Source organism: Erigeron canadensis, chromosome 8 (assembly GCF_010389155.1).
Source record: "Erigeron canadensis isolate Cc75 chromosome 8, C_canadensis_v1, whole genome shotgun sequence".
Lineage (NCBI taxonomy): Eukaryota > Viridiplantae > Streptophyta > Magnoliopsida > Asterales > Asteraceae > Erigeron > Erigeron canadensis.
In genome coordinates, this window is record NC_057768.1 from 25,913,426 (window position 1) to 25,985,514 (window position 72,089).

Sequence of the window (72,089 nt, forward strand, 5' to 3'; positions counted from 1 at the left end):
GTTGAACAGAAATAGATTCAACCAAAAGCTTGACAAAATATGAACTTAAAGAGATAGAAGGACTTAAGCTATTAAGTTATACTTTAAATTATCATTAAGAATTTAGTAATATGTTTTTCTTCTAGTAATTCTAGTAAATTGCCTTTTGTTGCCACTAAATGATCTACATCTAGAACATGTATCATGTAGTCGTCTTGTTACAACAGAACTCAAAGACATACAATTTGATCCTTAATGTAGAGTGACAATTCCACTACATTTCTCTCCAAAAAAGTTAAAAGTCACATGAAAAATTACAATTGGCTGGATATATAATTCAAAGAGGATAATTTGACTATGCCTTATGTGTTGAATGTTCTTCTTAACATCCAAAAAGTAAAACAGTTATATTAATTTGAAGGTGTTGCTACGATTTTTAGAAATGGATTATCAACACCATGGTGGTTTTAATTTTTGTTTAATCTAATTGACTAATACAGAAGAGGTAGAATGTGCCGTTCTAAAAGAGAAAGAAAAAGAAAATTAGGATGTAGAATTTGCTTTAAGGGTGGGGTAGGTCTCGGACTCCGGGTGATTTACAATTACTTGAATTTATATGACTCATTTTTTTTTGGGTTTTGCTAAAGGAAACCCTAAGGGTTTTTGTTAAAATGTATTAATTAGTTGTACGTTACCATAAAACCCATCTTATTTGTACTTACTGGCTATTTGCAAAGAAGAAGGTATACACCAAGGTAGTTTTTATACGTAAGAGAGGATATTGTTTAGTAAAACAAAAAGTTTAAATTTGGAACATATATTTAAGGTGTAATTAATATAATGTTAAGATTTATGAGTTTCGATGTTATCTTTTAACTAATTAAATCTATTTTTTACACTTAATTTGTTTTATTTATTTGTTTTATTTTTGTATATTAATATAGTTTTGAAAACTTCCATATAGTCATCATAAGAAAAAAAGGAAAAGAACTTTATGTAATGTTGAATAAAAAAGATAATGAAATATCATTAGGTATAGACATGATTTTTTTGTTAAATAGAAGATATCATTTTATCTAATGAGAAAATCTTAGATTTCTACAATATATTTATTTATTTATTAATTAATTAATATATATATATATATAAGTTCATTTTTTTTTCTAAATATATAGTTTATTTTTGAAAAAAATATGGAGTTGACACATAGGATAAAAATCCTATGTGGCATTTTTTCAATATAGTTTTAGATTGCAAGAGTGCTTTAAAAAGCTTGGTTAACTACTTTTTTATAAGAGTTATATATATATATATATATATATATATATTATTTAAGAGTTTTCATAGTTTTTAAAAAAAAAATGGTTCTCACAATAAGGAAACTATATATATATATATATATATATTGAAAAATATAAATAGGTGTCTAGCAAAGCATTAGACACCAAAGAGTAATACAATTACAAGTGCATTATCTAGGAAACTCGACAAAATGAACAATTGATAGTATGATATCGCAATTTAATGGACAGAAATGAACAGAATTGGGTTTCTTGAAGTGTGATTATTTACCCTGGTAGTTGTTTCCCATTTGATAGTATGATATGGCAATTTAATGGATAACCGAAATATTATCAGTCCCCTAGGTCTTACAGTGAATATGAGATATGTAAATCGGGTAACACTAGCCTCCCTATTATGTTGCGTGTCTCCTACCGGTAGTAGCATCCTTTTTATGTAAATTGGGGTAACACTATAGTTAGGGTCGTTGTAAAGATTTTGAAATTTTCTTTTTTTGAAGAAATTTTTGGGGTATTAATTTTTTTTTCAATATATGGAATCTGGATGAATAGGTAGCTAGTTTGTCGATCCTGCCTATGTATTGTAATTTTTATCATAATATACGCAATTGCTGCCTTTAAACGCAAATTATAGATGTGAAAAACTGAAAATACATTCTCATTTATTCTGTTTTAAGTTTGCCCCATTTTTATTAGTGTCGTTTCTTGGGTCAAATAAAGTACAGATTTAATCATATGTCGTTATATAAGATCAAGAGTTCCTTCCTTTTTTTTTTCCCTGCAAGATAGAATTGAGTTAGTATAAGTATGAATTCAAACTCTAATCTGAGTTCTACTATAAGGACAGGACAGATGGGAACTTCGGGGATCTCAAATACCTAAATTCCGGGTTTTAGTCCGACTTCTATCTGCTGGGGTATGGTATTAATTACTTAATATAGATATATCCGGAATCCCTATCTCATACCGCAGGATATGATCATAGGAATATTGATTAATTTTCTTCTTTCTTTTTTTTTTGATACATATTTATATGTATACTTATGATGACGATAGTGAATTTATGTTCCCAAAGATAGAAATCCTATCTAAAAACGAACGGAGGCAGCCGGTTTTGAATATACGAGTAGAAGTTAGTTGACTATCTTAGTAGTCAACTTGGTATAGAACAACGTTCCCCATAATTCATTTATATCTATATCTATATTTTCTTTATAAAGAAAAACTCTTTTTTAGATAATTTTACTTTTGAATTACTATAATTGTCCTTTACCTTTTATGTTTAACCGTCCTTAATGAATTAATTTACACTCTAAACTTTTATTTTAATTATTATCACTTTAAGTCCTTATCTTCTAAAAATTTTCACTATCACAAATTCACAATTACATCAACCTACACCACTTAACACCGCCACCACCTCAGATAGTACCATCACCGACACCATTAAACCGTCTTTCCCACCACTATCTTCACATTGCCTGAGTACCATGCTCTTGTCCTTATCAAATTATTGTTGGCCAAAACATAAAACATAGAGGGATAAGTGAGTGGAACCGTTGGCCGGTCTTACGTACCTTATTGGTACCAAAACAATACATAGAATTTATGCTCACTAGCTTATTATCCTCACTCATTATCACAAATTTAATTTTTTCACTTATTTTTCTCAAAATTTAAATCTATCACATACAACTAAGGGTGGAGCTAATAGGAGGACTAGGAGGTGCTTAGCCCCCGTCAACCATTCATGTTTTCTATTACAAGGCTAGTTCATAGACAACTAATACAAAGGTCTTTTTAAAACAAGTCACACCCAATCTATAAATGTTTGAATTCTAGCTATGATTGTTCAAGTAAAACCTTTATATTTGGTCCATAAAAGTAAACCATCATAATAAAATTTTATATTCTTAACATTTTATTAAATTGTTATCTCTTTTGCATTATATTGTATACAACGATTATCGTGGAAAAAATATGGTTGAGCCTCCCTCAACATAAAATCCTGGCTCCGCCTCTATACAACATTTATTTGATTCATTTGTGGACATATAAGGTCACAGTTTATGACCACTAGGTCTCACCCCATACCTACAAGTAACATACATACTCTCAAAAGTTTAAACTGTTGCCTCACTTAAAAACTATTATATGAGTATTTGACTTCGTTTCTCACCATTAAGGACACGGGCATTTTAAAACACTTGTTTTAATTTCATTTCTTTCCATTTCTTTTAACACCTTTAGGTTAGCGGCAAATTTTGTAACACTTTCTAAGTTTGTTTGTGCATTAATAATATTTGGTTATTACGGTGTAACATTAGAGGGCTCCTAATGCACATTACGGTATTGGACTCGTATCAATTATGAATATGGTGCACACCGTAAAGCGTCATTGTATTGAGGTTGTATTTGGCTCCGAATTTAGGCGTCCCATTTTTAACATATATATACTTTAAACCGAACCATTTCATCCATTCCAAATCATTTCTCAACTTCAAAATCACCATGTCGTTCACATTTCCATCAAGCATCGATACACAGGTGGGTGATTTATTTACCGATTATGGATATTATGTAAGAATGTATCGACCTCTGCGATGATGTTGAATCCTCGGAATGAGCAGTTCTCAATCACCACCTGTAATAGGAGATTGCTATTGCATAACATGATCGTCTCTTCCTTCCCCACCATAACGGCCTATTATTGATAGGGATTTTACCGATGCTCTGTGATTATGAAGTCAGGTGAGAAGCGTTATGCAATAGAGAAGTCAGCTAGTACACTTAGTAGTGAGAGGACTTTTAGTACCTGAATACCCAAAAGGGGGCGCTGGTTAAAAAACAAGAATTTTTCTCTTTCTTGCTCTCCCTTAGCAGCGGGAAAGAAGTCTATCTATCTGCCTAGCTTTGGTAGATTTACCCTATCTATGTTTCTATGATGGCCCAAGAACACGCTTATTCTTTAGCCATAGAGAGACTTTTGAAGTGAAATACGCGTCAAATTGGCTTCTTTATAGGATTCTCGTATGAGTGCGCCTCTTCACGAGGGTGATTTAAGTGCAACGAAATGCCTTAAGACTATGGTTCGCGAAGCATCTGGCTTACTGGTAATCTCCCCTTCCCGCCGCCATAAGTTCCATTGAGGAAAATTATCTTAACAAACCACACAATTGCTTCAAATAACTTTCGAGGAGACGGCAGAAATTTACGAACGGATGATCAAGGAACTTTGCGATAGACACGTTCATCATGCTTTACGTCCTGTGACAATGACATTTCTTTTTGTTGATTTATCGTCATTAATATTTGGAATAAGTATCCTGAAATGTAGTAAATTTTGAATGAATATCTATAGTATTAAATAACTAAAGTTGTTTTCATTGTATGTAATCATCTTTAATATATGTGCATTGTATGTAAGAATGCATACGTGACAACCATATATAGCTATCACTTGTAAATTTTTTATTGGTGGGAGACATTTTCATACATAAAATACACATAATTTAAAGATGATTACATACAATGAACACAACTTTAGTTATTTCACACTATAGACATTCGTTCAAAGTTTGTTACAATTCAGGATACTAATCCTTTAATGTTTTATTTGTAATGTTTTTATTAAGCAAGTTGTTGGGTTTTTAATTTTTAGAAATTGTTCTAGCAAAATTTTTCTCGTCTGAATCGAAATTAACTTTACAAAAAAAAAAAAAAATCTTAATTATTAATGTTCCAATTTATTTTATACGTTTTATAAACATTTTTTTTTTGAACGTTCGTGTCACGGGACTGCTAGTCGTTACATTCATACGGGCAGGCAGTCACGAGTGACCGATCCACGAAGTCATGGACCATAGGGGAGGGAAAACCACCAATTTAACCGCTACAGAAGGTACGACGTTTTATAAACATATGTGTAGTTTATTTTAGAAAAAGGGTTAAATTAAATAGATGGTGAATCCTAAGTATGTTTTGGCATGTAATATTTTTACCTAACACTCTTAAGATATTTTCACATACATTACTCATTTATCATCAATGATTAAATTGTATTATCAATCATTTATGTTTTAAAATATATTAATTAACTTTTTACATCAATTATGTATATAACTTGATGCCGCCTCTACCACTAACAATTGCCCCCACCACCATACCATCACCGTTATAACTACCGCCGCATTACGCATATACCGTGCTACTTCAATTAGAGATTGAAAGAAATTTGTATTGAATTTGTTCTGAATTTTTCTTTTTGTTAATACAAGACTAACTAAAATACGTATTTTTTTAGTTTTTAAACAGTCAAAAAAAAATTTAATAATACTGCGATAAGATGCCGAAGTACTAGAATTACATCGAGCATCCAGGACTAAAATACGTGTTGATATATGTTGGAAGAAACATTAATATCCCTCTTACATTACATAACTACACCTCATAACTCTTTTGCGTTACCTTAGTCAATGTCTTATAGATCAACCGTTTCATCAATGAATTAGTGAGCATTCAAGTCATATTAATACGATGATCATAGTACCCACGCATTGCGGCGGAATTTTATAATTATTTTTGTGGATGAACATATTGGTTATATAATGTGTCAAAAATATAGATTTTGAGATTCTTCTGTCTTAATACTAGATACATAGATCGGTTTATTTTTGTGGATTTAATTTTTTGTAAGGGTAATTTCGGTACTTAGGAATTGAATGTCTAAAATATAAAGTACATGTGAAGGGTAATATGATAATCAAAAAGATGCTTAAAGTTAATTTCAATACTTTTTATAAGGGTTTATAGATATAAAAATTAATTAATTTTTATAGAATATGATGATTAATTTGCATTAAATAGTTGTTAATGGTCAAATGTGTAATTAACTAATTATAAGTGAATCTGTGTAATGCACGACAACTAAATGTATATCAAATTGTTTAAGCCAATGAAGATCAGTCCAACTGGTCAGAGGTACTCCCGGTTTTATTCAAGGTCTTGAGTTCGATCTTTAAGGATGATAAAACCTTGGGGTTTTTCCCTCTGGATACTTGTAACGGCTTATGGTCAACATCTCGTTGTCTAGAGTACGTGCAAGGTTTCACCATTATACGGTGAGATTTCCCCAATGTCATGTTCCGACTGAATGTTAAAAAAAAACATCGAATTGTTTAACGAGGACATAAAGCTAAGACATTGTAAAATTGTAGTGCCGACGTTCATGATAAATATGTTACAGTCACTACAAATAATATTGCATTTGTTCACATTTTTAGTTAGTGTGAACAAACTAAAAATTTTGTCACGCTTTTATAAGTGTAAAAATATGTAGAATTAAAAGTGTGTGTAGAACTTTTAGTTCTACACACTTTTTAGCATAGGCTTTAATTATTAAATTGTAACACCTAATTTGTCCAAGTGTGTAGAACTTTTAGTTTTACACACATTTTACGGTAGACTTTAATTATTAAACTATACTTATTAATTTGTAAGACCCCATTTGTTCACAATAACTAAAAAGTTAGTGTGGACAAATGGGGTGTTACAATATAATTATGAAAGTTTACACTAAAAAATATGAATTTAGTTCTACACACTTTTTATTGTGGATAAATTTCTACACATTTCTAGTTATACATATTTTTACACACATAAAAGCGTGACAAAACTTTTAATTTGTTCACGTTAACTAAAAGTCTAAAAGTGTGAACAAATGCAACATTATTTGTAATGAGAGAGAGAAAACTATAAAGGTCTTACTAGCATGGTAACCGCGCAATACGACGATGGTGTCATGGCGATGACGAATGCTGATGGTGGTGATGAAGTCAAATGGTGAAGTTAATTGATGTAATGATGTTTGATTTAAAGTGTTGTAATTTTATATTAAGATTGGTGATAATGTAATTTTTTAAACGTGTCAATTCGCATGTCTCTGTTTTTTTTTTTTGTTTTTTTTTTTACTTTCAAGATGGACTTATAATTTTTATATAGTGGTATAGATGATATATCATTCATTTATGTTTAATTTTTTTCAAATTAATGTTTTTTAAAATATATTTATTGTTAGTTAAAATTTCGATCCATAATAAGATATTTAAAATTTTGTTTTGGTCAATTTTAATTAAACTAATAATTGATTGTTATATAAAATTCGTTTATTGAATATTAGGATAGAATTCTAAAAATCGTAATAATCAAATTTCAATACATTATGTAAATGCATTATAATAATTGATATTAGCCTTTTGAGTTCTTAAGCGTACATAATAAGTCATATATCTTTTTTTCGGATGTTAAAATAATAATAATAATAATTATTATTATAATAATAATAATAACATACAATATTTTTTTTTTGTCATTTGTTCATATGTAAAATTTTATATTTATAATACACTAGATTAAACCTATACATTGTGCAGAATAAATGTAAACATAAATAAAAAATATAATAACTAATAATTACATTATTATTCATAATTAATGATAATATAAAAAACTGTCAGATTACAACTAATAGAGATAATAAAATTATTATAGCTTATAAATATATGATATACATCAAATATGTGGAATCATGATTAATAAAACATAAATATTTATAAATCATAAAAATAATTCTTATGATATATAATTATTAAATATAATATAATTAATACTTTTCAAAAGAATAAACATAACATAATAATAATCTTATTTGATAAAATATAATTATCATTAAATTAATAAAAAAAAGTACTATAATGTATATAGTTTTTGTACTTATATAGAAAATAGAAAAATAATTATTAATGATTAAGATTATGATTGTTGGTTAAGATTACAATTGATGATTACCAGCATGGTACCCGCGCAATGCGGCGGTGATGGTTACGGTGGTCTGGTGGTGTCGGCAACAGGTGGTAATGGCACGACTATTGGTGGTGGCGGTGTCGAGTGGTGTAGGTTGATGTAAGTGTAATTGATGTAGAGGTAATTGATCTAAAGGGGTAATGGGATATTTTAAAAGATAAGGGACCAATGGTGTAAGTTAATTTATTAAGGGTATAATGGTCATTTTGCATCTCTCTTTTTTTTAACTTTTCAACAAAGGTGTATAATCTTTATATAGTAGTATAGATATAGAAGTATAGAAGATCGTACATGATGACATAGATATAGCAATTTAAATTGAGAAAATGACATCTTATTAAAAATCCAATGTGATAAAAAAAACTAAAAATGTCACATAGAAGAAAACATATCATCTCTTAGTTATATAGAGAGATTTCCACATATATTGTAGCCGATCAACCTCATTATCATTATACTAAGAGATATATATGTTTTAAAATCATTGTTTTAAAACAATTTATTAATTAATTACATTACTAATAAAACAAAATATTTTTAGCCATTTATACATATACATATCCACCATCGCAACCAACTTGTTATCATATATTGTTTTATTGTTTAGTTTTATTTTTATTTTTTTTATAATTAATGATGATTAGGATAAATGATTAGAAAAATAATTTAAATGACATGTAATGCTTAAAATTAGGAAATTAATGAAAAAATGACGAAAAATCTTACATGACATTCTCTCTTTATTGCCAACTAAACAAAAAACTATTATCTCTTAGTTATATAGAGAGAAAAGATGTAAACAACCTAAGGATAGTTATTAGGAAAATTATATAATATATAATTTAATATATAATATAATATAACAATATTGATATCTTCACATTGAATGATTAAATGATATGTTAGATGTAAAATAGTAATATTTATATAATTAATTAAGTACAAATGTGTGTATATATTAAATCTGCGTATATAATTAAATATAAATGTTATTTTGAAATAGAAGTTTTAGTGTTTGTGGCGCAAATGAAGCTAGCTCAACTAGTTTTTCTCATAGGTCTTGGGTTCGATTTTTAGGAGTGACAAGTTTGTGGGTTTTTTCTCTGAATCACCTGTAACGGCTTATGATCTACATCTCGTAGTCTAGAGTATGTGCATAGCTTCACCATTATACGGTAAGGTGTTTCTTGATGTCGAATACCGACTACCTGTTATATATCTATACTACTATATAAAAATTATACCCCCATGTTGAAAAGTTAACATTTTTGAAACATGCGAAGTTACCATTTTACCCTTAATGAATTAATTTATACAATCATTATATTATCTTTTAAAGGATATCAACTACTCTTTTAAATCAATATCTTTATATCAAATACGCACACCACTTAACGTATCTGTCGCCACCAACAGTCACCGTCGCCGTCACCATCCATCAATGCCACCACATTATTGTCACTGTCATCGCCGCCGCATTGCGCGGGTACCATGCTCGTGTATATATATATATATATAGTTTACTTATTTTGAGAACCATTTTTTTTGTAAGAACCATGAGAATTCTTAAATTATATATTTGTTCACATGCTTTTTTTTTCCATTCATATGTGAAATGATATAAAAATATATGTTGTAGAAGAAACTTTTTCAGGATTCCTTCAAATTAGCCTTTTATGAACTTGTGAATGATTTTTTCACGTTTTTTGTTCACATGTGACAAACAACTATATATAAGGTTTCGAAAATTTTTTTCTTCTACAACATATGTTTTTACAACATTTCACATGTGAATTACAAAAAAAAACATGTGTTCCAATATAAAATTTAAGAGTTCTCACGGTTTTTACAAAAAAAATGGGTTCTCAAAATAAGGATATATATATATATATACTTAAACTTAATTGTTTTTAAATTTTAATACTTAGAACACATCTACACTTAGTACAGAGTGGGACATGATATATTTTTTTAAAAATTAACATAAATTAAAACTCATAGGATGGGGCATATGAATTTACTACGAGTATTTCTTTTTTCGAATTTTATCTTTTAATTATATCATTTGTTATTTATAATATAACTAAAAGAGAAGGTTAGGAATACACTTGGCATCCCTAATCTCTCTCCATAAACCTAATACCCTCTCCTTATTAATCTTCTATTTTTAAAAATATTTATTTAATAAATGACTTACCTTTGATAAAAAAAAAATTATTAAAAAAAGCTTTATTATTATTTTTATTATTATTATTATTATTATTATTATTATTATATATGTATATATATATACCATCTTGAAAAAACCATCACGTATTATCAACCTAAAAAAAGCCCTATGGCAAAAAAAAACCCCCTAAGATCGACTACCAAAAAAATGTTTTTTTTATTTATATACTTTGTTCATATTTAATCATTATTATTATCATTTAACATTGAATTCTTATGTTTTTGTTATTATTATATTTTTTAATTTAGTTTGTTGTCCATTATAATTTCATTATGTCTTATTATTCAACAAAAAAAAATAAGATCACATTAGTTCATCTTGAAGATCTTAAGCCAACACATGTTACGACTTCGTGTTGTGCATGTTTGGACTGTTTCGGAGTGGAACAATCTAAAGAATATTAAAACGTTCGAGATGGTCTTTGTTGATGAATTGGTATGTATTTTTAAAATTATATACTATACACCTTTTGTTTATTTTTTTATTTAACTAAAGTTGGAAAAAAAAAAGGATGAACTGGGATCAATATTTATATGGAGTAAATTTTCATATGTTTATTCTTTAGCTTTCGTATTGATTAAGTTGTGATGTTAGTCATATTGATGGTTGCTCGAATCATACCGTTACTATGTAAAATTTTAAATCGTCTATATTTGATGGAAACCAAAAGAAATTATTGTTTGCTCGCTAGCTTTTCATTGCGTAAGAAAAACACTCTTGAATTAGATTTGACTAAAAGAAAATCAAAAGTTGTCATCAGGAATCAATTTACTACGAATATATATAAAGATTTATGAAGCAGAAACTTACCCATCAAGAATTAGTACTTGATCTTGATACGCAATGCAACTTCTTTAGTTTCTATTATTAATATATGTTTATGTTTATTGATTGATATATAGTTTAGTATAAAAGCAACTCTGTTTCGGCGACAAGTACATGATTAATAATACATATAAACTTTATAAGAGAACCTACCAAATTTTTTCATTTTTCTTTTGCTATTTGCAGGGCACGACCATACATGGCTCGGTCAATGGTGAATTGGCGAAAAATTTTAGGAGTATTTTGACCGATGGAGTGACTATTCAGGTTACTCGAATCGTACATATAAGATCACCTTTCAGCCCGATACTCTGATCAAAGTTCTTGACAACTATTCAGGTCCTATGCACCACTTTGATTTCAGAATTTTTGAAGAAATCATTGAGCCTTCCCTGAAAGATTAGTTTATTACGCATTACTTCTTCAACTTTTTGCCTTATTTAAATCGTTTTATGTTTTATTTTTAGGTATTTTAATTTTATTCGGTATCTATTTAATATACTTAAATTCTAATTTTTTAGCTTTGATTAATATATTTTGAGACTACTCGTCCATTGGACGGAACTGATCACTAGTTATCTTATAATAAATAGAATTTTTAGACTATTTAAGAGTATTAGTTTTTTTTTTTTTTTTGTCCTTATCATAAGTATAGCTAGAAGATCTTTTTCTAGTGAGAATAAATGGGAAACGGAGAAAAAAAACTAATATGGAAAAAAAGCTAGAAGGCCCAATTAACATCAAATATTATATTTCCAAATTCAACTCCTTTGATGTGTCACTGCCACCCCACTCTATAAATACACTTTAAAACATTTTCTTATATAGAAAAGAAAAAAAACATAACCAACCAATTACATACATTCCATTCCTTTCTAAAACATGGGAAGTGTGGCAGTAGACTCACCGCCGGCTGCGTTCGAAAAACCTTACAAAACAGAAAATGAAGATGAAGAATCTCCAATAGAAGAAGTCCGGTTAACCGTCCCAACGACAGACGACCCGACCCAATCCGTATGGACCTTTAGAATGTGGGTATTGGGTCTACTTTCATGTATCCTGTTATCATTTTTAAACCAATTTTTTTCGTACCGAAAATCACCATTGATCATAACTCAAATTACGGTCCAAGTGGCAACACTGCCGCTAGGCCGAATAATGGCCGCGGTATTGCCTACTACTAAGTTTGGGCTAAAACTTCCGGGATGTACGTCCCGGAAGTTTTCATTAAACCCGGGCCCATTTAATATGAAAGAACATGTGTTGATAACTATTTTTGCGAATGCTGGCGCGGCTTTTGGTAACGGCTCGGCTTATGCTGTTGGAATTGTGAATATTATCAAGGCGTTTTATGGTCGGAATATTTCTTTTGTTGCGGCTTGGTTACTCATTATCACTACCCAGGTATATGATTTTTTTTATTTTTTATTTTTATAGCATTTAAACACGTATATATGCTATTTATTATGCTAGTATTATTACAATATAATGGTAAAAACTATTATGTAGTTATATATGGAGAATATACACAAAATATAAATATGTTAATCGGTAAACAATCAAACATCCGTTCATACAGCTATCCTCAAATCAATTTTTTATAATTTTTAAAGGATAAACAGAATTTTTTTAAATATAAACAGTGGCAGCAGTACCTTGATGGTTTTTTATATATGTTTGTTAGAATCTTTGTTACCATTTAAATACGTATAAGATACCTTTATCTATATTTATGTGGGTAGTATACTTTTGATACATAAATGAAAAAACAAAAGTGACAATATTTTTGAATAGAGAAAAGCTTTATGTATATATTCCAACCTCATACTCAAACATATGAAAAGAAAAGAAAGTGTGAAATTAGCATTTCTGTTCAGGGGAAGGGAATATGAGGCTGTTAGGCACTTAAGTTGGGTGAAAAACCCTTCACATACTTTTTTTAAACCATAAAAATCATGGGGCCCAAACATTTATTCAAAATATTAAAAAATTGGTATGTGAGGGGTTTTTCATCCAAGTTGGGTGCATAACAGCCCCATACTCACTTTTCCCTTTCTGTTTATTATAGGTATTCAAACATGTTATGCTTTTTCTATGTTTTGGGGAAAATGATAAATCTTTCTAACTAAATAGCCTAATAATCCTTCTAATACATTAAGAAGGTAACATGTGGTATCTATTAATTATTTTTCCTAATCTTACCCTTGATTTTTCCACATTTAGAAAGATTAATATGATATTTGGTTAAAAGGATCCTTTCCCATGATTTGGACTTCTTTAAAAACCTAGTAGTCTAGTACTAAAAGATAAGGATTTGGACTTTAAAAAGCTAGTCTTGTCGTAAATATTGCGCTCCAATGAAGCAAACAAAATGTGAAAAATGCCATTATTATTTATTAGTGTGGGGATATTGCTAACATGCGCTATTGGTGTACACAGGTTTTGGGCTACGGATGGGCCGGGCTTTTAAGGAAATACGTAGTGGAACCGTCACACATGTGGTGGCCCAACACCCTTGTTCAGATCTCTCTATTCCGGTACCTATATCCTACTGAAATGTTTTTATTTTATTTTTTTAAAAAAAATATCTTTTAACTAATTTTTTTTATATCACAATTTCTTAATTCTCTTTAATAATCTCTTTTCATGATTCTTTTTTATACACTCACTAGTACTATACAGTAATGCACGCATTTATTCATAATATTTATATTTATTATTTCATGTATGTACAAACAAATAAAAAGATCAATTACTTTCAGAGTAATATATCCTTTCACATAAAGTTGATAATAGCTAGGTGTCTTCAGCACTAACCATCATGTCATACCAGTGGTAACAAAGGTTATAACATATGACCGGGAAAGACAGAGCTCGAAAGCATGTAACAAAACTAAATTTTGATATTATGAAATGTTTAATGTATTCACATTGAAAATTTCACATAATTATATTATGTTACCAGATGTTATATATTTTTCTTCAAATAAATTTATCTTTAGTTTTTAGTTGAATAAGAAAACAAAACTATTTTGTTTGTAATAGTTTCACAAATTATTTGAATGATAAGATGATAATATTTAATAAAATAAAAAAAATCCAACTTGAATATATTTTTAGCATCTGAGAGTCAATATAAGGTATTCTAATAAATAATAGTAATAATAATAATAATTTTAAAAAGTTGGGAAACAAAAATTTTTACCTTGACGACTTTGCGTAAGATTTTGTACTTGAGTTCTTGAATGGAGACCCGTGTCCAAAATTAGACACGGGACTTATGATATTATTAATATTAAATCTTCATACATTTAAATCATAAAAGCTTATAATTTGGAAGATAAAGGGTTCCAAGTGTTTAATTTTGTAATTGTAGTACAATATTCACAGGTTTGTCACAGTCATTATTAGCTGAGATATATTGATAAAATTATTTGTTGTAGTCATTACATAATGCAGAAGCTATAGATGGAAAACAAAAAAAAAAAAGTAAATTAATGAGACTTTTTTTACAAATATTAATATAAATACTACAAATATAATAATATACGAGTATTTGGATAATGACTATTAGAATATTTAATTTATAATTAAATTAAATAATGACACAAGAGGAAGTTAATTTGATGAAATTAAACGATTTGATTGGTTAGTAAGTCATTAGTTTTTGAAATAACTTTTTGTAAACAATATTTCATATGTTGAATTTTTTTAAATAATTCAATAATTGAAAATTTTTAATAAAATTCTCTCAAGTTGATGGTTAAAATTAAGTATAAGTTAAATATTCAGTGCTAAAAAGTATAAATTATTGATAGAAAACAAAAAGTATAAATTAATGAGACATTTTTTATAAATATTAATATAATAATTTATATGGATAATGATTATTAGGGTTTTTAATTCATAGTTAAATTAATTGTAACATAAACGATCGTCAGTTTGATAAAATTGACCGATTTGATTGGTTAATAAGTCATTAGTTCAACTATCTTATTGTATATATTAAGATTAAGATTAAGAAGATCTAGAATTTGATTTGGAGAAAAATTCGTAGAACACAATGGTCATTACAAATACTAAGTTTAATATATATTTATATATTAAGTATATATATATGCTTAGTATCTTTTTTATTAATAAAATAATAGATTTATTAAGTTATAGATATCCTAGTTTAAGTACAAATAAATTAGTTTAAAATAAAGAATTTATTAAATAGGTTTTCTTAATGAATATGTCTAAAAAGACGTTTTTCATTTTTATACAGTGCTATAAATCGACAAAAGAAAACTACAATCTTGTTTTTGTTTTAGTTTATTAATAGATTGATGGGAGTATGCATTAGTCACTCTATTAATATACTAGTAGTATTTAAACGTGAATAAATATTGGGTTTATTCGTTTAGGTTTTAATCTAATACAAAATTGAACACCAATGTTGGAACAACCGAAGTTGTGCATTCTTGCTCGTTAGTTTACGTATAATCGAACAAACTAATATGAAAATAAAAAAAAGGACATGTGTTTGTTAAAAATATAATTTATTTATGTAATTACACAAACTTATCTGATTTTCGTTCAGAGACACAAGCAAATTAATTCTATATGTACCCAAAAATATCTAATTTTCGTAAGTTAATCGTATTTCATGAATTATTTTTCTTCGTATTAAAGAAAAAGCACGTTCCAAAGCGTTTTAAAGAGTGAAAAATTCTACTGACTACAAAATGCTAACGACTAAAAACAAATGAAATTAGCATTTGAGATAAGTATAACAAACTTTGAACGAATGTCTATAGTAGGAAATAACTAAAGTGGTGTGTATTGTATGTAAACAACTCAAAAATAATGTTTATTGTATGTAAGAAAATGTATTCAACCAATTAAAATCAGACTAGTGACACCTCTATATGGTTGCCACGTATGTTTTCTTACATACAATAAACATTTTTTAAAATTGTTTACATACAATAAACAAAACTTTAGTTATTTCCTACTATACACATTCATCCAAAGTTTGTTACATTCCAGAATATTTATCCTTTAGCATTTAGCTAAACCGTTTCATTTGATTTTTGGTTTTACCAATATGTAGCTTACATATGACTTGTTCAAGACTCAAGATGTGGATGTCAAGCTAACGTACAGAAACTAATTTATTTATAGATAAAATATTTGGAGAAAATTTTAAGGTAACAATAATGTTGTGTCCCAAAATATATTTATCCATAAAAATATGTAGATTGAAGCGATATTTTTATAAAAAGTATTCTTTATTTACTCTTATTTTATTTATCATCTATACGTATGTATTTGTTAGAAATAAATTAATGAAAAATGTTAAATGCAGCTCTTATAGTTAAAAAAATCTTAAAATGGGACAAATTTAGAAAATTCATAAAAAATAAATTTAAAAGGGAGCAAAATGTTAAAAACATATATGAAAATTTTAAAATTTAAATTTTGAGAGGGGCATTGGCCCCCTTTTAGTACCGTCATTGTTAACGTGTATAAAAAACTTATAACTTCCATATTAAAAAGCGCAATATTGAATTTTATGTTAAGTGTACAATTATTTAATGCACCTGAACTATAGACCTAACTTAATTAATTTAGACGAGATTATCTTTATCTTTAAATAAATATATTTCAAACATAATATATACTGATAAGTACTAAAAATATGAGAAATTAAGTACTAGGTTAACAAATAAAAGTTTATACAAAAATCTTTTTATCAATCACATCAAGTTTTTTCTTATCGATTAATCCACATCATATATCATATATTGTTTGTAAATTGTTCCTAGATGTAACGTTTTTTAAAAATTGCGTCATGCAATTGTATACGGTATACGGCTTTGTGTATGATTAAATTTTTTTGTGTTGGGACCCTTAGATTGAAAGGTACGCCTTTAAATATAGAATGGGCCATCGTTATCATTTTGCCAACAAGATTATTAAACAATGAATTGAATCGTTTGGAATCTTTTGACATCTTCAACACGGGAGACGACTTGGTGGAAGGTTCACATTTCTCAGTCACATACACTTTCGTACTAATAAAAAGAATTATATAGGTGAAATTATCTATCATGGACCCCTTGTTAATTATTCATTGATCGCTAGTGTTTAGTTTCGTACTAATATAGGTTTATTATCTAAAACACAATTCCAATAATAACACCAACAATGAATTGGTTTAGTGGTTAGGGAAACACTTTGTGACCTTAAAGTCTCAAGTTCGACCCCTGTTTGACACAAAAAACAATTCCTTTAAGGTATATTTACCAATGAAGACTAGATTCACATATGAAGTTATAAAAGTTCGGCTCCAATACGAAGTCTAATAAGTATTTTCGTCGCTGTTTTATAGTATAGATCATTTCGATGTTCATCTCAAGATGTTTATGGATTCAAACTCGGATCTCTTCTAAGTCCTTCACACCGTCTTTACCACTAGTCTACAGTTAGTCTGCTAAGCCACCTTAAAGATGATTTAGAGCATCTTCAATCATTCTATACTTAATTTTGAACAGACCCACCTCTAATCAACTATGTTATGTGTAGGTTTAACATATAAACGAGCTTCATAAAAAAGTGATATGATTTGAAAGTATGTTACCTGTATTCAAACAAAACTAGTACGTCATCTATATTGGTACGAGTATTTTTTTAAGTTCATTACCTACATTGGAACAGAACAAAAAGTGTATGGCCAATTTATAGTTTAAATCCTAATATGAAATGGTTGATGGACAGAGAGTATCCTGACATGTATTATGTATATTACATTTGTAGATGCCCTAGTAATCTCCTTTAAACAAGTAATATATATAATAATAACTCTAATTTTGTTTCTAGGGCGCTCCATGCTAAAGATGATGACGATCAAGACCCAAACAGTGACAGCAAAAAACGCATGTCACGATCAAAGTTCTTTGTCATTGTTCTTGCTTGTAGTTTTGGATATTACTTGCTACCTGGATACTTCTTTCAAACCTTACAAAGCATTTCATGGGTATGTTGGGCATTTCCTAAATCTGTCACGGCCCATCAGTTAGGGTCGGGTTTCACTGGGATGGGCCTTGGAGCCTTCTCACTCGATTGGGCCACAACGGCCTCTTTCTTGTTCAGCCCTCTCATTTCCCCTTTCTTTGCCATTGTCAATGTTTTCTTGGGCTATATGTTAATTATGTACTTAATCATTCCAATTTCATACTGGGGACTAAATGTCTACAATGCCAAGAACTTCCCTATATACTCATCTGACTTGTTTACTGGGGACGGTCAGTTGTATAATATCACAAAAATTGTGAATACAAAGTTTGAGATAGATTATGGCGAGTATGCAAAGCAAGGAAAAGTTAATCTGAGCACGTTTTTTGCTCTGACTTATGGTTTTGGATTCGCGACAATAGCATCTACACTCACTCATGTTGGCCTTTTCTACGGAAAGTAAGTTTCTCTGATCTTTTATGTGCATTAGTTATTTGAAGATTTGCACATAAGTTTAAATGATTATTTATACTTATAGGGAGATATATCATCGGTACAAAGCATCAGCTAAGGGTAAGGTTGATGTGCATACAAGACTAATGAGGAACTACAAAGACATACCATCATGGTGGTTTTATGTGCTTCTTACTGTGACACTTTTGATTAGCCTTGCACTCACTATCTTCATGAAAGATGATATACAAATGCCATTTTGGGGATTAATATTTGCAGCTGCCGTCGCTTTCTTTTTCACCCTCCCAATCAGCATTATCACTGCAACAACAAATCAGGTACATCAGTTAACTATACTCAAGTGACGTCTAAAATGAGACTTTGGCTAACCTTATCAGTGACTTTAATTCTATTTCTTAGTACAATTACTGTTTCTAAGGCTATACATAATTAGTTTGGTTAAATTCGAAAATTATGAAAGTCATTTCTGTTTGTCTTGATGTCTCAGACACCAGGTTTAAATATCATAACGGAGTATGCCATGGGGTTAATCTACCCTGGAAAACCAATAGCCAATGTGTGCTTCAAGACATATGGTTACATGAGCATGACACAAGCCATCTCATTCTTAAGTGATTTCAAGCTCGGTCATTACATGAAGATTCCACCAAGGTCAATGTTCTTGGTCCAGGTATAAGTGCTCTTTTTCCGATACTTGTTAAGGGTTTATCTCTTGTAAGTTATATCATATAGATGAATATGACCCAAAGCTTGTTGCCTTGTCTTGCATTCACATAACATAGCCAGGAATGGAACTTGAATCCACAAACAAAATCAAACCTTTTTCTATTCGATTTAAATATAAATGGTACAGTTCTAGAAGACCTTTCTATCAGTAGAGTTTCAAATTTTATATTTACAGAAAAGCATATAAGTTCACTTTGTGTTCGAATAATGTTCTTAATATTTACACAAGGAAATATTTCTTTGACCTATGTGTTTTATAGTAAAATAGTTTTTGGCAGTTACTACTAAACTATTACTGCATAATATGATGGTTATTTTGAATAACATTTACTTTGCAGTGTAGTATGATTATTTTCCTCGAGTTTATGTGAAAAGTTATGTTATATGATCAACTTGGTAACTAAATCATCTACTTTGCTATTGCAGTTTCTCGGAACAATAATTGCTGGAACTGTAAATTTAAGCGTTGCTTGGTACCTTTTAAGCAATATTGACCAAATATGCCACCCTGACCCTAAATCCAATAGCCCATGGACGTGCCCAAATGACCGTGTATTCTTTGATGCATCTGTTATCTGGGGATTGGTCGGGCCAAAGAGGATATTTGGTTCTCTAGGAAACTATGGAGCTCTGAATTGGTTCTTTCTAGGGGGGCTCATGGGTCCAGTTGCCGTATGGCTATGTCACAAGGCTTTCCCAAATGTATCGTGGATCCCTCTCATTAATCTCCCAGTGCTTCTTGGTGCTACCGCTTATATGCCACCTGCAGCCGCCGTGAATTACAACTCATGGATATTAGTTGGCACGATTTTCAACTTTTTCGTGTTTAGGTATAGGAAAATGTGGTGGAAGAGGTACAATTATATCCTCTCGGCTGCACTTGATGCAGGGGTTGCATTCATGGCTGTTTTGTTGTATTTTTCAACGGGGCTAGAAGATATTAACGTACATTGGTGGGGCACTGATAACCCACAACATTGTGATCTTGCAGAATGTCCAACGGCAAAAGGTATACAGATTGAAGGTTGTCCAGTATTCTGATTACTTTTCCTTGTATCATTGTTCACAGTGAAGAAAAACCAAGACAAGTGTTTTTTAAGTGATCAAAAAAGAATACTACTCCATTTGTGTTACATATTTATGTGAAGTACAATGCAGTGGAAAACTAAATTTATTACTTTACATTCGGTAAGAATTTCACGAAACAACTGTTTGATGCTGTTGAACAGTGAAAGCTCAAAGGAGGCAGACTCGGAAAACTTTAAAACGTTTGTAAAAACATCTAAGTTAAAAGTAGTGTATGTTATTTATAAAAGAGATGATACATTGGGTTATGTCGGTCTTCATTTGTGAGTCGTTTATCAATTTCTTGCAACTATTTTAGATAAAGGTCCTATTATTTAGCTTGTTTTTTTCTGCGATGAAGGATGAATGAAACCATCCCACCAGTCGACAACTATCATGTTTATATGAGCATGACCGAATAAGTGATTTTTAGCTCGCTAATACATATAGATTCAATGAAGATCAATATTCTTGATTCTGGTACACATGGTTTCTCATTTCTGTTTATACAAATCATAGTTTTTACGTATGTTTATCGCGACAACCCCATCAAGACGCATGACGTACGGTTAGAAAACTTTCAGGCTCTACCAAATACCCTGCAACCCATTGCCCGAGTATACCACCAAATCATAAACATTAAGCTTAAGTAGTCACCTCTAAAATGCCTACATTCTTCATTGATTTGAGATAAAAAGGATAGTGAACGCATGGATTCCAAAATGACTTCTTGGATCAACACGACTTCTTCGGAGATATCAATTGAATGTCAAATGATTAAATATTTGCAGCAAATACCCAATGTAACTTCCACATAAAAATATAATATAAAATCACATTGACCCAGATTGATTTATTTAAACTAGGTTACTATTGATTAAGAAATATTTGGATGTAAGTGTAAATTTTAATCTCTATTTTAAACTATATAAAAAAAGTTCTCATAAACCTCATCAAACCCATCGTCCCATTAAGCCACAACTGTTTAATTATATTTATAACCTTTCATACTCGATACATTTGAAGTTTTCCCTGATATTTGTTTACATATATATGAAATATAAAATATAAAATAATGTCTTTGTTTAGACTCAAATTAAGTAACCTTTGTTTTATCCCTCTAATAATATATCGTTAAAGAGACAATTAAACATAGAGAATTAAACAATAGCTTTAAGGAATATTGCTGTTTTCTTCCAGTTTTTAAACCAACTTTTGGCACATCGAATTCATAGTCAAAATACACAAATTAAACATTTCACTGAATTCACTCTACACTATAAGTCTATAAATACCAACTAGAATATCAAAATAAACCGTCCATCAAATATTTTCTGAAAATGGGAACTGTTGATGAACCGGAAACACTCGACAAGAACCTATCACAAAATGAAAACCAAGAGAATGAAGATGAAGTATCTCCCATCGAACAAGTCCGGTTAACCGTCCCAACGACAGACGACCCAACCCAATCCGTGTGGACCTTTAGAATGTGGGTATTGGGTCTATTTTCATGTATTTTGCTCTCATTTCTAAACCAATTTTTTACGTACCGTACATCTCCATTAGTGATAACTCAAATTACGGTTCAAGTGGCTACACTTCCACTAGGCCGATTAATGGCCGCGACTCTTCCAACCACTCAGTTTGGGTTAAAACTTCCGGGATGTACGTCTCGGAAGTTTTCATTAAACCCAGGCCCATTTAACATGAAAGAACACGTGTTGATAACAATTTTTGCTAATGCTGGCGCGGCATTTGGAAATGGGCCGGCTTATGCTGTTGGTATTGTGGATATCATAAAAGTCTTTTATTTTCGAAACATTTCTTTCATTGCGGCTTGGCTACTAATCATCACTACTCAGGTTAATTTCTTTAGTATTCTTTCTTACTTTTAATCACTACTTTTATTGGTAACACTTGATCACATTATTCATAAATTTTTTTGTTTTCATTGTTCTGAAAAATGAAAACATACAACTTGTTGGACAGGTTTTGGGCTACGGTTGGGCCGGGCTATTAAGAAAGTACGTAGTGGAACCTTCACACATGTGGTGGCCCAACACCCTCGTTCAGATCTCCCTCTTTCAGTATATTTTCTTATTACCCAACTCTTTTTCTATTTGAGCAGTTTATGCATAATTTTTTTCTCATGACTATTGAATAGAGTACTATTTACTAGGTAACTTAATCTTCTACCCCCGAGTTAATTATCAAAATTTACTAAGTTAAATTATACGAGTATTTACTTAAAGATAATAATCGAGTAGGGTGTCCTTGAGTATTAGCTCAATGGTTGAAATATCATCCCCTTATCCATGAGGTCTCGAGTTCAAGCCTTGGGGAGGACATAAGGAAGTCCCTTTATGAGGGCTTGGCTTGGGTCACCCATGTTCAAGTCTAAGGAAGTTGCTTTAAATTCTCTGGTGAACATAGACAACCACGAGTATTATTTCTAATGAAAAACTTTCCAGTTTCTCTCATATTGAGTAATGAGTATGACATGGTTATACTATATATCCCACATTGTTTGTCATGGCAAATTGATCTTATTATGGTTTTCCAATTATAAGACTTTTTTATAAACATCTTATGATTGTGATTTAGGACCATCAATATTCAACATTTCAACTTAATCTACAACCAATATGAAAAAATGAAGTATAATATGTTTGGACTACCATAAAACTGTCAAGTCACCAACTCTTGAATCTTTTTAAGGCGGGTTCGGATTGACCATTTGGATAAATGAGCCAATCTGCCAATCTAAAATGATTTTTTTGAAAAATGTCGCCAACTCTTGAATCTTTTAAAGGCGGGCTCGGATCGACCATTTGGATAAATGAGTCAATCTGCCAAATCCAAAATGGTTTTTTGAAAAATTGAATATGAAGTTGTAGAATTGTAGGATGGAAAATAATATTTAAAAAGGTTGACATAAAACCAACATGACACTTGTTTGACCCAATTGTAAAACATATCAAATTGGTCATGTCCCAGATTAAAAGGTTCTCATTTGTAGTGTTCCAACCCGAGACCAACCCATTTTACATTCTAGACTTCTGAGTACCCACATGCCACACTTGTAAAACACATGGGCCCTACTGTAGTGACTTTTGAGAAATAAAGAAGTCTTGAGCATGTCCTATTGTGCTATGAGACTTAACTGGAGCTAATTCTTTTCGGATAGATAACGGTTGATGCCAAGAAGGCACCGAGTCAAAGGCGTCTCCGCCAATCTACACCTTTTACGACATAGATAATTGTATATAGTATTTATGAATTGTTATTTGAGTTTCTTGATTGTTACATGTTCTAAAATTAGTGTAATTGTGTAAGTTTACACGTTTTAGGAATGTGAATTATTAGTTTGAGTTATTCTTGACCTTTAGCGAAGTACTAGTATACTCGTATTATGGAAAGCTTTGAACGCCAAAGGTAAAATGAAGGGAAAAGTAGTAAAATTTTGTTATTATTTTTGTAGGGCACTTCATGGTAAAGAGGATGAAGAAGAAGATCCTAACAACATTGTTGTTAAAAAACAAATGTCACGATCAAAGTTCTTCGTCATTGTTCTTGCTTGTAGTTTTGGTTATTACTTGCTACCTGGATATTTCTTTCTAACACTACAATCTATCTCATGGGTATGTTGGGCGTTTCCTAATTCCGTCACGGCCCATCAAATTGGGTCAGGCTTCTCTGGGTTAGGCATTGGAGCCTTTTCACTTGACTGGGCCACGACGTCTTCTTTCTTATTTAGCCCTCTTATTTCACCATTTTTTGCAATAGTAAATGTGTTTTTGGGCTATTTCATGATTGTGTACTTAGTGATTCCAATATCATATTGGGGACTTAATGTCTACAATGCCAAGAACTTCCCCATTTACTCATCTGACTTGTTTACTGGGGATGGCCAGTTATATGACATCACCAAAATTGTGAACAATAAGTTTGAGATAGATTATTTGGAGTATGCAAAGCAGGGAAGAGTTAACTTGAGCACATTTTTCGCTTTAACTTATGGTTTTGGATTCGCGACAATCGCATCTACACTCACTCATGTTGGCTTTTTCTATGGAAAGTAAGTTAATTTCACTCTTCTTTTATGTATTACTCTTCGTTTAAACAAAGAATAAAAGACATTTGTCATTAATTAAGCTCGGGTTCAAAATGCTTAAGGATGTAAATTTGATTTAGGGAGATATATCAACGTTACAAAGCATCATCCGACGGTAAGGTTGATGTGCATACAAGATTAATGAAGAGATACAAAGACATACCGGCATGGTGGTTCTACGTGCTTCTTACCATTACACTTATGATTAGCCTTGCACTCACTATTTTCATGAATGATCAAATTCAAATGCCGTTTTGGGGATTAATATTTGCTGCTTTCCTTGCTTTCTCTTTTACCCTGCCCGTAAGCATCATCGCCGCAACAACAAACCAGGTATGCATTGAGACTTTCATTTCATTTAAGCTTGGATATCTATAAATTGACCTTATTTTTTTGAACTTTTCTTATCTATACGTCTATACCATTTTATAATGATTACACTATCCCTTGTTGAAAATTAAAATTTTGGGATAAAGGTGTTTACCAATATACCATAAATGATCAAATTACATAATTAGTCTCTTGTCTTCTAAAATACCCTCACTAACCTTTACATCAGTTACTTTTACATCAATTATCTACACCACTCGATACCGCCATCACCAACAACATTCGGCACCACTAATACCAGACGCCGTCACCGCCACCACACTGCGCGGAAACGGTGCTAGTAAGCTTGTAAAATACCTTCTAGTTTTTCTTATATTGATGGTTTGTTTGTTGATATCTCAAGACACCAGGTTTAAATATCATAACCGAATACGCCATGGGGTTAATCTACCCGGGAAAACCAATAGCCAATGTGTGCTTTAAGACATATGGCTACATGAGCATGAGTCAAGCCATTGCATTTTTAAGTGATTTCAAGCTCGGTCATTACATGAAGATTCCACCAAGGTCAATGTTTTTGGTCCAGGTAATCAAGTTTTATTTGATTTACTTCACAAATAAATGTGGCCTGATGAAACTTCCTTATGTTCATGTGAAAAAAACTAAAATTGGCATTGTGATTATTTACTAACAAGCTAGGGTTTAATTTCCCTTTTGTAGTTTCTTGGAACAATAATAGCTGGAACTGTTAATCTAAGTGTGGCTTGGTACATGTTAAATAATATCGAGAATATATGCCACCCTGACCCCGAATCCAATAGTCCATGGACATGCCCGAATGATCATGTTTTCTTTGATGCATCTGTTATATGGGGCTTGGTTGGCCCAAAGAGGATCTTTGGTCCTCTAGGAAACTATGGAGCTCTAAATTGGTTCTTTCTTGGTGGGCTCTTGGGTCCGATTGTGGTATGGTTTTGTCACAAGACATTCCCAGATATATCGTGGATTCCACTCATTAATCTCCCTGTGCTTCTTGGTGCTACCGCTAATATGCCACCAGCAAGCGCCGTGAATTACAACTCATGGATATTAGTCGGGACAATTTTCAACTACTTCGTTTTTAGATATCGAAAAATGTGGTGGAAGAGGTACAATTACATCCTCTCTGCTGCACTAGATGCAGGGGTTGCATTCATGGCAGTTTTGTTATATTTTTCGACAGGGCTAGAAAATATTAATGTACATTGGTGGGGAACCGATAACTCTCAACATTGTGATCTTGCGAAGTGCCCAACTGCCAAGGGTATAATACCACCGCCCGATAGTACTTGTCCGATATTTTGATCAATTTTCGTTGTATCATTGTTCACACGCTAAAAGAAAACCAAGACAGATTTCTTTGTATCATTGTTTTAGAAATAATTTTTATTTGTGTGTAACATGTGTTCTTGTGAAATACGATTCCATAAAAGGAACCTATGGTTTAGAAAGCATTCAAAACTACCTCCACATAAACAAAACACCCACACGACTCACCCATGGTTAAGTTAAACTAAAACAAAGAAAATTTTCAAATTAAATATTGGCTACCGTTTAAGCTCATATTCAAGCCAGCAAAGCCCCCGATTACTTTATCAAAAGAATGTCCGAGTCCTAAAAAACTACACATCTTTAGAAATTTAATCATAAAGAACCCTCATATAACAAATTATATTCACAAGTTGTGTGTTATTTAACGTGGAGGCTAAGCATAATCAATCTTTAAGGACCTAATCCATTAATATATAAATTAAGTACACAAGGTTTAAGGTTCGTAAGAATCCCAACAATGGAAGTACATCCATTATGGGACCGCATCAGATTATGAGGATTAGAGAGACATTCAGGAAATTCCCCCCCACCCATTAGTTAATTGACACGTGGATATATGGAAGGAAATGCCCATTCCAAATGAAACGGGCAAGACAATTTTGTTGCCGATAACGTCCTCCCCCCACCCACCCCCCATTCCAAAAAATTGCCATAAAATATAAAATAAGTGCCACTAAAAGTCTACTTAAAATACAGTGATATAAAAAAATAAGTGTCACTATAAGTGATGTCATTAAAACCCTATTGTGACACTTTTTGCTTGTGTTAATGCAACTTTTTATGGATATTGTGGAACTTTATATTGTGTCATTGTTGATAAAAGAGACTTATGTAAAATAAGTGCCACTAAAAGTCTACTTAAGATGCAGTGATATACACACAAAAAAAAGTGTCACTACAAGTAATGTCATTAAAACCCTATTATGACACTTTTTGCTTGTGCTAATGCAACTTTTTATGGATATTGTGGCACTTTATATTGTGTCATTGTTGACAAAAGAGACTTATGTAGCGTATGTTTTGCGCCACCGAATTTTGTAACCAAATTTAAGAAATAATGTTACTTTTAATTTCTAAAGACACAAAAACCATATATCAACTTATACAAAATTCGTTAATAGAACTAAATCAGAGTTAACTAAATTATCGTAAGTTCTTTAATTGTGAGATCCATTAGTAAAGTTACAAGCTTATATCATATATATATATATTAAAAAAAGATAACATTACTTGATATGAATATACAATAGCATAACTTGAAATGAAAAGTTCAACTATGTCTTGTAGTCTTGTACACATAACCTAACTAGAAAAAAGACTTGTTTGGAAAAAGTTGAACTTCATTAAAGAAATGAGTAAATTACACGGATGATACCTAAAGTATATACCAGATTACTCTTTTGATACAAACTTTTGAATTTCCACTCCACTACTTGAAAACTGGACTTCACTGACGAAATTACCGACGAAAAAATTTCGTCGCCATTACTGACTAAATTACCGATGGATTGACCGTGGCAAGGTTTTTTAGAAACTACGAGTCAAATTACGACCGATATACCAACGGATTTACGACGGTTTAGCGACAGGTAATATCTGTAGGCAATCTGTCGGAAATATTTGAGCTATACTAACGGATTAGTGACTGAATATTTAGATAACTATTTACTTTTTTTATTTTAAACAAAATTATATATACCGACGGATTAAATAATTTAAGTAATTATCTTTTAACACTTTATTTCATAATTAATAAAAAAAATTATTTTTTAGTCGGTGAGCGGCGGATCTCCGACAGATACAATTAAAAAAATAAATAAAATAATTATTCCGTCGGTAATCGATCGCTATCACCGACGACTAAACTTTATTTTATCACTTTTTAGACTTTCGGTCACTTAAATACATTTATACAATTCATTTAGACATGAGAAAGACTCATAGTATGTTGTCTTTGGTATTACATGCGTATTAAACTACATTTGGATTTTATTTATGTAATACGATATTTCAGATAGTTCTAGTTTTATAACATTGAAACCCAATTATCGAGTTCATTAACTTCATGCATACTTATATTTGTTCTAGTTATTTCAACAAATAATGAAGAATTTGTTGAAAGAAAGTTGCTTATTTTCACCCATTCTAAATTCATATCTTTTTGTGTATATATATTTAATCATTTACATATTCTTCTTTCAGAAGTCATGACACAGAAATTAGCTAGAGGTTTCTCTTCAATTGGAGGTAGAAGCATCCCTCGAGTGTAGGAAGAGACAGAAAAGGCATCCACTCGAGTCTAGGCAGAGGCAACCCCTCGAGTGTTGGCAAAGGTAGCCACTCTGGTGGCGGTAGAGGTAGTCTTTTGAGTAGAAGTGAGGGCGGGGATGGAGGTAGTTCTTCAAGTGTAAGTGGAGGTGGAGGTCCAGGTAGTTCTCTTTCAGCTGGAGGAGGAGGTAGAGGTAGTCCTCCAAGTGTAAGTAGAGGTCGAGGTCAAGGTAACCCTTTGGTTGGAGGTGAAGGTATAGGTAGCACCTCGAGTGTAAGTGGAGGTAGACATAGACATGGAATTACTGGTTCTAATACATGCATGAATGTTGATTTGAATGAAGATATGGATGTTGATTTTCATGAAGATAGTGACTAGTGAGAGCCTCGAAGCATCACATGATGGTCATTCTGAGGACGTCGAGATTGGTTCACGTGAACCTCGGGGGTCAATTACCATGGATCAAGTGCCAGCCAATCCTTCAAATAGGATCTTTGTTGAACTCCTGGGCAATGAGTATGTAAATGTATGTATAGATATAGATATAGATATATGTGTATGTGCCAACAATATACCAACTTTTTGTTTCTCTTGTAGTTTTGTTGAACCTAGTGTTACCCATCAAATTGTTTCCATTTTTAAGAATATGTTTCATGGTCCTTGGATCCAATGGACAGAGGTACCCAAAAGTCATCAAGATAAGTTGTGGAGTCATTTTAAGATAGGTAGACATTTGTTCTAATATGGTTGTCATATGTTCTACTGTGTGTTCTCATTTATAAAGTGTTTTTATATTTGTTAATTTAATATCATATTTTCTAAATGTCCAGACCCTATACCAATGGAATGATGAGATCGAGAACGATGTTTATGTAGCATGGAAGAATGTGCACAAAGGCAAGTATGGTGATATGATGATATATGTTCGAGCTAAAGGCAAAAAGGAGGTGGAGAAGGCAAATGTTGTAGTTGGAACTAATCTTGCTCTTTTAAAGCCCTTCAAACTAGTATGGTTTCATCAAGAGTTTTGGGATAAGATGGTTGATAAATGGAATACTCCCCGGTGGAAAAACAAGTCCAAGACAAATAAAAAGAACAAAAACACCCTAAAAAATGGAGTGATAGCAAACCACTATGGTGGTTAAGTCAAAATGAGTGTAACACGAAAAAGAATGGTAAGAATTAGATATTTAAAAGCATTTATTAACATTATAAATTTGGAAATACTAATTTGTTTTTTTCCTGATACATTTGGAAATCACTATTTTAGGAAAATGACTTAAAGCGCCCCCCGACTTATGCTGAGTTGTATACCGAATGTCGGACCAAGAAAATCCCAAAGTCAAATAAGTAAAAAAGCGGGCCACGGGAGTTCATTACACCAACGCAAAAGAAGACCTAGTAAGTTAAGAATATGTTGCTCGATATTTAATATATTGATATTAAAGTAGTAAATTAGAATGTTTTTGCTCTAAGTTTGATAATTAATATGTTTGAAAGTGATAAGTGGTGTTTCAATTAAGTTTCAACTCGGTTTTAGGCTACTTTTGATATAACTATGAACTCAATCAGTTAGCTCTTGTAGTTATTAAGTCGTCTTTGCGGGATTTGATCTCTAAGTATTTATGAATGGATGACCAGTTAGCTCTCTTAGTTTGTGTATGTATGTATATGTTTTAGGCTACTTGTGATCTAACTAGCATTTGTTTTTGCACTTGGAATGTATTGTCTAGTTCGACTTTCATGGCTAAAGTAAGCATTTGTATTTGCGTTTTGTACAAAATCCTGAACTATATATTAATGCTTGTAAACCCGAACTACATTTGTGTGAAACCTGAACCCGTGACCTGATGAGGAAGTTAAGAAACCCGTACGACAAGCAGAAATTTGTAAACCACAAGAATTACTTTTTATTAAGCTACTTACATGAATTTTAATATACGATATAACATTATTTTGCTATTATAAATGATAGGAGAAGTATAAGGAGTACATGATTGAGAAGTTTGGGGCTGATGATACCACACACCCATTGGGAGATCTCGAGGCTTGGGAACGTGCTATCGGAGGGATGAAGAAAGGGAGAATAAAGGGTGTCCCGTCTAATCCAGGATTTATTGTGACTGGTGTACCGAGTACACAGAGAGCTAGTCATTTATCAGCAACTCCGAGTTCTGCATGTATTGCGGAGGTATAAATAATCTTGTATTTTATTCTTTCTTATTTACTAGCCATATGTACTTTTCTTTCAACTAGTATTTGCCCTTTAAGTTAGAAAGCTCAAAATTTAGGTTCAACCATCACTTCTGTTGATATATGAATAATTTAGGTTAGACTATCACTTCTCTTGATATATGAATTTGCTATATGAGCACATCGGGTTTTTAGGTGAATTTCAACTTATTTATAGATCCTGGTGTAGTCTTTGTAGATGCAGATTCGTTGTGACAACCGCAACATAGATTTGATTATCGTTTATGTTTTAGGAACTATGTTTGTAATCATTTATATAAGAACTTGTGTTGATATTTAATGATTACGTTTGAACTTCAATATTATATCTGTTTGTATTTTATATTGTGTTTGTGTGTTATATATTGTTTTGCAGGTACAAGAACATAGAATCAAGGTTTATAAGTGTCGTAGAACACTTAAACGATGATTGGATGTTATGTACAAGCCAAACGAAGTCAAACAAAGAGTCAAAGGCACGTCCCTCGTGCTGATGTCATCAGCATGAAGGATCAGCCTCATGCTGATGTCAGCACGAGGCAGATTGACTAATTGTCATTTCGGGCCTAATTACACGATTAAGGCCGAAGCCTACACAACCCAATATGAATTAGTATAAATACAAGACCTAATCTACGGAATTAGGTTAATCTTTGTTAATTCACGAGTCAAGGTTATTTGTTCCTTCCTGTGATCTCCTACACGAACCACAAGCCTTGTGCATCTCCTTGGGTTGGTTAATTACTTATTAATCAGCAAAAGGCAATAGCAATCTAGTTATCTCAAGAGGATTCCGCACTCTTGACATAATTAATCACATTTTATTACGATCCACGCAACAATAGGACACCTTGTATTATGTATCAAACACAATTATGACTTTTTCATTGCTATTGTTATCCCATAATAAAAATGTCGTTTGTTAGCCCATGTTATGCATCACAATAATGCAAAGGTATTAATTCATTTCAAAAGACTCAAGTTGTTATACAAACACTCTAATATAATGTCTTTAAAAGTATTTGAATTTATATATACACGCTAATGTAAAATAAGTTAATCCAACAATCCAAAACTCAAGATTTCATTTTTTTTCTTTTTGGTTTTTTACCGATTTAAAAATAGATATGAAAATAACAAGTTAAACTAAATATGTATTTTGAAATCAATGATCAAAAAAAAAAAAGAAATTAAATCCTGAATTAGTTCTCCAAAACTGATAAGCTTTTAATGAGCAACAACAGAAACAAATAAGTTACACAATTAATAACAATGCAAAATATTAGGGGATATATTAAACAGACTAAAATGAGAAATGATAGCAATGAGCAAGTTTATTGTAAACTAGGAAAAGTTCTTGCCCCGCGTTGCAAGGCGTCAATTGTCGTGTTGAAACGATTATGTTATTTTAGTGTATTTGCGTTTAACTTTCAATCGCCTAATTAACAATCATTCTGTCATTGATAGTTTGTTTAAAAGTTTTTCATATCAAATATATATTTATTTAAGGGCAAAACCACAATAGCTTTCGTTTGCGTGTTGTGCGGTATTAATTATTGTGATTATGTTTAGCTGCCGATGATGTGTCGATATATATATATATATATATATATATATATATATATACGAGCATGGTACCCGCGCAATGCGGCGGCGGTGGTGGGAAAGAAGATCTAATGGTGTTGGTGATGGTACTTGGCAGTGGTGGCGGTGTCAAGTGGTGTAGGTTGATGTAATTGCGATAGTAGAAATTTTTAGAAGATAAGGGCTTAAAGTATTAATTATTAAAATAAAAGTTTTGGATAGTTACGTAAGAAAAAAAAAACAAAAAAGTTCAAGGGTAAATAAGGTATTTTAAAGACAGAAATATTTAATAGGGAGGGGTGATTTGCTTTATTAGAGAGTAGAGATAGAGATAAAAGTTTTGGGTAATTACGTAAAGAAAAAAAAACAAAAAAGTCTAAGGGCAAATAAGGTATTTCAAAGACAGAAATATTTAATAGGGAGGGGGGATTTGCTTTATTAGAGAGTTGAGATATATTTGTTAAAAACTTTGACATATGAAATAGATATTTATTTAAAGGTATTATATATTTTAATATATTATTTGAAAACCTAAAATAAAATTAAGTTTGGAAGAACCTAAGAAGTAAAAGTAGTAAAAAAAAAAAATCAAACGGGATGTGACTTGTGAATAGTAGATCAACCATTGATAAAATCCTTGACATTTGAAATAAGTTTTATTTAAAGGCATTACTGCAAAGAAAAAAATAATAAAAGTTTTCAATATATTATTTGGAAACTCAAAAGAGAAAAAATATGTAAGACACTAAAAAGTAACCTGTAGTTTTAAATCCGAACATGACCGGAACAAAAGTTTTCAATATAATTATCTATAAACCCGAAAGAAGAACATATGCAAGAAACAAAGAAATAACACGTAATAAAAAACCCGAACAGAATGCGATTTGGCAAAATCCGAATATTAATACGGAATGTGACACATGGACGAATAGTAACTCGCTACGCAAGCGAGTTACTATTGACAATCCATTGTCTTATTATAGTATGTAATAATATCAGTACTAGATCTGAAATGATATAAACATCGAACAAAAAGTTTGGAAAAATTGCTTAGACAAACTTTGGGAGTAAGAATTTATGCATAGATACGATTTATGTATTTAATAGAGTTAGATTAATTAATATAATAGAAAATTGAAATAGAAAATGATGGAAAAAATATTAAAGGTTAACTCATCTAAATAATTTTTTTCTGAGGGAAATTTATACCGCCAAAAATTTAGTTTGGTTATTTGTGGCACGTATCAAAGTTTGTGTCACTATTAGTGATATATAATATTGGGACAATATAAAAACTACCACTAAATCTTTGACTTTTTTGGTGGCATTAAGTTTATGCCATTGTAAATAGATATATAGTGGCACATAGGCATGTGCCATTAGAAGTGTATGCGATTAAAAATGTGTCTTTTTATAGTGAACAAGTCACCGAAACAATGTTTTTAAACACTTTCTTTGCATTCTTTCCAAGTCACACATACTAGACAAGCGAGCAGCGGGCTGACCTTACATCATGCGCAAATGTGACGCCAAATGACCAATGCAACAACACAAAACATATAAGACACTCAACTGATTCTCTCTATCATCACACAACCCACAAACCTTCTCAAAAAATACACAACTTCATGCATGAATGCTATTGAGTTAGGAACATGATCTATTTATGCTCTTCACACGAAGTTATTACACTTCTTCGAAACCCATTTCGACTAATTAAAAAAAAACGAAAACAAGTTAACAAAATATTTTAATATTATTATTTATTTTAGTCTATAAATTTAAAAAAAAGATATCACATATTTCAATCAATATTCTTAAATAAATTATTCTTTTTAGACTTTTTTTTCCATAAGTCAAATATTATTGAATTCTTTTAGTTTTAGCTTTGAGTAGTGCAAAATACAAACCTCTATGAGATAAAATAAATTTAGGGCAAATATATATACACCTGTCGAATTCTTGGTTACTACAAGTTAAAAAACTTTTACAAGTGTTAACATTAGGTTCGGTAACAAGTTATATTTTATGTTAAAAACCAGAGGAGTCATTGTATTTTCTCATTTTATATTGAGTAAAGTACAAGTAGTATAACACATTAACAATATGATGACGGAACCTATTTGGAGTCCCAAATATTTTTCCAAACTCTTTTATTTGCTCCAACTGTCACACATCTTTTCCAACAGTTAGGTTTCCTGTCTCCTTCCACGAAACAAAATACACAAAACCTTTTCATTTTTTTCATAAATTCATTCTTTCATTCGTAATAATCAAGTGGAAAACACTTAAAAACAAAAAAAATTCAATTCTCGCTTTCTTACTAAATAATCCAAATTCTTACTTATTTTTTTTTTGAGAAAACGCTCTCTCTAATTTTCATAACTCACTGTTGTTACTTTTGATTCATTCATTCTCGTTAGCTAAAACTTTCTATTTTTTATTTATTTATTTTGTTATTCGGTCACGAAATCGACCCGAATTTTGCTTATATCGGATTCATTTAAGAGTATGTAAGTAGAATTGCGATCGTAATTTTTTTTTTTTTTTAAAGTTTTATATTATAATAATTGAACATAGGTTATATGTATATTTGTATATATATATGTATGTAATTGTTGTGAATTTTTCTTGTAGATCAAATTATGAAGGAATTCGTATCGATCAAAGGCGGATTGCGGTTGGTAGGGATGTAGGTAAGTTGAAACTGTGATTCTCGCTTTATATGTTTGTTAATCTAATTAAAATTTGATGAATATGTTTGAAGATATGAAGAACTGTTTGTTTTCATGCTTTTTTGAAGCCGTAGTTTTTTAAGATATATCTATTTAGGCTTTTTAGTGTTTACTTGAAGTATTGTTTATTGAAAGTATTTGGTACGATTGCTATGATACTTAGGTGTAGCACATGGAGCTAAAAGTAGGATTAACGGCGAGTTTGGAATACATGTAAGCTAAAAACTGAATGGGGATATATAGGGTTAAGTGCCTGGAGATGTATTAACGGCGGTGTTTGAGTACTTGGCTACCTTGTCGCAAGTACACTTGGCCTAGGTAGGGATTAATTGGATAGGAAGTTTTCTATATTCCTCTTGACACTTTCAACTTGATATTGTTTATAAAATGTTCTCGGTCTAGGAGGTCTTAAACATTCATTGGCACCCATGTCTTTACTGGCTACCTTTCAAGGTAGTCCTAGCTCAACTTGATCTACATCACCCTCAACAGTCCAATCTTGAGCTTATCTTGCATCGTTTGATTTTGCTAGGTGTACTTCATGACCTGCAACCTTTCTTTATTTGATTTTAGTTGTTAAGTTTGCATTAAATTGAACAAAAACAAGAATGTTCCATTTAGTTGTCTATAATCCCTTTATCTTATCTGCATGTGCCTACAAAGTTGGGTGGTGATTTGTACAACACCATTTTTTGACGATACACCACCAAATATGCTTTATTGTGTTGTACAGTACAACACTAACACTGTAAAGCACATTTAGTGGTGTATCACCAAAAATTGGTGGTGTACAGATCGCTTCCCAAAGTTATATGTAAGCAACAAAAAGTGTAAGTAAATATATGATTTTATGATATATTTAATAAATTATCCGACATTTAAAGTTGCTAAGCCCTTAAAAGGTGCTTTGGTATCCTAACAAAGTAGTGATTAAAGAAAGTATTCTCATGGCAATCTTTCTTAATTTAGGCGTTGACCATAAATCGCTTAACAGTTTTTTTGTAGTTTTAAAACAAACATTGTTATTATATTGGTAACTTGAAATTTCTAAAGTAAATTAATGGCGTTTTTAATGCGTTAGCCGGATCAAATTTCTGGTTGTTCACCTCTCATCGTTTGATTGCAATCACCCGATCAAAATTTTCTAGTTTACTCTTGTAACCAGCAACTCAACAGGCAGGATTTGGTTTTGCATGTCATACTCTCCTGGAAATAGTGTTCACAACATTGACAACCGCATCGTTGGCATTGATGTCATCTTGGACCTTGAAATTGTTATAAAGATAAAAGGCGTTTAGAAGGTAGGACGAGAAATGTAGGATTGCATCAAGCCTATTGTTTATCTTTGTTGAGCTGTTGTCCATAATTGGCTCACTTGCTTTTCTATTATATCTCAAAGTATCAATGATTTTTTGCTTTACCTTGTACTGTATTGTTCTTTAGATAAAAGCCGAAAACATTTTTAAACACTTACCTCACATATGTATGATTAGTTGGAAGCTGGATGGATGGACTAGATATTGGACAAATTCTTGTGGACGTGACAATCCTACTTTAGTTGTTAAAATTTATAGATGTATATGGTGGTATGTATAACCATTCTTGTTTGCTTATCTTATTTTATTTTATCCTAGTTTCCTAAGAAATGGATTAATTGATATGTGGTTAGAGGAAGTTTCCTGGATTGGTTTGAGGCTAGGAAATAATATGTGTGTGTGTGTGTGTTTGCTCTAAAGAAATCCACCAAGTATCATATGTGTGAGTGTATAGCTCTATTAAGGTCAATACTTTATAGTGAATAATGCTATCCGTTAGTAGGTTAAGTGGAGGTGAATGATGTGCTATGAATAGGAATCCCCATAAAAGTTCTAGCAGGTTTCCGTTTTTGTAGGTTGGAAGAAAGTAGGGCTGGATATTGGATAAATTCTCATGGACATGACATTCCTACAATTCTACTCTTTTTTGCTAAAATCTATGAGATGTATATGGTTGTATGTAATTATGTATAACCATTCTTGTTTGTTTATTTTATTGTATATATTTTTTTAAAGAAATGATTTGATTGATATGTGGTTAGATGAAGTTTCCTGGAATGGTTTGGTTTGCAGCTAGGAAATAATATATATGTTTGTTTTAAAGAAATCCACTAAGTATCATATGTGTGAGTGTATAGCTCTAATGAAGGTCAATACTTTATAGGGAGTAATGCTTTCCGTGAGTAGGCTAAGAGGAGCTTAATGGCATGCTATGGATAGAAATCTTCGTAAGAGTTCTAGCAGGTTTCCCCTGTTGTAGAATGGTAGAAAGTAGGGTATTAATTTTGCAATATATTGGGAGTTGAGGTATATTACTTATTAGCGATGAAGGTATTTAAGTATCTACTATTAAGTTTGAAGCATGAAGGGTTCACGTGAATTGTTTCCACTACTTTTGATAGATAAAAACAAAATAGTGCAATCTTTAAAGCTTACTATCGAGTATAGAGGGACCTTCTTCGCCGGAATTCAAGTTCATGATACATGCTAGCGGTTTCGTTTCTTTTCTTGTGTGGTTTTTATGTGTATGCTTGTTTATTTTGCTTATCAGGCATACACTGAATGGTAACAAGCAATGATGTATGGAAATTGTTATAATCATTGACTAGTATTGTGAGAAAAAACATGTCTCGATTATGAATAAAAAATCTAGAAAGAATTACGATAAATGCTATCAAGGGATTCTTATCTAAAAATATTTGTTGAAGAGATGAAAAAGACAATTTGTTGAAGAGAGAAAGAAGACAATTGGGGTTTGTAATCTGAACAATTTCAGTGGTCATGTTCTCTCATTGTTAATGGTTCATTTTTTGGAGCAAAATTTATTTAACAAACTTAAATTTGTCGAATGTTAAATAATTGTTGATTCTTTATTAATGGGATATGGATGGAAAAAGTTGTAATTTTAGAAATAGTGTAGGTAGTCGGTACTTAGTAGCAAGTTTAGGATTTGCTCTCTAACCATTGATATTTATGTGAGGACGAACTGCTTATTTTGTATAAAAGAGTCCCAAATAATTTTGTTAACTTTTTGGTAGTTAGTAATAGGAAATAGTTGTTTCAACCAACTTTGATAGAAATTAAATATTGGGAATATGCTTGGGTACTCCATGACTATTGTCACTATTTGAAATTTTTTTTATTCAACATACTTTATTATTTAATAAACAAAATAAGGTTAGCATATCTGGGTCCATATGTAACTGTGGAAATTTTACATTAGTGTTTGGTCTTTTATTTTAAAAGATCATATTTATTGCATTTGTTTTCTGTGCATTAAAGACAATGTCTAGGTCTCACAAAACTATACAAAAAGCCCATTTCAATATCATGAAGCCTCAATAAATAAAGTATATGTGCTACACCTGCATCTTCATTTTTCAGTACTTATATCTATATAAACTTACGACTGCACCTTAAAATAAGCTGTAATAATATATCAAACACCAACTTCCTGTTCTTATGTGGTTTAACATATTTTTAGGATGAATAAGAGCCAGGAGGCGAGCTATTGGCTTCATAGCTATACCTCTTTCTTATGTGGAGAAAAGTTAATTGCCGGGTCTTTTGCTTCTTTGCATCTAACAACACTGTAACATATTAAATAAAGTCTCTAGAACTATGTAATGACACTAATTTTGTTCTGAAAGAGTTTATAACAAATGATAATTAGAGGCCCCTTACAGAATTCTAGCTTCTAATGCATCTTCTCTATGTTTGCTTTAAGTAATAATATTTGTAAGGACATCAAATCGGCTTGTGATTAAATGAATTTCATTTGTTAAAAAGTTGCATAAGGAAAGCTGTGTCATTTTTTTTATCTTGTAGAAATAGTATTAGTGCTTAAAAGCAAAATCGATATATGGTAGTCTCCTGATTAGATAGTCACCTTTGGATATCATAATTTGATCTTTTGTCAACTTTGTTAGTTGAAGGTGATGGAAATCAAGCTCTTGATAAGGCAGTCTTACTCTTTGTGTTTTTGCCAACTGTTTTAGTCGAAACAAATCCTCTCTTGATTAGTTTTTATTTCCTTTTGAGCTAAGGGTCAGGATTAGGTTTGATGGGAACAAACTTCTTGCTATGTTAGGTCAACTGATACGTGTTTAACTTTTTCCTTTCTTCTTTTCTATGACTTGTGTGTATGTGCTTGCTTACTTGGTTTCTCAATTTAGAGAGTGGCATGAGGTGCGTTTTTCTTGTGTGATTAGTCTTTAAGATGCATGTGCAGGAAACATTGTGTCAATTGCAGGTTTCATTGATTTAGAGTTTTGATCTCTTTGTCTTCAAGAAGTCTGCCTTCTTTTATGCCCTTGTTATGATTTAGATGAAATATTTATTTTGTCACCATTTCAACAGCACTAATAACTTTGGATGTTCAGCTATATGAGAAACATTATGTTAGTAACCATGAAACAGCCACTTCCTTCTTTCTTAATAATTTCAGATGTCCATATGTTATTTTTTGTAGATGGGTCATAAGATTAACATAAGTTTTGAAGAATGGTATCTTCTAGTGCTCTTATAGTTAACGACCACTTTGATGCCTTTCTAAATAAATTCTATTGTTAACCTGAAGCAAAGAGAACCTTGCCCATGTTGGGTTTGAAGGCCTTTGGGCTGAGATTAGGCCCTTGGCCGGTTTTGTTTAGAAAGCCAAGCTGGTTTTTCTTGTGCAACACCCTATTAAAACCTAGACTGTTTGCTGTATATTCTGGTCTATGTGATTGTAATTCTTCTTACTGAGGATTATAAAATTCATAGTTGTAGCTTTGGATTAATTCACACACTATGTATGAGATACCATGATATATTCTCGTGTCATCTTGTTTATTGTTTCCGCTGTGCAACCTGTTTCTAACAGCCCGAACTCTAATTTTGGTTGGATATTAGTAGGAATTTTTAGGGTGCCACACATGTTCATGAAAAACGTTAAGTTCTCTTTGATTTGGTTAACACTTGGTTTTTCCATGTCAGTGATTCACATGTAATCCGCATATGACTCACTCTAGCTTTAATCTATTCAAATATGATTGCTTTAGAAGTATGGATATATTGGAAGACTCTTCCAGGTTTCTTTTTGCTACACTATATATGTATTAAGACTATTTGATGCAGTAATACTATTCCTCTCCAGTGAGGTCTGACCAGTTTTAGCATCACTATGTTGTGAAATAAGAATATTTTTCAATTGGCACACATACTTTTGCACTGAATAGTAGTGTCAGCCTATATTCTACTCTGGATACAAATCAAATGGTGCATATATATCTTATTTATGGATTTGTTTAGTTGTTTGTATATATATATATATATATAAATGGTTTTGCTCTGTGCATCTGTTTTCTTAATGGGAGTGACATGGCTCGTAAACCTGTGTTCATATTTCTCTGCTCACACTACTGTGAGCATATTTTTTCTTGTTAGTGATGTGGCATGATGCTCAAAAAGATAAATAAATATATACATTTCTTTCTATAGACTTTAGCAAACCAGTACAAATCATACTTTCGATGTTAGTTGTTTCATCTCAATGCTCAATCAGAAGTGACAATGTCTATGGAATAAAACGTAAAACTTGACTCATGCAGTTCTTTGACCTTCAATTTATTATCTTCATTAATCTTTTATGGGCAGCTGGTTTTTAATCACCTCCAAGTATCATATTTGATTCCGTCAATCATGCCAATAGAGACATTCTGAATTGTCTATAATCTTGAAACCGCTGGCTATTACTAAATACTTTTAAACTATATGTGCTTATCTTTGATAAGAAACCATTTAGCCAAGCCTTCTCTTTAATGTAGTTGTAATCTGCAGAATTTGTTATAAACAACTAGTTCATTCATGGTACCATTGATACAATTGCATAGTATTACACACTGAATTAGATTTTACCCCAAATTTGTAGAGTGTAGTGGTGGTTCTATTGCTTCGTGTTGGTCTGGCTGGGAAAGTTGCAGATGGATGGTGGTATGTGGATCTTCTCTTATGCTTAAAGTATTTGATAAAAATGCATTCCTGTTTGTTGCTTCTGTGTCTCTTATTCCATAAACCTACGATGTAAAAGACTTCAGGTGACGATTACTATCTCATATTTTGGTAGTAATCTGGTAAAATAGGAGGCATGTCAAAAGTACTTGAATGAACTTTGTTGTTATTTTGCAGAGACGGTAAACATATACCTTGTTATAAAGTTCTGTATTTTCTTCACGAATTTGGTTTACCTTCTTGCATAGTTCGACATTTTCATTGTGGATCAGATTTCCCTGAACAAGAGAAGAAAAGTTTAGATTCGTGAAGATATCTCCGTCAGGGCTTACTTCTGATCAATGGTGTTAGGTTTTGGGTTGACCTTTCGGTTAAGTTCTTCGATTTCATCAAAAAGAAGTTGTTCCTAGCGAGTAAACAATTGTCACAAGGCAAGTTTATATGTTTACAAAAGCATATAAGAATAGCATCGTTTTAGAAGAATAGAGGATAGTAGTTTCATACCTTTTTCATGCGGATACCCCTAAGACTCATTTCAAGTTGGGTCTCCATGCCTTGTAGATCTTTGACACTTAACCCAGAAAGCTCTTCACCCATCATCCGCCTACAATTGTTCAACACCACAACATGATCATGTTCATATGACACTTTCACTTTCACATTCCTTTTATTGTATTTTATTCAGAATATGTCTTCCAGAAGTTTTTCAAAGAATACTGGTGTCAGATCTCATCATAGATATAAGATTACAGTTACTTCTAGCATTTAATTTATGATTTCTGCTAGGATTAGGACTGGACCTGTTTCTGATAATGTGTTCTTCACTGGGCGTTAGCCTCTCAGCATGAAACAATATATGTTAATGCAAGCTTTCTTAAGATATATGTCTGTCTTACGTTAACGTAACCTTGATAAGTTTTATGGCTGTCATATTTTCTGGTAACTCCTTACAATTCATTTTTTATTTTTTACATCAGGAAAGTCTTCCCTCGACTAAGTTAGCGAGTTCGATGTAGAAAACATATATTATTGATGGTAAATGGTAACAGCAATAGGTATCATTTGACTACAGTTCTGAACCTGTTGGATGGCATCTCAAGCTGAACTGTTGAAGATCAGTATATACATGTGCACTTCAAATTATGTGCACACACACACACACATCAACATAATATATTCTATAATATAATATAATATAGTATATCACCGGTTAGGCTGGAAATTCATTGGAAACGTACACATATATGTTTCTTCTTAGATAGAAAATTTACCTATGACTCTCTTGCAAGCTCTGCAGCTGTTGCTTCAACATTGCTGCCTCCCTTTGCCAGAACTGTAAATTTTAATAGAGATTATCTGAGATGTCCATGTAAATACCGTAGTTAATTTAAAGCAACGGACAAAATAATAACTATGAATCCTTTTCTAAGGAACTTCTGAGTGGAATTAGATCAATCAATTAGGAGAACTTTAGTGTTAGGAAAAAGTAATGTAGCGTGAAGACTTTTATAAATGTCTCAACTCTTTAGACTTAAAATAGTTATTTAATAGGTGACTACTTGAATCTATTTGCTTGTGTTAAATGTTTCTTAATGTTTAATGGTTGCATATAGACTTCTGCTTCAAAGCTTTGTTGGATTTTCTTTCTTAATTTTAAATGCATTCGATGCCATGGCATGGTCACCTACTAGACAATTTATTCATTGGTTGGTGACCTTTATACCTAGATAGAGCTCAAATCACTAGACTTGGCATCAAGTATCACAATAATATAAGGATATGACACCAAAGTAGCTTCACTACTGTTTAACTTATAAAAAACTTATTGGTATATGGATAATGGTTATACTCTTTATATAATTTGCAAATAATCAGTCACTTACATAACTAATAAGATGACTTATATGGGATAATATAGTGAAGATAGACATTATATGTTACTCTTGACTATATTATGTCTGGAGGTCCCACATTGGGGCTGCACCTTCAACCAACTTATTTGCATGCTAGAAGCTATTTTTCTTTATATATATGTATATATATTGAATATATTATTTGAACAACTATATTTCCTATTCATTTAATGACATCTAATATTCTAATCTTAAAGCATGCCGTCTTCTATGGTAACTTGCAGTGTTATATCTAGATTTATGCTTATTAGAGCGCATATTTTCATTTACTTTCTTTTAGTGTTTACTTGTTTTTGCTCTTAAACTCGTTCCATCATTTATCTTATAACTAAAAGAGAAGATTGAGGGTACACTTGGCACCCCATAAAGCTCTTTTTAGGCCTAAAACTCTCTCCTAATTACTCTAGAGCTCTCTCCTTTTTCCTAGAATTTTTTTGTTATCTATTTGCTTATTAAATAGATAATTATATTTAAAACTCCATAAATTTTTTCCTATCAAAACAAATCTTAAATTTTAAAAATATATCATATTCTTAAAAACTCCCTCAATTAATCATTATATATACAAACTAAATTTTTTATTAATCATTCTCATTCATATTATTTTTCTCCTTTTTATCTTTAATAAACAAATCAAGTTCAGTAATTTTCTCAACAAAAAAACATACGGTTTTATATTACTTTAATTTTATTTTTTGTTTTTTGTTCATGTTTATTTATTATTTGATATTGAATTGTTATGTTATTGTTATATTATATCTCTTTTAATTTAGTTTGTTGTCAATTGTAGTTTGATTATGGCTTCTTCTTTAACTACAAAAAGGTTTATTCTTTTAAATTTGTTTTGTTTATTTTTCACCTGTTTTGTTATTTATTATTTTGATATTTACCTTTGATATATACATTTTGAGACTGTCCATCCATTGGACGGGCCTGAAGATTAGTATTTATATATGACTATGAGGCAAGTGGCAACAATATGGCTATCATTGAGATAAGCTAACAATATGGTTATTATTTGATTGGCATATGGATAATGGATATTCTCTTTTTATAATTCGCAAATAATTAGTAACATGCATAACTAATAAGATGATTTATATGTGATAATGAAGGGAAGATAGATATTATTTGTTACTCTTGACTGTATTTTGTCTAGAGGTCTCAAATTGGGGATGCACCCTCAACTAACTTGTTTGCATGCCCGAAGGCTATTCTTCCTTATATTTAATGATTTGTGAACTTGAAGCCCGAGCCTAGTGTTGTGTGGTGTAAACTTGAAGTGTTATATCTAGATTTATGCTTATTAGAGCACATATCTTAAAATACTTTCTTTTAATGTTAACTTGTTTTTGCTTTTACCCTCATTCCGTCATATCTATATATGCACCGAGTGGCAACAATATGGCTCTCATTTATATAAGCGTAGGTTAGATAACTTAGATGTTAGAGGGCTATTAATACTTAAAGGTTCAATCATATTTATGGTGGCTTAGTTGTAATGCGTTTAGAAGTTTTTAAACGAGATCCGAGTCTCATTGCAATAGAGCAGAAGGCTCAACGTCTCGACTTTCTCCTAGTTGTCTCAATAGGGATCCCTATCTCCCTTTTACCAATTTTATTGTACATCTCATTTTTATATTGTTGTTTTTTTACCTACGCTTTCAAAGTCACTTGAGTTAGCTCAAGTGGCCACTTTGCCTCTGTCTAATGGCCCATGTGTAGGTACCAATGTAGTACATGGGACCAAGGGTTCCCGTCAATCTACCTTTTTTACCTAGTGTTGGTACTATGGCAAGTCTAGGGAAGTTTTAGTATTGATGGACCATTAAGGTCGTAATTTCATCATGCTTGATTTGATTAGTTATTTTGATATATAACTAGTAGTGTTGGTTTACATCTCGGCCGTGGAGAGCCGATGGACCTCTTGTAAGTCGATTAATTTTATCTTCATTATATGTATTGGTTTTTGGTTTTTTATTTTTTTTGAAAGGCAAATTAACTACAATTCCTCATAAAATCTACACACATTACAAATTATTACCAAGAGGGTAGAATCCACAACTTTTTTATACGTTTTGGCTCTTGAATTTTTTTTGTGGTCAAGGGTTGTCAAAAGTGAATCTCTTGCTTAAAATGATTGTATTATATTCATGAAATTTTTTACGGCTGCAAACTCTTGTGACCGAAGACATTCTTTTAATTGCTTCATATAATATAGAAGTTTAGATTTTAGGTTGCGATCTATCATGCATTGCCCTCACGGGATCTGGTATCGTTTTTAAATTGATCATGCTCAAGTATAGCTTATATAATTGTAGTATTGTCTAATATCCACCAAGCTCAGAAGCTTTGAGATATGGCCTGTAATAATTATGGTTTTTAGGAGTTAAGCAGAGCTAGGCATTTAACTTGCTTTGCAGCTCTTGATATCTATCCAAGGATTAAGTGGATGCTTAATTGCATGCATTGTTCTTTCAATTATATGAAAATATTTATTATCAATACACACTTAATATTAGAGTTTATCTAATGCCATAAATCTTGGGCGAGTTAGTTTTTTGACATATCTAGTGACATTGTCCGCACGAAGCAATGTATAAATAACTCAGAAGATGACCTAGTTTAAAACTCGATTGGTGAATGCAAGTTGAAAAAGTTGATGTATCCTCTTGTTGTTTTTAAGGTTCTAATTGGACAATCAGTTCCTAATCTAAGTGGTGAGGAATAGGCGGCCGATTTGGTTGACCTAATCTAAATGGTACGGAGATAGATTACGCCTACGTGGATGCTTAAGCGGCACTAAGCTGGATTTTTTTTGGAATTTGTCATTTGTATTTCATAGATTAATGTTTTATAGTATGATTCATGATACCCTTCATGTTCGGCATTCATGGTCTCTGATACATAGTCTTATCACAATGTGGAGCTCATTCATTCATATTTTGACTTTTGAGACAAAGTGAAATCAAACCCTTAGAAGTCCATACTAAGTTTTCACTACATGGATGGAGTCCATGTTGCATGCCTTTCATGTTCAGGTTATAAAGCAAACCACAGTATTGATTTTATATGATTCTTTTGGAATCGTGTCTGTAATTTTGAGTAGAAAACCAAATTGTAACGTCTAGGATCTCCTATCACTTAGTCGAGATTTTGGCTTTGTAACGAGTGTTTCTGAAGTCAAAGCTTTACTTGATTCTAACTTCTTAAGTTAACTTTTTTTTTTTTTTGGCTTCCTAATTTCCATACTAATAAAGTCATCTTGATGGTTACTAGTGAAAATGTCCTACCTCTTCCTTCTTTTTAAGGTTGTATGCCGCCTAAACGTGATGTTGCAATAAGATGCCATTGTGGTTCAGTAGTTTGCTTAAGAGGCTTTGTTATGGGAACAAGGTATATAGACTTCCATCGATTAGCATTTCACGTGTGAGACTTAGTTTCGTCTCTTAATTAAGATTTCGTTACTCCATAATATTGCTATTATACTTTCACAATAATATTAATACCTCTAAGTTTTGTTTATATGATTATATCTGTTTCCATTATCAAAAACCTATTTTATTTTTAAAAATAGGATGGTTGAATGCATCTGAATGCTTGAATGCATCTGAATGCTTTAAGTTTCAATCGTTTACTGTATCAACACTATTCTATAGATCAAAGATTGGTGCATGGGAAATAACTAAACAAAACGTGTGATTGATTTCTTTCATTTGTATATGTCATGATCCAACATACAAGAGAATGATAAAGTTCGGTGCAACTTGAGGGATTGCTCATTTTTCATTGGGCTCTGTTGCTGGGATATTTCTTTTGGCGGATTTTCATATTTGTGTGAATTAGGTATATGCTTCTAGACCTTTTAGCTAACATTGGTGTAGCATCTTAAGTATGGCATGCCTCTTAATGCCTTTGACAGGTTTGTGCCTACACCTCTTCTCTTTCCGTCTTTGTTTCAACTTGCACTTCTTATCCTTAAGTTATCTCTCGATGCATCCCTCATGAGATATACTCACTTCTGATACATATAGTTTGGTTCTTTTTGAACCAACTTGCAAATTTCAATCAGGACTTGGGTCAAAGGTAATATCGGCTATTATTGGTTATGTGGAGTTACATGGTCTCGCCATCTTTCATTTTTGGAGAAGATCGTAAAAAATAAGAAAGGTGGCTTCATTTCTAATTGGTTGAACCGTAGAAATAATGGGTCGATGAAATAAACTAATGACTTTATGGTCCATGAAAATCATTGTGTGAAACCAATGCGATGGGTTTTAACTTGCATGGAACTTCTGGAAAGTTTTAGAGAAGTTGCATAAAGAGTAATCAAGTTCTATTGCAGAAATTTCATATCTTATTGGAAGTAGCTTCAAATGGGAGTACGATAGATAGATAGCGGAAGCTCCAGGTAGATGAGCTATGATCATGGTACTATGAGGAAATGCAACGTGAAAGTTGTCATAGATAGGGTGAATTTCAAATCTGGAGCAAGAATGTTGGATTGAAGAGATGTTGGAGACATGATCGTCACAATATATGTGAGTTCTAAGCGAAATGTTTGGGGAAGTTTGGATTTGACTTGGATCTGAAGGTGGAGTGATGGTAATTTCATTGGGCTCTCTTGCTGAGATATTTCTTTTGGCCGATTCTCATATATTGTGAATTAGGTGTATGCTTCTAGATCTTTCAGCTAACATTGGTGTAACATCCTAAGTATGGCATATTAACACACGTCGTATAGTTTGGTCCTTAAACCAACTTGCAAATTTCAATCAGGACTTGGGACAAAGGAAGTTCTGGAATATTTTAGAGAAGTTGCTCAAAGAGGAATTAAATTTTTTGCAGAAGTTTTGTATTGTATTGGAAGTAGCTTCAAATTGGAGTAAGATAGTTTAATAGTGGAAGTTTCAGGGAAATGAGCTATGATCATGATACTATGAGGAAATGCAGTGTGAAAGTTGTCGTAAGATCTGGACAATTTCAATTTGGAGCAAGATTGTTGAATGGAAGAAATGTTGTATGAATGCAAATGACCGTGACAATATATGTGAGTTCTAAGGGAAATGTTTGGGGAGGTTTGGATATGACATGGATTTGAAGGAGTGGTAGAATTTATGTGTCGAAGGAGTGGTAGGGCATGGTAAATTGGTGATATATGGATGATATACCTTAATCCAGTCACTTGCACTAATTTCACTTTCTGACTTGTTTTTTAGCTCTATCTTTTTTAGCTTACTTTATCATCTTATAAGGCCAATATTCTAAATTGTTGTGCATGGTGGTTCCATACTGTTATTTTAATCGGGTTAGTAAGACATTGCATCCTAGGTGTTCTTTTCCTTCATAGTTTCTCTCACCTTACCAATCCTTCTGACATCTGAATGATATTTACATTTGGTCTTAGGGAAGCAACTCATGGTTCCTTAAAATGTAGACTAGACTGTTATATGAAACGACTATTGATGTCACTTCCACTAGTTAAGCTGTATCTGTGTTTTAAAAGCATAATAATCCAAGAATTCTATGAACCTCAAAGGTGTCATGTTTGTAACATATGAGACATAGGATAATTTCGGATATGTACCTAAATCCTTATATGAAAGATGCAACTTATGCTATTGTAGGTTTGCTCTGGTGGTAGTTGAGTCAGATATATTGGTTTTGTTTCTCTGCCGTAGTAATCATCAATAGTTCGAACCAAGGGCTGAAATTTAGAGGGGTTTGTGGTGCCATACTTCCAGTTTGTGATTATTCTTTCTGTAATTCCAACCACATAGTCATGGACCTCACCCCCAGCGTCACATGCACAATTATTGGAAATAGTCTTTTGACGGTGACTTACGTCCCCCTTAGTTGCTATTAACTTACTATTGATCAAGCTGTCATTACTTGTATAGTTTGCTTAATAGGAATTTAAAGGAGATCGGATATTCAGATGATATGAACGTACAATGAAGTTTGATTTTTTCCAACATATCATGGCTTCGTTTGACTAGTTGTGCATTGCCTTGATGAGAGTGATGTCCGCTGACAATGTTAGAAGGCTTTTGGAAGGTAGGGCCAGATTGACAATTATTAGTCTGTGGTCAAATAACTTCAACTAGAATTCTTGTAGGATTATTCTTTTTTATCACCCTACTCTCTCTTTAATTCTAAAACATTCTGAAAGCGATCTTAAAATAATCTGAGATGTGATGGTGATATGACGGATAAGATGATAGGATGGTATTATCACAAGGTGGTTATTTTTGGACAGGGTTGTTACTTCGAGTTTGTTTCTTTCTCTCTTTTATAGAGGAAAAGGAACATACAAGTAATATGATCTTACCAGAAGTTGCAGATCTCCTGACTCTGTTTCTTTTTCCTTAGCAGTGTTGTTGATCTGTTGTGGTTCCTGGATGACCAAAGCAGTTTAATACACTTGAAAGAAGATCGAGGTACCAAAGTAGCCTCTTTCAGAAGCATCTGTATATGAAACTGGGGCTGCTTTCCCAAATTTCATATTGCTTTTGATGCCATGCTATCTGTTTAACTTGAGGAATGATCTGTTAAGAAAACGAACTATTTTTCAATTGAATAATTTTGGAGTTGTGCCATCTCTTGGATGCCTCTGTTTTTGACTTTTCTCCCTGCTCTTCGGAAATCAGTGTCTTCCTTTGACTTTCCTAATTCCAGAACAATTTTACAAGTCTTTTAATAACCATAAATATAATACAGAGAATAAAGAGAGAGACAAGTTATAGAGTACTTTTTGTGTAGCCTCTATATCAGTCATCCATGCTAGGACTCTGCTTCTGAAGCCATCTACGAACTTGTGCAAAGTATTTGGGTAATATTAGAAGCCTTATAAGGCATACTCATCTCATCTGATACTTATACAGTCAAGATTTACGAGGGATGTGTGAGAGTCATAGGAAAAGAAGGAGACACTTTGGCTCGAGGATAGCAGAAGGTAAGAATACTAGTTGAATCTGACGAGTCTTATGAAACCTAGAGTTCTAGACCATTTCTTTATCTTTAAAGTAAATTTATGTAGTAAGAAATTTTTTGTAGTTTTCAGGAATAGATGGTAGATAGACAGTTGGGGTCTCAATACATCGTATGATTTTCCACCAACCTCCAGAAGAGTCCTTTCGTGTGAGAAGGCTATGATGTATATCATTTTATAGAGGTATATGAGTATATCCCTTGTAATATTTATGGTATTGAATATAAAGGGATATCTTACTGCTATGTCAACATTCTACCATCAGTTCAATCGTCATTAGGTAGAAATACGATAATAGAAGCTTGCTATTTCGATCATTTCTGTTACTGGAATTGAGTAAGCATTGGTTGGCCGAAACCCGCAGTACAGTTATGCACCTTGCAGTTCATCATTCCTTTTTTGCACCATAAGTTAGATATAATAGACTTCCAAATTTGTTTGTTATTTGCATCACTAGTGCAATCTTATATGTTCCCAAAACCCGCATTGGTTAGTTGGAAATATATTTCAGGACTAGAAAAGCGTCAGAAGATCGCAAAAGCATTATATAACGATATGTTTGAAAAAACTGGTATCATCAGGAATTCAGGATAGAATAGGAATAAATTGAATTGTACTTAATGGAAATCAGAAAGCTATCGAAGTCAACCAAATTAGATGGATCAGCTGTAGCAACCCCAGATTTCATATACAAATAGTGAATTGCAAGCTTGTTGAAAGATATCAATTGTGGAATACAAATGATGTACCTAATGGGTTTTAGTTGTAGCAAGTAGCTATGGACGTAATTTAAGCTTTAATTTCTAGGGTGTCACAGATGGAGTTAGATCTGCAACGTGTTAAATAGTGTCGTAGACTCAACTCATACACCTGGTGATGATTGTTTTCAATCTATTTTGAGTTTTGGCGAGGATGCTTTAAGTTTAGTTCTGCGGTGATACAGATACATAAAATCTATGGTCATAAGAAAGTGTGGGGTCACAAATCTTTGTACTATTTTAAGAAGAGGAGGTCAGATGTACTCTTAGTCCTAAAAATCATTTGGACCTAAACTCGACCATCGTTCAATATGTGGTTTAGATACATTTAAATGTGTTTTCTTCAGACTTCTTTTTGTTCCTGATGTACACAGTATGATTTTGTTCATGTAAGGCCACTCTGATATGGTTTCATACTTTCATATATGCTAAATTCAGACAGTTTTAGTTTTTCTGGCCGACTTACATAGAAGGTATCGTGCTCCTTTTCTGTGCTTACATGTGATCTGCTTGAATTCAGTGTTAGCTGGAAATCAAGATTTTTCGAAAGATATTCAGCATTCAGAATAGTTTATATTTACCATTCTCTAGCACAAAAGGGTTGCTTGGACTTGTACAGAAATGTCTTGATGTTTTTTCTCATGCTATAGCCAACCAACATACTGAACGGTCCTTGAAATCTAATAGGTTCAGGCCTAAACCTGCACACTCGTGTGCTTTAAAGTAGTAATTTTCATAACCTACAGAGATACTACGCTTTGCATTACCTACAGATACTACGCTATACTACGCTTTGAATTATCTACAGATACTACGCGTTGAATTAATCTTCTTTGTCTAGTTTCATTTGCCTCTATAACTGATTCCTACTTTCCTAGTCCCCATAAGAACTGAACGCCACAACTTCCATATAATGACAATTGATGACATTATAATAGTTCCGACCTGCTAGGGATCTTTTAACACCTTCACTCTTTTTTACACTTATATTGTGTCAGTGTGTAAAGTGTGAACATTTCTGAATCTTGGTCGATTTTGTGGCTTTCTCTGACCAAATCCACCTATGAACATGTCACTTCACATTTATGAGAGCCAATGGGGGTTACTATCTAGTATGACAATTTCAATGTCTCTTACATATTCTTTCCTTTATTCAAGTTGTTGATCCATAACAGTAATATCTAGTCAAAGTTCTTCTCTTAATAGTTAAACAGTATCAACAAAACTGTGTCTAGGTTGGAAACTTCAAAAAGTTTTGTGAGGCCAATGTGAGCAGTGGGAAATTATCTTTTCCGAACCTCCCTTTCCTCTGTTAAAGATCTGTTAGAGCTGGCAAGTTAAAGTAGTTAACAGAGGATAACATTGTCTAGAAGGTGTTGTCGCAGTGTGTTCTTTTGAGTTAGGGGGGAGTGCATTTGTTTTTTATGTTGCAGTCTACCAAGAGATTTTCAGCAAGGGATGCATGTGAATAAGGTATTATGAGGGATCGGGAAGCATAGTAAGAACAAATGCATGTAGAAAAAGAAGGGAGCAATATTTTAGACGTTTTATAGAATTTTTAAGGAATGTATATGCTTATGTTATAGGTGATAGAATTTGTCTGTTGTATGCTAATCCTTTTCATAACTAATATAGGCTCGAAATACTTATGATAGGAGTTGATCTTACCCTGACCTCTGAAACTGGGCTTGTCAACTGTTGTTCCTCTTTTGCTTTGTGGTATCGATCAATCACCGACTTCATGCTGTTAAGAGTGGCACAAATTTTGTTTAGTTTTAGATACAGTTTAGTCAGAGCAGGGATAAATACTTGCGCGAACAACTATTGTCATGGAGAAAGACTTTGATTATATCCCGAAAACATTGAAAATTACTTTATTTGACTAATGTATGCCTTATGCCATGTTTTTCATTCTAATTGAGATTGCATGTACTTCTGGTAATCTATAAAGCGGTGGTTCTTTATCTACCGTGTTTTCCAAATATTTCAGTTCTAAAGAATTCTTTTTATTCATATGTTTGGTTAACCGTATGAGGTTTAAATTTTTTTAAGTTCTGCCAGTTAGAAAGATCTCCGTAGCAGGGTTGAGGATGCATCAGGCATCTACTGATCTGGCTACCTGATAAGTGTAAAAACAGTCTGGTTTTTACTTTTATTCCCATTTGATTTACTATAAACTTTATTTGATTGTAACGTAAATCTTTAGCTACCTGATCTCGCGACCCCTGTAATTAGCTCTGTATGTAGATTATTTTATCTAGGAGCCATAGGGTATAAATGTTAAAGGTTTATGCTGAGTTCGTCATTTTATCTGCTAGAGATAACACATGGGGAGAAGTTTATTGTTTGGTAACTTGATTTCCGAAAATACTCTAGACCCTGTTTGCTACTAATTTGGATAAATGTGGAATTAAGTTGCTCTTTGACTTACGGATCAAGGTCTAAGGACACTCTTTCTTGTATTTACGAGATCTCTCCAGACCTGGGAACAAAATCACAATGGATCGAAGAACAATGGGTATAGAATGCTTGGCTTAACGTTTAGGCAGAATAAAAATTACACCAACAAAACACTTGTCTAACCAAAAACTCATACAATATTTGACAACTAAATGATATAAGTTGATAACCAACTTTAATTGTATGGTTTGAGTTTATTAAATTGATCTTAATTATAAGGTATGTAAGGATCCAAAATTGCAAAAGGTAAAGAACCCAAAAAGAAAGGGACATAACAAAAAACGAAAGACTTTTTCTTAAACCCCACCCCCAAAACCTGGACTATTTGACCAAAATATTGTCCACTTTGACCCGTGAAAACTTCTTATGGTGGCACACATCTTGGTGCTGGGAGACCATGTGAGAACTTCATATACCCATCCTAGTGCTGCAATTATCAGATTATGTTTCACTACAAAGGTCTAATCACAGCCTATTATACTTGTGCTCAAAATCGTGTTTGTAGAGTAAAACTTTTCCTATGCACTCGATATCAATTTAGTGCATATTTTAATGTAGTTTATCATGGCGGATTACCCCCCCAACCCTCTTCGTCATGCGCTAATATCCTCCTCATCACTTGAAGGAGACCACACTAATATCTTTTGTTAGTTCGATTCATATATTGATTTTTCTATTTATTATTTTAAACATTTTTACTTGAAATACTTATAGTATCTTTAATTAAATTAATTTATAACATACATTTCTCGACCGTTAAAATAAATGCGCTACCATTTTTAAATCAACTACTTTTACATTATAGTCACGCTGCCATTACCACCTGTTGCTGCCATCACTACCACACCTCCGCATAATGAGAAAGTTAGAGAGGAAATAGGATGGGAATATGGAAGTTTTATATAGGTTACAATGTGATTATTTTAGATGGTTTTTATAGGCGTCTATTACATTTACATTCACATCCCTTGTATGTGTAAAACTATACAAATATACAACCTGGTTTTATACAAATCTACATCATTTTTATATATCTAACATTTGCCATTTTGGTGTAAAATGTTAGACGTTCACCATTTTAGAGGATGTATAGTTCACATAATATTCTTTAAAAAGAAAAAAAAGAAGTTTTGTAGGCACTGAAATTTAAAAAATTTAAAAGTTGTCATGTGTTTAGTTGATAGAATTTAATGGAAATAGTTAGATAAATTTGAATTTATACTATATAAAATGATTAGTATAAATTTTATAAAACTCATACAATAAATAAATAACAAGATAATTAAAGTACTAGTTAAATAATACTAACTAAAATTATAAAGATAATAATTATTAATTTCACTGTCATTCTTTTCAATACTTACAAAATGAATATTACTTAAAATTATTTTCATAATTAAAATATAAATATATAAATAATAATGTTAGTAATAATAACCATAACTATAAGAATCAAAAATAAGAATAAGAATAAACATAATTATAATAGTAATATATATGATAATAATATATATCATATAAATTATATATATAGTGTTATATATATATATATATATATATGGTAGATATTTAGAGAGAAGGTTATTCAAGAGAGAAGGGAGTAAACGTCCGTTTTTTATATTTTTTTTAGCTTATTATTTTGATTTTTTAATAACTTTTTCACTTTTTTCATTCTTTTTATTATTATATCAATCCATAAAATTTTTTTTTTTTAAAAATAAAATAAAATTTTTTTCTAACCCAAGTTAGTGAGTTATACATGTAATGGTACGACACGGGTTTCGCCCTTAAGGATATTAATAAGGGGTAGCTGGTGGGAGTGATAAGTCATAGCGGGATCGGAGATGGCTGATCTACTTAATGGGCTTCGCCCTTAGTTATCATGGCTCCGTCATAAACTGAAAGGTTTCGCCTATAGCTTACGGGCTACGTCCTTTGAAAAAAAAAATTTAAAATTTTTATGTGAAATTAGTTAATTAAAGAGAAAATGAAAATAGTGAAAAAAAAAAGAAAAGATAAAAAAAAAACAAGCTAAAAAAAATAAAAAAACAATTTCAAGTGTGATAAATAAAAAATTAAAAAAGATTTAAAACTCATTTTGACCAACCACCCCGTCATTTAAAACTCATTTTGCTACATGTACTTGGTAGGGCACAATTTAAAATGTGATAAATAAAATCATTTAGGTTATTCGAATTGTAACATCCATGAATTTTGACCTGTTGACTAGTACAATTTATCTAACAATTTTATTTAATAATATAATTGAGGTCATTTTGGAGTTCAAGTGCAAGTCGAGGTCAATTAACCGTTTTATTTGGTTATATGGTACATAAATGAATTAGAAATGTGAAACGGGTTATCCATGGATCCGACTCATGACCCACCTAACTTACCCAACCTTATCTTCCTTACTTCCCTTCCACCCTTTCCTTCTTCCTTATCTCTTTCTCTCTGTAATTTTGCAAGAATACACACATACAGATAGACATACACACATACACACTCATAACGCTCTCTCTATAAGATCCTTACACCATGAATGTTGTTTCAAGTTAAAATTGTGTTAGGATCATCATCATTATCATTATCTTTATCACATATTAAGAATTTGGGTCTTAACAAGTGCAAGAACTTCCATTGTTAGCTCGATTCGGGTTTGACACTTTGGTGGAAGATTGGTAAGTAATTTCTAACTTAAAATCATCATATTATGTTGTCAATCTTGTTTCTTGGTCAAACCTAAACATCCTTGGTCATTTTGGTGGTCAAAAATTGGTTCTTGGGCAAATTAGGGTTTTTGGGATGGATTTGGGTGTGATTTGGTCTTGGATAGTTGTAATGGAAGAGATTTGATGATAGGTTTTGTTCAAAATAGGTTGGTAACGTGTTTGGCACCTTCAAAATGGTAAAAAAAAAAACGAGTTTGGCGTTGATTGGGATGCATTGGGGGGGTGTTTTTTTATATGTTCTTGGAGGGTTCTTTGGTGTGCAACACCTGCCGGTGGTGTCTCATACGCCTCTCTAGTTTTGCTTTACGCCATATTGTTCTGTTTTACGTCAGACCTTACGCCAAACTTCAACTTTCTTGTAACTATCATCACTTTTGAACCGTAAGTCCTTTTTTGACGATTCAAGTGGCCACGATAGCGTAAATGAGTCTTCATTCCAATGGTATAGGCCTCTAAGTCCAAAACATAGTTTGAACAAATCAAGAGTTTTGATAAAGCAACAATGGTCAAGTTCCGATAAGTCATTGTGAAGCAAAACGTAATGATTCCACATTGTTTGGATAAAGCTTTATAAATAGTACATAATAAAGCTTTTATAGTAAGATTAGGTCATTATTAATGAGACCTTAGATACTTTAGGATTAATGTGATACGTGTATGATAGGTTTCAGCTATCGTGGATGTCGGTTCTACTTCCTTTCATCTTGAGGTGGTTATTGCTTGTCACAGGTGAGTTCTGTAGCTCCCTACTGAATAGAGATTCGGGTTGAAAAGTGTACAAGTGTGATGTGTTGACATTGTTTGGTTGTGCTATTATATGTTTGTCTTGTTAGATGACATTGTTTGATTGTGCATTTGTATGATTGTCTTGGTTGATGACATTGTTTAATTGGTGGATTTTGCATTTGTTATGAGATATGAATTAGGATTTAAACTTAGGTTAGGTATGCATACATGGAGGGCGGTAATGCTAACGAAGTGTTATAGACGTGGTGGGAAAGCTGCGGGTGACCCTTTATATAAACGTCTATGACACCCTTGATGGTAGTATTGTTTCTAAAGTGTATGTTCGTATTGATTTGTTGAGCTTCGGTGGACCTTGTACATTCGTTATGGTTATATATATATATTGTAATTAGGATAGTTGTCAATACATGGAAGACGGTAACGCCTTCGAAGGGTTATAGATGTGATGCGAAGGCTGCGGGTGACCTATATATAAGCATCTATGACTAGTTGGAAGTAGAATCGTTCCAAAGTGTATGTACATGTTGGATTGGTTGTTTGCTTAGACATATGGACTTGTGATTGAGACGGACATTTAAGGATTGCTATGTTTGACGGATTAGTACATGGACATCCAAGTATTTACATACTTAATGATTTTGAGATGCCATAATGGTCATTGTTATGACATCATGAGTATCGTTGCATAGACGAGACAAGTACATGAACATCCAAGTATATACTTGATGATTTTGAGATGCCACATTGGTCATGGTGATGACATTGTAAGTAAAGGGTAATGGGGGGAACCCTAGCCCCGGTACCACTTTTGGATACCCATCGACCCACCCCGTATGATCCATATGATGCCGGTAAAATACCTCCATCCTAATCCCCACATGATCTGGGCACTGCGAAGGATCGAACCCGCGTATTTAAACTTCACATATGAGTCTAGACTTCATTGGTAACGGGTACCTTAAAGGAATTATTTTTTCTTCCCAGCGGGGATTGAACCTGAGACCTTAAGGTCATCAAGTGTTTGCCTTACCACTAGGATAATTCCTTGTTGGTATGACATTGTAAGTATTGTTGCATTGATGACGTGATGGGACACATATGGCACATTTCTTGACATTGACATGCATTTGGTACATTTCTTGACATTGACATACATTTGGTACATTTCTTGACATTGACACGCATATGGTACACTTCTTGATGTTGATATCACTTGTGCATGTGCATTATGCATTTTCTATCTTGTATAGTTACTTCTTGATGTTGATATCACTTGTGATGAGGTTACGCTAAGAGCAAACATAGATAACGTTCATGTGTTGTATAAGGGCTTGTTGTAAGTTTTACTTGCCTTTATCTTGTTCATATTATGGATGATTGGCGATTTGTGATCCACTACTAGAATATCACCAACATAGTGTTGACCTTGTTTAGTACACTTTTCAGGTTATCAGGTGAATCTGAGACGTGATGGTTGATTGATGCTTGTGCTTGGGCTTGGACCTACATGGATCCATGATTTATTTGCCCTTTATTTTGCATTATGCATTTTGTACTTGATTGTTGATGTTAGATTCACCGAATTCCTTTTTGTTCATATAGTTTAGTTCTACGATATTTTCATGCTAATGCTATATCTTTTCCGTTATATTCCTTGCCTAGCTTGGGGTGTTATCCGAATGAATCATCTAATTACATTAAATAGATTTTATTTGTGTAAGGAGCATAAACACTACAAGAAAAATCACTTTTGGTGACAACAACACGTCATTGCTAAAGAGTTGGTAAAAGAAAAATAATGACTTTGAAAGACAAATTTACATTTTGTGTTAACATTGTTGTCACCAAATGTATTTTCATATTCTTTTGAATTAAATTTAAGGAAAAAATGGAAATAAAAAACTTGATCGACTTTCTGTTTCATTAGCTAAGTTGTCACCAACATTTTTTCGCTAAAATGTTGTTTCCATATTTTCCTTTCTAAGGTGGGATATCTAACAAAAGGCTCTATCGACGATACATAGCGTCATCAAAAGCCAATTTTGTTGTAGTGAGATGAAGTAACCACGGAATCTATCTGGGTACTAGTCATTAGTTTTACATATAATAGTTAAGGTGTTGGGATCTGGATTTGTTGGATTGACTTGTTGTTGACATCAATTGTCAGCACTCTTAAAGTGAATACACCAGTGAGCCATTAAGCATGAGCCAAGATAATTTTAATAACCATCATCCATATGTAAGTGATATATGAGCGGGAAAGAAAAAAATTACTTGGACACCAAGGGTCACGCGACAGGTCATGCGACCTAGATTAACACTATGTTAAAAGCTTGCTGAGAGGAAAGATTGTTTACTTGTGTGAAGATGGTGGATTGTGATTTCTTGATAGTTGTGTCTTACTAAAGCCTGCGGTTTGTAAAAGATTGGTGGAGCTAGAGACGCTTTATTTGGCGGGAAATAACATGTTGATTCGTATCATTGCAGACAATGACAACTTTTTATTAATTACTTGATATGGTGCAGGAATTCTCTTAAAGGTGGTCAAGCATTGTTTTGACTTCTTTTTGCTGAAGAGCCCTATGACCACTTTGTTCATAGGTTTTCCAGAAATTACTCTGTTAGTCTAGCCCACTAGACTAACTCTAGTGAAAAATGGGGTTTAGAAGACTTGTCTAGATATAATTGAAGACCAATGATCAATGAACAACAAATGTTACTGGAGCTTTACTCTAGTTCAGATCTGACAATGAACTAAAGATATTACACTTGAAGTCGAACGCATATATTGAAAAAAAGAAAATATTCCTAGCTGTAAAGCTCATTGGGTGTTTTCGCTCAAATTAAGGCTGGAGTATTCATCTATGTAAGTAACTTACAAACCTTTACATTGATTACGTGGAAGACTCTTTACGTTTAAACATCCTTGTTTGGACAATACTGTTTGCCTGTACAAAAGTACATTTATGTATAAAGGTGGTTGGTTTAAAGTAAGACATTCCACATCTTATGTAACTTTATTCCCTACTTTAAACAAGCATGTTAAGGTATTAAATGCAATTGCTTAAATGCTTTCAACCATATTTGTATGGCAAGTGTATCACCCTGATACTTTATATTGCTTATAAATAGAAGTCTTTGCACAACAAATAACAAAACTTTTGCTCTTTTGGTGAACTTGTGCAACATTCTCTCGATCGTGAAAGGAACTTTCACAAATTTAAATGTTTCGATTGTAAAAGAGAATTTCCAAGTATAGGTCACTTGTAATTCATAGGTTGTTAGGATATTTGCACTTGTTTGTATTATCCTGTTCTGCAACAATCTTGTTTTTTATTTAACATTCAAAAATAAATACATGTAAAATTTACATTATGTACCACTAGTTTACATACTAACCCCATAATCCAACTAAAGGTTTACTTGAGTTTGTATGTTTTGGGTATAGGTAAATGAGTTTATTTGAGCATAGATTCGGTTGAGTTCCAGGGTAGTCACAAAATCCAACCCGGGAACATTCACAACATCGAAAACACATGCATTTTTCTCTCGCTGTTGTATTTTTACCTTCTGACGTTCACGAACTTTCCATAAGTCTTTCGGATTGGTAAGAGGTGCCTCAATTATCCATTCTTCTTCGTCTTTAGAATGACTAGGAGATGCTTGTGAAGAAGTAGATGGGGATGGATCAAAGAAGAGAAAGGGTTGCTGAGCTGGAGAGGGTGGATTTGGTTTATGACTTGGCGGCAATTTTGGGGAATGAGGCATTTTTAGTAACATTTGAGCAATGAACACAGCTTCAACCAAATCTTGTAGGCATCGATAGGGTACAATGCCAAAGTTGGCACTACCTCTTCAGCGACTTTTTCATTATCATCCAGAAAAACATGACGGTTTCATCATCAAATTCAGACTCATCGTGAGTTCCTTCGATTTGACTTACAAGTTCAGCACCATAACTATTTTGTGTTTCACCTTCCTCCGAAAGTGGTTCACTAATAGAAATTGGGTTAGGTGAAAAAGGTGCATCCGTCTCAGCTTGTTGTTTAGTTGATTAGTTGATTTTACGTTCTAATACATCGTTGTTTAGCACATATATCTAATTATATTACATTGTGTTTAGCTTATGTTATTTGACATATGAGATCTATTCATATAGAATTCAAATATAAACATATGTCAAAATTAAATATAACTTGATATGTTTATATAAGAATGAATTTGTTCAAATATATCATTCACATATGAACATTTAATGTTTTCATTGTGTATAATTTAAAAGTACCATAATAGATATTAATATATATCATTATATATGTAGTGTATATTATGGATAACTTAAACGGAAATGATCTTTAATACAGATTCGTTAAGAGTTATTTTTTTTTTATTATATCCTCTAAAGTTTATTAAATGTACATCCTAAATCTTTGAGTGTTAGAGAGGGGTGGTATCCATGGTTGGATACTTGTCGCAATACCGATGATATCCCTAAAACTTAAACCTTAACATGATTCATGATGTATATGAATCATGTGACTTATTATATGTAAAATGAATCTACTACATGCATGTGGATAAAGATATATTGACATAATCATATGTTATTGCATTCTTTTTATATTCATATCCTTATCCTTAAGGGTTAAATCCATAAAAAGGTAACCTATTTACACGAATTTCTTATTAAAGGTAACTTATTTTGTTTTCGTCTATTTAAAGGATCCTATTTTCAAAAAATTCATAATAAATGGTATCTCGTTAGTTTTTGACAGACGGAACTTGTTAAGTGTCACGTCATCGATGCCACATCATCCGTTTTGCTAATGTAGCACTTGACTTTGACCAGCCTCTATATATATCAAAATTATATATCAAAATAACATAATTTCAGTACTATGTTTCTCTCTCCGGCTCTTTCTTCCCCCTTTTCGATTGTCCCCCTAAAACTCAAGAACTCTAATTTTTCCATTCTCAAATTCGTTCGATTTCTTATTAACTAAACACTATTAAATGTCTAATATATCTGCAAGTTTTATCTTTGGTTTTATCATGTGTAATACTCGTTTGTTACAATCAAAAGCATATCAATCAGATTATACTTCCCAAGTGAACAGTACCAAAAACTATTCTCATTGCGGCATATGGCTAAGCTTCACTAGTTTCAGGGTTCCCAAAAAATGCCATGCCAGTTTTGGAATTTAATCTGGAGAAATACAGAGTCAGCAAAACAAAACGGGTGTTGATCTCCCTATAGCTCTTCTTTCTGGGATGCCTTAACCTTGTCCTTTCCCGAGAAAAACCAACTAAAAAATTCAATTACTTTACTTGTATATGACTTACATTCTGACCCTTTTTCCAAGTTGGCATTGCATAAATTATATAGTTGTGTTTCAAGTGTGTAGCTGCTATTTTTCCATGTGGATAAGTGATACCAAAAATATAACATTTCAACCTTATAAAACAAAATTATTTGACCAAAAAAAGAGGTACTAAAAATTCAAAAATAGATGTAAAGTACCTTGAAATCTTCAAACAAACAAAAAACCTTACCCCACCCCCTTGTTGAAAGGTGCAAAAATATATAACATCAACGAAAGAATGTGATTTGGATGCTTGTGACATGGTTTTAGTTTTAACAAAACCAGATGTGGCAGTTTCAAGTGATATAATTTCGATATATATAGGCCGGTCAAAGTCAAGCGCCACATCAGCAAAACTGATGACGTGGCATCAATGATGTGTCACTTAACGGGCTTCGTCTGTCAAAAACTAACGAGATACCCTTTATTAGGAATTTTTTGAAAATATGATCCTTTAAATAAACGAAAACAAAATAGGTTACCTTTAATAGAAAATTCATGTAAATATGTTAGTTTTTATGGATTTTTCCCTATCCTTAATGAACATCCTGATCGAGTGATAATAACAAATTTAAATCACATGGCAAAGAAAAAGTTATAATAACTAGGAAATTTGATAAAACCACAAAGGCTTTGCCATGCCGACCTTTCATGCAATTAAAGTTAGAAAACAAATTTACTTATGAAGCTATATATGCGGCTTTACCTAGATTAATGGTTTGAAATTTAATTAACTATATACATAAATTATATCATTGTAGGTGTTTAACTTTTAAATATTGTTTCTTAGATGTATCTGAGCATATATGTCAATTACATAAGTTGTCACATCTTATGTCACGTTAAAATGTCTTAATTGGTCAAGTAGATCTAATACATGATATTACAAATATTTATAATACACACAATTTTAGTTGAGTTCACATGATAGACATGCGTTTGTAGTTGATGAGATTCTGAAATAATTATCCCTAATTAGTACCTAGATCGATGGTATATATTTGATAAAACAAAAGCTAACAAGGAAGTCTAGCTTTAAACTTTAGCATATAATAACCAGTTTATGCAACGTATATATAACGGTCTCACAATTTATAACTTGACTGCTTAAGAAGCCTAAAGAAAAATACACAATACTATTAGCTAGTCTGAGAAATGCACGCAAGATCATAATCAGGCCTTGCAAGAGACCATCTCAGCCAAAGCGAGAAAAGTGTACCGGTCACGACTTTAATCAATTTGATTAGCATAGCTACACTCACACATAGAAACAAACAATATATACATGTATGTCTAAATCTTGTATAAATATATCAGCTGTTAGTGTACGTAGTCTACTTATATTATGTTATCAGTGATACAAAATAATTTTCTGTTTTAGGAAACTTTTTGTGGAATAACTTAATTTATTTAATGATATGCTTCCTCGAGTGTGTGTATATATATATATTGCCATGTCAGAATTAAGTAGTTTATAAATATACATTGTAGTATTGTACTTTAAATATTAGTACCAATTTTATGCATTCACCTGCTCTTCTGTTGTCTCACAAAAATCATCTACATTAATTCCAGATGCAGCCAGGAACAATATATGATCATTTTGACACTCATATATATATAGTTAAATACTACTTTCACAAATAATAACAATTATATATGAAAGTAATTTATGTGAAAGGTTCACAGATAATTAACTTGTTATGACTTTTGTAAGCAATTACATATATAACATATCAGAATTCGGATTGCATGTAGTTAGTTTATTGACATCCATTAATTAACTGGTGTGCATGTGTAATTTAGAATTAAAGACCTTATTATAATCATATATATGCAATGTAAACATAGCAAAAGCATATGAACAAAATATATGCAACCGGCCTTTAATTAGAATGAACAAAATGTGTACAGAAAACACCATGAAAGAAATTAAAGATATGAAACTGAAACATGATGCAAAATGATATAAACATAATAATAAAAGTATGAGAGTTATAATTAATAGATCTAGGAAAAACTGACCTTGTATTCGAGAATTCGTGAAGTTTTCCGGTGCTAGAGAAGATCATAACACCAACCTCAGCATCACACAAGATCGCCAGCTCTTTTGCCTTCTTCAACAATCCACTCCTCCTCTTCGAGAAAGTCACTTGCCTACTTGTTGAATTATCGATCCTCCTAATCACGATCTTGCCCCTCCCCATATCGATCCCTAATTATATGTATAAAGTCAACGGATATACATACAGATGAAAAATGGATATAAATCTATGCTGCGGTAGGAGACCGCAAGAACGATAAGATATTATTTTTAGCATGAACATTATTACAAAACTTTAAATACAATTAACAAACAATGAAAAAATGATAAATTTTGTGAGTTATATAAATATATGGAGAGATCAGGTGATGTATTAATTAGATATGAGAATCAAAGACAAAAATGGTTGCTTACTTTGAGAATATTTGATGTAGTCTTCTTTTAGTCGTCTTCTTCACTCTCTCTCTCTATATCCTCTCTCTCTCTCTATATATCTATAGGTTTGTCTCTGGTTTCCCGATTGAGAAAACAGCCTTCTTCTACATAAGGAAAGTTGTGTCTACTTACTATCCCCATTTAAGGTAGGTACTAAAACCCCTTTCTCTCTCTACAAAACCACTTTCCATTTATAAATCCGCTTTCTCTATACACAAAACCGCTTCCTTGTATGTATAACACCGCTATTGATTAGTTTACTCGATTGGGAAATCGAATCATTTGATGCCACGTGGACCAGTAAGGGCTCCAAGTTGAGTTTAAATATGATTAACTTTGTATTCTTATTGGTTTTGACAATCCTAGTCCTTTAGATCACTGACACGTGGGAACTTTTTTAAGCCTACTTTTCTTTTTTTAAGGTTAGTGCTTTTTCTTTCGCCGAGGGTTTCGAGAATATTGGAATTCACTATTTTGCCCTTTTGTGTTATTTTACCGAAGTTTTGACAAAATGTACATCATACACCCTTTTTTTCTTTTTTTTTCCCAACATCGAGCATAAAGGTTCCAAGATAGGCATCACTAAATGCGAAATTTTATTAAAACTGTGATAATAATCCTAATCTTAATCTTAATATATATTATAAGACATGTTGAACTAATGACTTATTAACCAATCACATCGTTCGATTTCATCAAATTGACTTTTGATGATGTCATCATTTAGATAAATTACAAATTAAAAATCTTAATAATCATTATCCAGATATATTATTATATTAATATTTATATTAATTTGTAGAAAAAGTCTCATTAATTTACACTTATTTGTTTTCTATCAATAATTTACACTTTTTAATCATGAATACTTAATTTATAATTATTTTTAGCCATTAACTTGAGAGAATTTTTTAAAATTTACAATTATTTAATTAAATAAAAAATATTTTAACATATGAAATATTTTATACAAAAAACTATTTACAAACCTAATAACTTATTAACAAATATTATATTAGATTTTTGTAACTATAAATATTAATATTTAGTTTAATATTAGATATAAATACAATGTAAACTCTAGATACATATCCCAAACATAATAATAAATAATGATATACAACATCATTATCCTAAACACAATAGGAATCACATGAGATGAGACGATCATAGAACCAAACATAATTTACAACAAAATGTTACTTGAATCTTAAATCCAAATCAATATAAACTTCATTCAAAATTCATTTTATCTCTCAATAAAAAAGGTACATAATTTTCTCCTTTTTGTATATTAGTTTTGCATTTTAATGTTTAAAGTTACAGTTGTCACTCAAATCAAGAGTCCTAATTTTTATCAAAGAATATAAAAACAATCCTAATTGTTATCATATCATCATAGAACAAGTGATTGAAAATAAACCTATGCATGTTATGAACGCGTATCGTGATTAAATACATATACTTGAATGTCAAGTACAAGATTACAAATATGTTTGTATTTTAATTTTTTGATTATCTTTCATAATAATATCACATTATGAGTACATCTAGTTTCAAAATATTCTATAACGGAGAAATTATTATATATAGCTTGTGCCTTGCGGAATGACTACGGCAAACACGTCCATCAATATGTCTAGACTAATAATGACAGTGATGAACCTATTATTATTGTATTACAACTTGCAAAATATAACACTTAAAACCGTATTTCTTCAAAATTATAAGCTTTTATGACTTAAATGTATGAAGATCTAATATTGATAATATCGTAAATCTCGTGTCCAGTGTTGGACACGGGTCTAAAATGTAGTATAATTCTATTCAACGGTTTGTTATTTGTTAGGAAACTAGGAAGGATAAATGATAACTTATAAATCCTCTCAAATTCACTAGTACTCCTTTTGTTTTATTAAATGTGTCATATTTTAAATATCCAAAAATTCTTTTTTTATAAGCTTTCACCTTAAATACTTTGATTTTGTGTTATATATTGATGAAAATTATATAAATTGATTAAGTTTTAAATGTACTTTTTATTATTATAATTTTTATTAAATATTAGATAACACAATCAACACAATTATTGTAGAAACATAGGTTGCACCATAGTACGTGAATTGTAAACTTCTGAACCAAATAGTAACAAAAACATGACTATAAAGTGAATTCTTCAATTCGTTGTTACATATATTAATTGAATGGGGTCGAGGTGATTAATGTCGCTTTCATGTTTTATCTTTATGCTTCAAACTTCCAAAACATGATCATGGTGCTTAATTCGTCGAAAGTGATCAACATGAAACTTGTAGATAATAATCTTCTGAATCCGTATAAAGTTGAATCGTCTCAATCGGAGTCCGAATGAATAAATTATGGCCAAAATAGTACAGCAACATTTTTATTTGTTTTTTTTAGTGCATTTCCCCATCAATTTCCAATGCAACCTACAAAAACACTTATACAAGTAATAAGTAACTAAGATACACTAATTTATATTCAAATTGGTCATCTTTATATGTTAAATGACACAAAAAGGCTCAAATAAATATGTATAATTTGAGCGTTATCAGGACTTTAACGACTGAAACTTAACGCCGTTTGGCGATGGACTTCAATTGCAAATTTTTGCCAAGTTTAAGGTCAAAATTGTAATTTTCACTTAAGGGATCAAAAGTGAAAAATGTACCAAATTTAGGGAAGAAAAATGTAATTACTCTTTTAATTTTTTAGCTAAATCAAAATACTAACAAAGTTAAAGATATATATATATATACACACACACTAGAGGTGTCGGCAGCGGTGGTAGCGGTGACGATGTGGTGTCATCAGAGGTGACGGCGATGGGTGGTGGTGTAGGGGCGGCAGCGGCATTGATGATGGGATGGTGTGGCTTTGGCCTCTTAGGGATAAGACCAAGGTTCAAACCTTGACAATGATTTTTATTTGGTGTATTTAAATAGTTAGTAGTAGTTTAAAATAAATAAAAAAAGTAATATAGTTATTTTAAGAGTTAAAAGTAATTCATTAAAAATGTTATATATATTATTAGATTGTGATATTAAGTTAGCTAATAAAACAACCGAGTAGAATAAACAAATTGTATGCTTTTTAAGAAAATGAGGAGAGAAGTTTGCTTTATAAAATATTAAAATTGTATGATATACAAATAATGTGTGTGGTTATGAATAGTGTTGGGCCAAATGACCCAACAATGAAAATTTTGTTGGGTCTGACCATGCAAAATTTTCTTTTTGTAATCCGACTTTGGCCACATCTTTTACTCTAATTTATGTTTGACTTATTCTTATTCTTATTTTTATGTTTTTTTCTTTTTGTTTATTTGGTTGTGATATTGTTCATAATTACCTATAAATTTTACATAGTGGATTTGATGTTGTTTTTTATCTTTTTAGAAGATACAAAGAATACGGAGAAAGAATTGCGCCTACATATCAATATAATCAGTTTATGTATATAGGTGCACAAATTTTTACATGGCCGAATTCAAATCTCTATATATATAATTCTCTATCTCAAAACGCATATGTGGCATGTCTCTGATATCGCTAGATCATCTTTTTCCTACGTGGCGTTCTCACGTCGTTTGACTCTTAAATGTTGACACATAAACTATCACCTATACATATTGTATCTATATTATCTTTATTAAAAAGAAAAATACGGGACTCGAACCCACGCACCTCATTTTATGAAGCCAACCGAAAACCAGTTCATCAAATATTGGTTTTGTTTATCATGTTGCAAACTTTGATTATTATTCGGTCTCCATAATCCACGTAGATAATCAATCATCATTAAAATAATGGACACTTTGATAATAAATTCTCTACAAAGATTTATGGAAACTAAATCTTTTATATTATTATTTCAAGCCATGATTATAATATCTTCCAATTTATAGCTTCAATCTTTATCTCTTTATATATATATCTTATCTTATATTTAATATTTATGTTTATATTATATTTTATATTTGTAATTTGCATGACATAAAAAATATCAAATATCTATCTATATAATTATTAAAACAGTAGGAATCCGAACGATTCGGCTTCTAAAAATTTAAAACTATTTTATAAAATTGCCACATAAGACTCAATCTTATGTTTCATCTCTAAACTTTTTATATAATATTTATATCTAATATTTATATATGTATCTAAATAAAAAAATAATAATAATACCAAAATTGAATTGAAATGTCGTATACATTACTAAAAGTATATGTATCAAATATAGAAACAATATTAAGTAGAGATCACCTCGAATCTATGTTTTGAATTTAAAATTTCAAAGCTTCTTAAATATTTATTTATAATGTATTTTATTTTTGCTATTTTCTTTCTTTTTTGAAAACCGATATATATATATATATATTTATTATCTTATAAGTATTTAAACTTATTGTCATTATATTTAGTCAATATAATTGCACATTATAGAGGGTTTCTCGTCAAAGAGTTTAATGGGGAATCTATTTTGTGAAGACTCTTTAACGTGAAATGAGTTAAGATAACTTATGATAGACTTACTATCATTCGCGAGTAATTCAAAACTTTTTTTTAAAGAATAAAAAATATATTTATCGCAGAGTCACACCATTCAAATTAATAAATCAATTTTAAAATTACCGCACATCGTGCGGGTTAAATACCTAGTTTAAAATATATACAACTACTCAAAAATCATAGTTGTCATTTAAATAAAGATGTTACATATGATAATTCATATCCTCTTTTAGTTATATAGATAGAAAAAAAATAAGTTCATTATTTCAAAACCTTTATGTAAATATCTTATAAATTTAAGAATTGTGATTTAAATAATGTGGTAAGCTTTCTTTTACTTTTCCTCCGACTCACCATCAAATTAAGGTTAGAGAACTCATGACTTGACTCGACCGAGGGTAAGGGGGTGGGGGGGGGGGGGGGGGGGTCAAGAGTTTTTGAAGACTCAGAATCGACTCGAGAAAATATAAACATAACTACTTTTAAAATTATACGTAATAAAACTTAAATAATATATGTTAAAATTTTCAAATTTAAACAAAACTGTTTAAAAGTATCATAAAAAATTAAATAAATTGATGTCTACGTCAATTTATGAATCAATAAATTCATATAAAAAATAAGGTATGTGTGAAACTCCTATTACAAAACATATATGTTACTCAAAACAAAGAGTATATTAAGCAGTATATATTCATATATTAATACTATTTAAATAAAACTTTAACATTGACAAGTTCATTTGTTCTTAACCAACTAACCAAGTAACAAAACTTAACAAATTAAAACTTTTCATTGTTATGTTATTAACCCGTATATTAGATTCAATCAATGTTCTTCTGAATATACTATAGTCATTTATAAGGGCGAACTAAAATATTTGGCCAATCAACCTATCATATTGTTCTCTAGATTGTTATAAACTTTGCTACTTAATTCAACTGTTTCTGTATTGGACACCGAAAGGGTTACTTAATTAACAATTAACAATATATTGTTTCTATTTAACAAGGAATCCAACCTATGTTGGATCCATAAGTTAACGAATGGGTCGAAACAACATCTTGGGTAATGGGTTAAAATAAAGTGTTTGATAATGGGTCGAAAACAACTATCAGCAGAAAATATAGTTTTTGTTATTTTTTATGTTGAGAGTTAATTCACTTAAGTTAATTACTACTTATATTTTGTGTTACTAATTCATTAAAACTATTTTAAATGATAGTTTTATCTTCTTATAATGTAACAGCAGGTTAAAATATGAGTTGTGAATATGTTGAGTCTTGGATTCGCTGATTAGACTTACTCGCTGACATATCGTCAGCAAATCTTCAGCTAGTCCAGTGACTCTCTTCAGCGGGATGTATGCTGACCAAATGTTTGTCATGGCGGGAAGTTTTCAAACCATATGAAGACAAGAGCCACATGGTGGTTCTTCCAACTATAACATACCTTACTTGGTAAAGGTACATGTTGGGACCAAAACTTGGGTCTTCTCTCTCATACCCATTTTGGTAAAGAAGACAAGAGCTCTTGCTTGGAAGTACAAGAAGCCAATGGAACGTCGACAACCACCATCTATCACCATCAAGAGAAGGCTGTGTTGCCCTAATTCCTCCTCTATATAAAGCAACACAGCCGCATTGTATCAAGTGTGTTAGTCACCTTAAAAGTGTGTATCACTTGTAATTGTTCAAGTTTTTAGTGTGTCTAGACTTAGCAATTACCTTGTTCATTTGTATTCTTGTAAGTCAAGTGTGTAAGATCGACCATGTATTCATCGTTTAATCAATGATACATATGATTATACTTGCATTGATTTATTACAATTGAATTTGTTGTTGTTCTTGTTATTTATCTTCTTATTTACTTTCTTGTCTAACTTAAATATAACATAAGTTGTGCATTCGTGGACCATCAAGTGGTATCAGAGCCACCGTTCCTAAATCATTGGAACAAGATCTGTTTGCCTCCTTGTGTTTACATTAAAAATTCTGTTCTTTAACTTTTCTTGAAATTCTTTTTCTAAAACAAGAACATGTCTTCTGTTCCCAGCCTAGTGAACACACGTGACTTTGGTTATGTGTCGACACCTCCTAAATTTGAGCCCAAGGATTTTGGGTCTTGGAAGGAGAGAATGCTTCTTCACATCTCTGGTGTGGAACCCTATTTAATGACTATATTAACTGAGGGTCCATACGTGCCAATGTATGTCCAAAGGACTCCAGGAGCTACACCTGAAGCTCCTGAGATTGTCACTGATCTGGTTAAACCAGAGGTTCAATGGACAGATGAAGAAAGAAAGCTGGTAAATCTTGATGCTAGGCTGAAAAACATGATTATTGTCACTCTTCCCACTGAAATCATGAAGCTAGTCATCAAGTATCCCTCTTCAAAAGAAGTATGGGATAGATTGGTCAGCACCTATGAAGGATCTGCTGACCTCATCAAAATCAAGAAAATTGCTTTGAAACGTGCGTATGAAAAACTTCTTCTCTCTTCCTGATGAAAGTCTTGAGAGCACCTATACTCGCTTTAAAGGGTTGCTCAATGATATGAAAAATGTTGGCATTACTCATGATAATTTTGAAGTATGCCATAAATTCATCGACTCTCTTCCTCTTAAGTGGCAAAACTTAAGACAAACTCTTCGTACAACGAAGAAAATTCAAGATTTTGATCTTGAAGAACTCTTTGGTACTCTTCAATTTGAAGAGAGAGCATTGGCTCAAAACATTCGAGCCTCTGTTGATGCCAAAAGACATGCTGGCCCTTCTTTTTCTTCTTCCTCTGTCAGCATATCCTCCCATCCTATTTCTGACCCTATAGCTCTTGTTTCTACCGAGCCCATCGATCTCTATGATGGTCCCAGTATTTCAAATCTTCCAGCACCTATTCAAACCCTCATTGATGAGCTGGATGATGAAGAGAAACAAGACTTGTTTAATGATTTTATGGGCTTTGCCCTTGTTGCTGGTAGAAAA

General features: G+C 31.8%; 3 protein-coding genes and 2 long non-coding RNA genes across 7 annotated transcripts; 4 read left to right on the top strand and 1 right to left on the bottom strand.

The window, feature by feature from the left end:
- Positions 1 to 12,016: 12,016 nt before the first annotated feature.
- LOC122578719 (oligopeptide transporter 4-like) lies at positions 12,017 to 20,732 on the top strand. Its single transcript, XM_043750738.1, has 6 exons — positions 12,017 to 12,600; positions 13,636 to 13,733; positions 18,064 to 18,657; positions 18,737 to 18,989; positions 19,160 to 19,342; positions 19,825 to 20,732. The coding sequence occupies exons 1-6, from the start codon at positions 12,079 to 12,081 to the stop codon at positions 20,437 to 20,439; spliced, it is 2,265 nt and encodes a 754-aa protein (XP_043606673.1). The 5' UTR covers positions 12,017 to 12,078; the 3' UTR covers positions 20,440 to 20,732.
- Positions 20,733 to 21,803: 1,071 nt separating this feature from the next.
- Positions 21,804 to 26,254, top strand: LOC122610497 (oligopeptide transporter 4-like). Its single transcript, XM_043783482.1, has 6 exons — positions 21,804 to 22,328; positions 22,456 to 22,553; positions 23,948 to 24,544; positions 24,661 to 24,913; positions 25,314 to 25,496; positions 25,631 to 26,254. Exons 1-6 carry the CDS (start codon positions 21,804 to 21,806, stop codon positions 26,252 to 26,254), a joined length of 2,280 nt encoding a protein of 759 aa, XP_043639417.1.
- An 8,288-nt stretch (positions 26,255 to 34,542) lies between these two features.
- Positions 34,543 to 38,650, top strand: LOC122578735. 3 transcript variants are annotated; one of them, XR_006320548.1, is made up of 3 exons: positions 34,543 to 34,879; positions 35,004 to 35,062; positions 38,621 to 38,650. It is a non-coding gene; the product is annotated as an uncharacterized LOC122578735 (long non-coding RNA). The 3 variants fall into 3 exon arrangements; XR_006320547.1 differs by lacking the exon at positions 38,621 to 38,650 and adding an exon at positions 36,267 to 36,278 and having other exon boundaries at positions 34,544 to 34,879; XR_006320546.1 differs by lacking the exon at positions 38,621 to 38,650 and adding an exon at positions 36,278 to 36,570 and having other exon boundaries at positions 34,545 to 34,879.
- Positions 38,651 to 40,634: 1,984 nt separating this feature from the next.
- LOC122610499 (agamous-like MADS-box protein AGL16) lies at positions 40,635 to 49,455 on the bottom strand (the record flags this gene model as incomplete). Its single annotated transcript, XM_043783483.1, has 7 exons — positions 40,635 to 40,950; positions 41,035 to 41,192; positions 41,322 to 41,405; positions 41,492 to 41,533; positions 41,632 to 41,731; positions 42,399 to 42,460; positions 49,372 to 49,455. Coding segments are annotated over 7 exons (546 nt in total), but the record flags the coding sequence as incomplete, so codon positions are not given.
- Positions 49,456 to 51,514: 2,059 nt separating this feature from the next.
- Positions 51,515 to 52,706, top strand: LOC122578736. Its single transcript, XR_006320549.1, has 2 exons — positions 51,515 to 52,262; positions 52,425 to 52,706. It is a non-coding gene; the product is annotated as an uncharacterized LOC122578736 (long non-coding RNA).
- The last annotated feature ends 19,383 nt before the right edge of the window (positions 52,707 to 72,089 follow it).

Bases quoted from the DNA above. Each gene is read 5' to 3' on its own strand.
- LOC122578719 (XM_043750738.1), top strand. From the start codon at position 12,079: ATGGGAAGTGTGGCAGTAGACTCACCGCCGGCTGCGTTCGAAAAACCT. The intron at 12,601-13,635 runs GTATATGATTTT...TGGTGTACACAG, and splicing joins TACTCATTATCACTACCCAG to GTTTTGGGCTACGGATGGGC. The intron at 19,343-19,824 runs GTATAAGTGCTC...TTGCTATTGCAG, and splicing joins GGTCAATGTTCTTGGTCCAG to TTTCTCGGAACAATAATTGC.
- LOC122610497 (XM_043783482.1), top strand. From the start codon at position 21,804: ATGGGAACTGTTGATGAACCGGAAACACTCGACAAGAACCTATCACAA. The intron at 24,545-24,660 runs GTAAGTTAATTT...AATTTGATTTAG, and splicing joins GTTGGCTTTTTCTATGGAAA to GGAGATATATCAACGTTACA. The intron at 24,914-25,313 runs GTATGCATTGAG...TGATATCTCAAG, and splicing joins TCGCCGCAACAACAAACCAG to ACACCAGGTTTAAATATCAT.